Source organism: Eublepharis macularius, chromosome 3, assembly GCF_028583425.1.
Source record: "Eublepharis macularius isolate TG4126 chromosome 3, MPM_Emac_v1.0, whole genome shotgun sequence".
In the NCBI taxonomy this organism is placed as follows: domain Eukaryota; kingdom Metazoa; phylum Chordata; class Lepidosauria; order Squamata; family Eublepharidae; genus Eublepharis; species Eublepharis macularius.
In genome coordinates, this window is record NC_072792.1 from 83,329,857 (window position 1) to 83,390,804 (window position 60,948).

The window sequence follows — 60,948 nt, forward strand, 5'->3', positions numbered from 1 at the left end:
CATATTGTAATACCCCCCCACCCTTTCCCACCCTTTTCCGTTGACTTCCATTCCCTTTATTACCTCTTAAATAAAACCTTAACCAAGCTAAAATATATATAATATAATAATACCTATCTAATGACAAATACCATTATTTAACATTCCATATCCTTTAGTACTATCTATCCATAATATCCAATAACCTACAATATAATATGTCCCCTATATTAATAGCTATATACTACATTCTAAGAATGGGTCATAGTAATATATTTTATACCATTGCATATCTTTAGATAGCACTATTACATATATCTATCATATCTATAATGTTCAAAATTATTAATATCCTTTATATTTTTATCCAATTCATGACGTTATAACCTAGTAAATTATAATATATTGTACCTACATATATCAATAAAATGGTATATTATCACAAACTAGATTTTTTACCTCTAATATAATATAATGATTACTACCTCTATATTAATTCAAAGTAACAGAACACTATCCTCCCCTCAGAAAGTATCCAAAGACCACACCTCCCCTTTAATGTCCCACTTTTTTTCTATGTAATTCTTGAATTTCTCCCAACTTGTTACATACTCTTCCATATCTTCCTCTCGAAGTTTCCTCGTTAGTTTATCCATTTCAGCCAAGCTCAATGTTTTTAAAATCCAATCTTCCACCGATGGTATCTCTTTTGTCTTCCACAGCTATGCATCAATTATCCTAGCCGCCGTAGTCATATAAAATACCATTATTCTGTCCATTTTGTCAAAGTCTTCTAGGTTCATACATAACAATAACAATTCTGGGTTTCTAACAACTTTTTTCTTCAATATCTCTGACATAGCGTCTACTATTTCCCCCCAGAAATGCTTAGCTTTTTCACATGTCCACCACATATGATAAAAAGAACCCTCATGCTTTCCACATTTCCAACATTTATCTGACATCTGACTATTTCCATTGGCTAGCTTTTTTGGCGTGAGATACCATCTATAAATCATTTTATACACATTTTCTCTTATCGTGGTACATGTTGATATCTTTATAGTATTTTTCCACAATTTCTCCCAAGCTTCCATCAATATATCTTTATTACAATTTATTGCCTACTTTACCATTTGAATTTTAACTGTCTCATCTTCTGTAAACCATTTCAACAAAATCTTATACACTTTAGATATCAATTTCCCCCCCCTTGCAGTAGACATTGTTCCAATTCTGAATTTTCCACTCTAAACCCTACTTTCCTCCGATCAATGTCATACAAATCTTTTATCTGCATATATTGAAACCACCCATATCGAAATGGCAATTCATCATTATTTTTAGTATTGTATAAATTCTGATCCACTCTAAGAATGTTCTGATATGTCATCCACTCCGCTCCTTCATAGTCAGTTTTTGGATTCACAACCTCTGCAGGTACAATCCACATTGGTGTTCTTTCATTCAAATATCGCTTGTATTTAGTCCATACTGCAAATAGACTCCGCCTCACAAAGTGATGCAAAAACATCACATCAGCCTTATTCTTTCCATACCATAAATATGCATGCCATCCAAAGGTTTTATTGTGCCCTTCCAATATCAATAATTTATGATTTTCTAACAACATCCAATCCCTCACCCAAACTAAGCATATGGCTTCATGATATAGTTTCAAATTTGGTAATTGGAGTCCTCCTTTTTCCTTTGCATCATATAACACCTTCATCTTCACTCTAGGCTTTTTTCCTGCCCACACAAAGGTTAAAATTTTTCTTTGCCATTTTTCAAATTGCTTATTATCTATCACAATTGGAATTGTCTGCATTAAAAACATTATTCTTGGTAACACATTCATCTTAATTGCAGCAATACGACCCAACCACGATAGATTTAACTTATTCCACACCATCATGTCTCTGTCTGTTTGGTGCCAAAGCTTATCATAATTGTTTTTAAATAGATCAATATTTTTGCAGTCAACTCAATACCTAAATATCTTATTTTATGAACCACTTCACAATCCGTTGTGATCCGTTGTTGTTCTTGCTTAGACATATTCTTACAAAGCAGTTTAGATTTCTTCCTATTTATATAAAATCCTGCCAAATCTCCAAACTCTTTTATCTTCTCCATTAACCTTGGCATATTTTGTAGAGGGTCTTCCACTATCACCATCACATCGTCTGCAAAGGCCCTCACCTTGTATGTATATCCTTTAATCTTCAAACCTTTAATTTCATCGTCTTCTCGTATTTGTCTAAGTAAAATTTCCAACACCATCATGAATAACAGTGGAGACAGTGGACATCCTTGTCTTGTTCCCTTTCTTATGTCCAGCTTTTTTGTTATTTCTCGGTTAACAGCTATGGCTGCAGATTGATTCTTACATATCGCCTTAACTGCTTGAATAAACATCTTACCCATCTGTACTTTTTCCATCATTGCAAACATAAAATCCCAGTTCAAATTGTCAAACGCTTTTTCAGCATCCGCAAAGAAGAAACCAACTTGTTTTCCTGGATTTTTATCATAATATTCTATCGCATTCAATACCATCCTCAGGTTGTCTTTTATCTGCCTATCTGGTAGAAAGCCTGCCTGCTCCTCCCCTACAAACTCCACCAGCCAGGCCTTCATGGGCTGAGGCCAACATTCTTGAGGTCCACAGAAGGCAGGGAAGGCAGTGCCTGGCCCACACATGAGGCAAGGGTATGGCCACCTGATTTGGTCCGCATAAGGCAAAGCAAGCTGTGGTGACTGGCTCAGCTCACCCAAGCTCCTCTGCTCTAATCAAGCTGATTATATTTTACATTGTAACTTTATATCTTGACTCCCTTCTTTGCAACACCCTCCTACCTTCTGACTGGAATATAAGGGCTCAGGGCCAAGCTACAAGTGACGAATGACACTTGAATGGCAAGTGGATTGAGTGGAGCGCAAGTGAACAGGGAGAAATACACTTGCCATTCAAGTGTCATTCGTCACTTGTAGCTTCGCCCACAGAGATCTCTATTCTTATTACTATCCTGCAAAAGTTTCTTGACTCTTGAAGGCTTATACCCTGGAAAATCTCTTTGGTCTTTAAGGTGCTACTGAACATTAATCTTGAACAAAGACAGAAGGCAAAGTGCTTCAGATGAAATAAATTTCAAGTGCCAAAGACAGGAAGTCATTGTTTACAAGATTTGCAAAACAAAATGCATAGCTGCAAATTTTTCACAAACAGGAACTGTAGGCAACCCTGCTGCCTCCTTGAATGGGAAATATTTGGTTTCAGAAGGTTGGTTTTGTAAAGGAGGAAAGAGATTAGCCTTTGTCTTCAAAAGACATTTGCTATCATTTTTGCACAAATTTTTAAACAGAAAATCACAATTCCGGTTTTAATATTTCTTATATCTCACTCAGGGCTGTACTATTTTTCCTAATTATGCTGATTTTCATGTGGCCTGGAAAGTCCTGCTTTCCTACACCTCTCTTGTTTATGGCAGTTGAATTCCATTTTTAAATATTCCCCTCCATGAATCACTTTGGATTCTCATTTCTGTCAAGTTTACATCTTTTTCTCACTCTGTAGGTTGCTATTCCTTTTCCCTTGTCTTTTATACAGTTTTTCTCCCATCTGTTCATATGATTTACGTAGCTGACTCAGTTCTCTGTGTTTTTTTTAATCATTGGTCCTTGGCTGTCTTTACTTTTTGTTGGTTTACTGTTTGATTTACTGTTTCCTACCCTTTTAATCCTAGATCTTTTATATTGATTTATCTTCTATTTTGATTTTTGATCCACTCCCATGTATTTTTCAATGTATTTATGAACAATGATCTATATTTCTCTTTTTCAGTGGCAGGATAGTTTGAAAGGTACGCAAAAGTTCACATGGTTCCTTAAGGTCTCCCTCTAGAAAAACCTTACAATTTCTTCTAATCCCGTCTCAAATCCTTGCCTAATACAAAAGGCAGTTACCAGTCAGGTCTGATCAAAGCAAGTCCTGTGCTACAGCATGATGTTTTCAAATGTTGGCAGCAAAGTCAAGTAGGATACCTAGCAAAGCTGAGCTCCCTCACCTTGCCATTCTGACCATCTACATGGTTCCCCTCCTTCACACCACACAGGATACAATCTAGTCCATGCGTCAGAGCACAATAGGCCTTTAAGACAAATTAATGGCACCTGACTTTTGAATTCATATTACTTAGACTAGGTTAGAGGTACATGAAGCAATATACAGACATTTTTAATTGTATATACTTCTCTGATTTAATCTAAAACTATCGGCAAATATCATTTTATTTAGGTTTTATCATATCTAACTATTGTTGACTGGTTATGTAAAATTAATATTTGGTAACAACTTTTCAAACAAAAAAATAAAACCTAGCCATAATTAAAGTATCACATCTAGACATTTCAAATAGGATTCGTGAAATATAATACAAAGGAGAATTACTCATGGATCATCACTAACACAATTACTTGTTATTTACTGAGCAGAACAATACTTGGGACTAATCCATCTGTATATGCCAACAATGCATGCCAAGAGGCATATAATCCAGTTTGGTTAGATTTTTATTAGAAAAGTTCTCCATAACAAGATAGCCCCCTAAGTCCACCTGCACCTAGACTGAACCATAGGACATATGTAGATTTTCTAAAATGCTGCAATTTCTACCTTGGCTGCTGGTTAGAGATGGGAAATCAGTTCCTTACAATTCTTTTTTCTCCTGTGAGAAAATCATTTGGAAATATCCTGACTGGTTCCTGCTTTATCCTCCAGTTTCTGACAACCCTAGCCTCAGCCATCTTTCTTTACCCTTCTCCTCCTGCATCTTTTCTTCTGCATCCTTCTACTCCCCAGACCTGCCTCTTCCTCCTCCTCACCCCCAGGAAGGAAAGATTATGGCAATTGGAGGAGGTGGGCGCTGACCACCAATTGTGTTTGGACTTGGAGGGAGTCTTCAGCTGACCACAGGCTCCCTCCCAGCTCACTCCCAGTCAGCGCTCACCACCCTCCTCCTTTAGCTGCCACTTTCTCCCTGCCCAGTGGTGCCCATCGGAGGAGCTGCTTAGCATTAGAATGGCATCACGCTCTATGTCAGTTCAAGGACTGTCACTGCTGCTTCCCTCATTCACCCAGCCTTCTCCTTGCTTTTTGCAGGCTCAGTCAGCCCATACTGCCAGCAGCTCCTTCCTACCACAGTGTCTCTACAGCCATCTCTGCCTGCCTGCGCCTCCACCAGCTCCTCCTTCGCCTATTGACTGTCACCACCCAGCAGATTCAGATGAACTTGGAGTGAAAAGCAGGACAACTTTTCCTCTTTTTCTAGGCAGAGGTTATGGATGTTGCTAGGCAGCTCCCAAAATGGTTGTTATGAGCTTACCATGTTATGTGAGATTGGCTGTGTTTAGGGTGCATCCATACAAGCATGGACACCATTGCTTCAGTTTGTGGAGTTTTTTAAAAATCTTGATTTTTATTAATTCATTCTTCAGGGGATTCGCCTGGGTTTGTTGAAAAATCAGCGTTCTCTGTACATGGTCCTATTTTATGGATGTATCCATCTGTGTTTTAGGGCCATCTTGAGAACTGCTTATAGTGATGTAAAGCCTCTGTATAGACAGCTGAAAATGTAATTTCCCAGTCATTTGTTTGAATTTCATGGGAAGTCAAATTTTGTTGGCTGTATCAAAAGCCTGAAAAATTAGATTCTTAAAAGACAAAAATCAGTTGAAACAAAGCTGGCACATTCAAGTGGGACAAGCTGTTACTGATATGGCTGTTTCAACTCCACACTGAGTTTTTTCCTATGGCATTAAAATATTTCAAAAACATTCAACTAATGCTTTTTTTTTTACTTCAGTAACTATAATCGATAACTTGAATTGCTGCTATATGCCAATAAAGGCTAACTTGACTTGACTTGACTAACTATAATCACCTTGTGTCCTCAGCTATGTTTTAAAAGAAATACACTCTCACTTTATTATAGACTTTTCAAATTGTATCATGAACCAAATTTTGAAACTGTGGCATAGTCACTTGTTCTAACTTTTCTTCTGTATTGCAAAGCTCAGCATAGGCATAGTTACTATTAGGACATTTATACCTTGCTTTTCTCTTCAACAGGGACTTGAAGTGACTTGTGAGATAATTCTCTTCATCTCCATTTTGCCCTCCAACAACTACCCTTTGAAGCAGGTTAGGCTAAGAGAGAATTACTAGCTGAAAATCACCCAGCAGGCTTCCATGGCAGAGTGGGGATTTGAGCCTGCATCTCCAAGATCAAGTGTGACATGCTAACCATTAGACATGCTGGCTTACGCTATATAATGTTAGTTTTGCATGAGTCTGAGTAGAACTGTAGACATAATACAGTGTAGCATCTTTTAATTATGAAGGATGAGGTGATCATCCTTTCATTTCCATTTGAAATAATTGTGCATGTTTCTAAAGTGGTATATGAAAAGATAAAGATCACTTATTTGACAGCTGCAAGCCAGGCAGGCAATTGCCCCTGCAGCTTCTCTGTGGATGTAGTTTACTTTACCATCGATTAGCTACTGTGAGTTGAGGAGAACGTCAGATCCACACATAACTGGCCAGAAGCTCACAGGTTCTCTTTTTGGAGACAATAGAGATCCCAACATGATACACTTTAGAGCAGCAAGCTGCAGAAATAAACTATCTAAATAGTGAATGCTAGACTTGCCCCATGTTGTCAGAATTTTGTTAGTGGGTTAGAACCAGGCCTTTTTGGCCTATGTTAGGAATAGAAAACCAGTTATAGGTTGGGAAAAAGTAATCTTCCAAAAAACTCTCTCTGTCCCTGCAGAATAAAGTTGCATTCCCTGGGAAGATCTCACCAGGGAATAGGTAAGGCCATAAAAGTTAATTGTGTGAGACCTTTTTTTTAGTCCTTTGGTATAAATCACCAAAAGATCAGAGGTTATGAGGGCTAGGGTAAACAACAAACAGCTTATCTCTAGGAAGAACAGGATATCCTAACACCACTGGTGTGGTGTGTACATTCCCTTGCAAATTACAAATGCATATCAAGGATGCAGTCTATCACAGAGGTAAAGGACGTGTGGACTTGTGTTTACATGAAAGACCCTCAACGGAACTGTCCTTCAAGAACAAAGACAATGTAATTGATTAGGATGTTAACAAAGCAAGTCTTTGATATTTCCCTATAAAAGAGGGACGAACCACATACTCGGGACCCTTCTCTTGTTAGAGGATAGGGACCTCACTGGTCCCTGCTCTCTGCAATGGGGCGGGGGGGGGGAGTCTCAAGGATCCTTGATTGGGGGGGGAAGATATCTTAATTGTTTTGTATTATTGTTATGTCTAACTAATGATTTTGTACTCAGTATCTATCTCTGTAGTGTTCTAGTGTTCAGCAGAGGTGAGGCCTGGAACTGGTGCCTTGTTTCTCTGCTTGTATTCTCCTTTGCCTTTTTAGATAAAAACTTCCAGTCTTGCTTAAGACCCTTTTGCAGCTGACACATTATTCTTAGCAGAGACATCAGTTTAGTACTAGGGAAAGATCAATTGAGGTTGTACTCTTTACATGCCTACGGTAAGAGGCAAACCCAAGCAACTGGTGGACTAGTCCCCGGTTGCAGAGCAACAATTTCCACAACACCCCACTGTTCACTTTTCACCATTCTCAGTATTGCTTTATACAGGAGCAACTGTTGTTTACTTTTTTGCCTGTCAGTTAAAGGTAGTGGAGGGAAAACACATGCCTACAGAAGAACTATGAGACTGGAAAGCACAATTCCACAGACAGCCCATTCCTGATCCTTTAACAATGGTCAATACAAGGTATTTCTACACCAGCCCACAGTGTGACTTTCAAAACCATCGTTCAGAGCAACTTACATTGGCCAACTTAAGGTAGAGCAATTGCCTTTTGATGGTGTAGGTTTCCTCCTTTGTTAAATCAGACTATTAGATTCAAAGGAAATATTTATGAGAACACTTAAAGTAGACTATAAACACCCAATGCCTATATAACTAAAAACACAGACAGTTCCCTTGCTATCTACCATGAATTATAAACCATTTTTCTTATTCAAGTGCTGTATGGCTCTGGCTATGGCAAGGCTCAAATACCTGTAATAGAGACAGGAAAAGAAGCAAAGTCCAGGTCTAGTTCAGCAAGACTTCTCTCCTCCTGCTAGAAGAGCCTCTGGCCATACCTGTGTGGTAGAGTAGGAGTGGACCTTATATACACAATACTTGACACCTCCTATTCCACAATCCATTAGTGCCCAATTTCAGTTAGACTCCAAGTGTTCCTCATCTTTATTCAAGCTTTCTTATCTCAGGCTGCAACTCAGAGCAGTACTCTCTGAATACTAAACACATAGTTTTAGCTTCATCTTCTTTTATCAGTCTACAGCACCTGTGACCTATAAGTTATCTCCCTTACTGAATCACAACTCCCAAGTGAGAGAAATTACTTCTTGGGAGGCTGTAATAGAGCACTGTTATTTTTCTTGTGATAATGATTCGTGCAGAGGAAAAAGTGTTTCTGTACTAATTACATTGTGATTGGAAGGCGAGACAGCAACAGGGAGCACACTGGCAATACAACAGCAAAACCACAACACATTGCAGAAGGGTGTAAAATGAGCAGATGAGAACCTAATTACTGTTTGAAAAGATAAGAATGGGGTTTCAGTAATGAAGCAGGAAGGTGCCTTGTGATTATAGTAATGTTTATCAGCATAGTGGCCATTAATAATGGGATTTTATTGCATATAAACACATAATCAAAAATTACTTGGATCAATACACTCAAAGCAATATAACATGAATTCTCAGATTATCCTTGAGTGTGCATTTGAGTAACTGTACAAATACTTGTTTAAATGCTTGGGACTTGATGCTAGGACACATCTCATAGACAACATAAGCATTAGTAGTGTCCAGCGCTGCCAATCTTTGCACTGTTCACCACACCCTTGCGGCAGCAGACAGCCTTGCCAGGCCCTGCATCACTCAACCCTGTACCTGCAGCAGCCCTGTTACCCAAATGGGGGTCTCCTCATGAGCTGGGGGAGGAATCGGCATTCAAGGAGACACAGTGAGAGGGAGTAACTATCAGGATCTCCACCAATGTATACCAGGATTGTTTCCTTAGAGAACTCTCAAGTGAGCATGCAGGTGTTCAACAGGAAAGGTTTCTTTATTAACAGGGCAGTAAAAGAGAAATTGCACAGAATACGCACAGAGAGCTAACTGGAAAATAGGGAGAAATCCCAGGACACACACACTGAGCACATGGCAGGGCAGCCCAATTATACTGTGAAACATACCCTGAGGTAGGATTGCATCTTCTGCCCCAAGAACAATACCTTAATGGCTGTCTCGGGAGGTGAGACAATAAATTGAAAAAGGCTTGATTGAGCATATTTGGGAGGAACTATAGGTAAAGAAGTGATTGATGACCCACGATTACTGGAAGGAAAGAGTTATCAGGTCCCTGAATAAATCTGATTAGGAAGGGGGAAGATTGGAAGGGTGTGGATGAGCTTAACTCAGGAACTCCTGGAAGACCTCTTTTGTCTTAAGTCTTTGCACATCTTCAGGGTGTGGGGCAGCTAGCCAGTCTTGCCTCATGATTCACATTCCAGTAAATTTCCAATTCCAGCCAGGTTGGGAATTGTTCTACCTAGCCAGACAGCATGTCTTGTGCTCAGGGCACATGAGGAGAAGGGGTTTATGACATTGCCATATTCATTATTCAATTATCAACAAGATAACTGGACAGACTTTATCCATTTCGCTGAATACGCATACAACAATGTGATCCATAGCTCAACCGGAGCCTCACCCTTCAAAATAGTCCACAAATATGAAGGAACGGCCTTACCCTTTGCAACCAACCCCAAATCCCAGAAAGTCGGGGATCTGGGAGAATGGTGGTCTATGTTGACATCCCAGTGGGAGATGATACAGAAGACCCTAAAGAAAGCCAAGGAGGATTATAAGAGGTTTGCCGACCGGCACCGCACTGAACAATGGAAACTACTGCCCGAGGACCGGGTGTACTTCTCTACCAAGAACTTTAAAAGCGAACAACCATGCAAAAAACTGGGACTCAAATACGTTGGCCCCTTCCCGGTCAAAAGAGTAATCAACGATGTTACGGTGGAACTAGAACTCCCAAAGAATCTACGCCAAATCCACTCAACGTTCCACTTCAGCCTCCTAAAAAAGGCCCCCACCCCGGATGAGTGGCATCCGAAAGGGGGGTTCCACATCCTACCCTAGTAGATGGGCAAGTCCATTACAACGTAAAGGAAATTCTGGACTCCAAAATAAAAAACAGAAAACTTTATTATTTAATCAGGTGGCGAGACTTCGACGAGGCATTCCGGGAGTGGGTTGAACACTCCCACGTCAATGCCCCTCGACTCATAACCAACTTCCTCAAGCGATACCCAGCCAAGCCGGGGCCTGGGGGTTGAGGGGGGCCTTTGGGGGGGCAGAAATGTCAGGTCGGTTGCCCACTGTCTCTCCATACTGTTACCCAGCTTAAGATATGTCGCAATAGCCTCATGCACCTGTTCCCTTGTTGCTTTCCAGATTCTCGGACAGTCGAGCCCTTATCTCGGATGGCTCGCCACAGCAGCCTTGGGACAGCTCCTTCCATCCCGCTACTGATTATGTTCTGCTGGGAGAGCTGGAGGGGTGGGAGAACATGCGAACGGGTTGATATAATGTATCATGTACTCAATGCGTCATTCTTAACAAGAGACCTGTGTACAGCCAGACACCTTTAAATGCTTCTGTGTAACCTATGGACATATGTATGGCGAAGCCTATGATATCTCAATAAAGACCCATTTACTCAAGAGAGCTTGGATTTCTTGCTGCAAGGGTTGGGAGTCACCTTCAATGTATCCTGTCTTCCATAGACTGACATATGTCCAAACCAAAACATATTTTTAAATTACTACAGGTGTATCAGGCATCATTTTTTAATTATTCATTGTAAAGTGGGAGAAAAAGGTGGGGAAAGTAATATGAGGTGGGAATTTAATTTTACAATTTTAGTTTGGGGGGAGCCAGGTGGACTGGCCTTTGACCTGGATGCGCCATCACAGGATGTGCCATCACACCTCTGTTGAGTTCCCTCCCTAAATTCTAAATTTCCCATGCATTGCTCCCAAGTCTCCTGGAATTTTCCAGTCTAGAGTTTTCCAATTCTGTCCAAATTCAAACTAGACTAGGCTGACTGTAAGGAAAAAACTCTCCAGCTGCCTCTCACTCCTAGCTAAAGGAGTTGCTGGTTTAGGATTTATACCTGTCTTAAAAGAATGTATCAGATCTTTCAAACACTTGAGTGCTAGGATGACTAGATCTTTTGTACATCTTGTACTCTGGTTCATTGCTGAAAGTATCAGTTAGTGACTTGAGGGCTGGGTGCAGTTTGAGCCTCAGTGTCTCTCTGGGTCTACCATTTTCTAGTGAGCATGATGAAATCTGAGTGAGAACCCACTCCCTTATCCTGCCTTTGTCTTGGAGACAGCCCAAAACTAATTTCTGGGCTTCATGTGACTAGTAGATGAATCTTGGCACCAAAATGGAGGGGAGGGAGAAAGATGTACCAAAATGGAGATTAGATGGCAGAACATGAAGTGTGTCTCATGTGGTTTAAGGTTTGTGGGTCATATAATCAAACTTAATTTTTTAAAATATATTTTTAAAAATACCAAAAAGGCAAATAAGTGGGTACTAGATCAAACCAAGCCTGAATTCTCCTTAGAAGCTAAAATGACGACTAAGGCTATCGTACTTTGGTCACATCATGAGAAGACAAGAGTCTCTGGAAAACTCAATAATGCTAGGAAAAGTGGACAGAGCAGGAAAAGAGGAAGACCTAAAACGAGATGGCTTGACTCAATAAAAGAAGCCACATCCCCCAGTTTGCAGGATCTGAGCAAGTCTGTAAAGATAGAATGTTTGGAGGTCTTTCATTCATAGGGCTGCCATAGGTAGACTTGATGGCACACAACACACACACAATATATATATTTAAACCTTTTCAAATGCTTAGGAAGTTTATGACACAGAAAGAGAAAGCATAATACATTACAAACTAAATGAATATAATTTACAAATACATGTAAACATTTTAGTTCATACAGACTATGAAAGAATCACAAGAATATTGTATGTGTACATCCTATGTTTTAGAAGGACAAAATTTCTCACTTTGTCCATAGTTTTTCTAATTGTTTAAGTGTCAAGACTTTAGCCTGCTGCTGGATCTCTTAGGCTGGTGCTGACTGAAGAGAACCCAGTGACAACTGACTGCTAAAGGCATTTATTTCTCTGCTTTATTGATCTTGCAGCAACTTGAGATCTTATATCTGGAAGAAGGCCAGTTCAGAGGTGACCTCCTAGAGTAAATTTTACGTTTGGAGAGCAAAGAAAAACTCTGTGATAATCTTACACGCTATCACTGTACATCATTTGTCCTTAACAGAAATGAGCTCCTGTTTATAAAGAATTTGTGAACATTCTTGACGTAAGGCGCGTGTGTGCAGCATGCAAGTGTGTGTGTGTGCACACTTACACTCACAAAATAACTAACATATGCTCCTGTTTGTATGAATATAGTCCCAAACCTTTAACAAAACTCTGCCTCCAACAATTATCTTTTATTACATGAATTAAGTACTGGCTATTTTAATGGAACTTTCAAAGAACAAACTGCCAACAACTATAACTCCTCCCTTAGTTCTCTGACCTCGGACCAGAAGCTACATTTTTAGTTCCTTACTTTGAGTCTGTCTACATGAGATACCTCAGCACGTGTTTGTCAAGTGTAGGGAGACACAATGTTCACCTGGAAGCACAGTTTTAAAAGACAGAGCCGGTGGAGATCACTCTTTAGAAAGTTTGTTAATTTCATCTTCGCTTCTCCAAAGGCTCTGTCAATTTCACCACTCCAGTCTAAAACTGTATGGGATCGCAACCAGACGGCAGCGAGGAATGGAAATGGGCTGGAGCTGCCTTCCAGAGCTGGGCTCGGTCCTGGAGAGGTTATAATGGGCTGAAGTTTCACTTCTGGCATTTCACAGCCCCTTCACACAGCTCCACTGTATGGCAAAGCCTTTGCCCTTCCACCAGCTCTGTTTTTTTAAACTATCCTTACCAGCTAACATTGCATCTCCTAAGACGTTTTTCATGTGTCAGATGTCTCGTGTAGAGATACATGTGCAATCTTTGTTGCCGCTCCCTCGGTTGGTTAGCATAACTATCTCTTCTAATGCTATGTTTACTTGTTTTTATGGAAGTTTATTTTAGCACTTCTGGGTCTGATGGTATTAATTTGACATGATTTTGCAAAAAAGAATGCAAACTAGAATTTTTCTTATTGGATGTTTTTGCCCATTATTTGCATGCTGCTTCGTGACTTTATCTGTTTATCCTCTGCTTGATAAAGGATAGGTAGTTGTTTTGAAGATAGATTCTCATTGCCTTTACATTTTTGTTGGTATAATTTGCCATTTTTTTAAAGTTCCTGGAATGCAGCACTCTATTTACTATTGCGTGCACTTTGGAAAGGATGTTAATTTCATTTATTTTATTTTTAACCACAAGATTTTTAACCACAGGATTATTGTGGTTCATAATAAAAGTAGTACATCCTGGAGAATAGTACTTTAAAGAATGTTCTTAAACAGGTAGGCATTTAATAGAGAAAATAGATAGTCTCTAGTAAAGAACTGCATTTATAATTTGTTCTCTACTGGCATAATTCAACAGGATTTGAATAATGCTTTCTGTATTAGAGAGAGCTAGAAGACATCTAGAAAGATGCTGGCAGAGAACTCACACTGAATCAGATACAGCATGCTACAGAGCCCATTGGAAGACCTATGAAGCAGAAGTGATAGCAGCAAAGAAACATTATTTTTCTGCAACCATTGCATCAGCTGGTTCATGACCATCCCAATTGTTTAAGGTATCTCAACACCTTCTGACTCCTAAATCTGAATCTTTACTGACTCAAGAACAGACAATTAGCTGAAACACCTTTGCAAAGTTCTTTGCTGACAAAATAACATGAATATGCACTGATCTGGATGGTGGCTGTAATTTAGGTGAAGCAGAAGAAATGCTTAACACACTGTCTTGTCCACTTATGGACCATTTTTATCCAGTTACAGTGATGGGTATGGACAGGATCCTGGCATCTATGAAGGCTGCTACTTGTGATGCCAGGGGGTGTGGCATATGCAAATCAAGTATGCTAATGACACTTCCGGTGATGACAAGGGGTGTGGCATATGCTAATGAGTTATGCCAATGAGTTCCTCCAGCTCTTTTTCTACGAAATGACCCCTGGGTGTTGATGACAACTCCGGCTCAAGTGTCAAGGGAATGGCAATGCCACTGTGGGGTCAGAAAGGAGACAGGATATAGGGAAGCTTCTGTAGGATACTTAAATTCTCATAACCTCAGGCCAAGCGGTTATCCCTAGCCAGTTCCTTGGGCACAGAGAGAAGGAGTAATCAGCAGCAGGAGAACTACCTCCCAACCTGAGCTAATGCTTTCAGAAGCTACCCTGCTGGCCCACCACAGGCAGAATAACTAAGTTATTAGATTTCAGGTCTCATCCTTTTTGTCATCATCTGAAGGGAGCCATGTTTCTTTCTTAGCTAGGCATATATGTAGCCTCTGCCAGAGAAGAGAGAGCTCCTCCCCCAACCTATTTGAAGATGCTATTCTGGAATGTGTGGCATTCCAAGCTAAATCTCAAAAAAAAAAAAGGCGGAGTTCCCTCTCAAAGCACTACCAGACCCCTCTTCTTCTAGGGCTCTTGGTTCTCAAAATTTTCACTGATGTCACTGTCCTGATGCTACAGGGGAAAAATATTTTGTTCTCTTGGCCACTCACCATCAATGTATGATCCGTTATCCTCCTCAGTGAGGCAGATTGAAAGCTAGCTGGAAAAAATTGATCTACAACCATTAGGCTACATGGGGAGGTAGCTTTTAGGTTTACCTCTGTATGTTAGCAGAGTACAAATTAAAATCTTTTACACAAGTTACCTCTAGAGTGAGGTAATATTTAGCTACACATGCCAGTTAACATTGAGATAACTACCTCAGCTTTTGACAGCATGGCTGATCATTACCATAGGCTGACTCAAAATGTGGCTACCCTAGTAGTCACAAACTAGAATCCTTGTAAAAGAAAATTGTGCTTTACATAGTTTCAAAAGACATAGAAAGCCTTTGAAGCTAGATAGAGGCAGAGTGCCACTTTGGATCAAGCAGAGAAAAAGATGTTCAAGAGGACAAATGAACTGCAAGTATGGCTGGCAGTGAAACAAAAGATACAGGGCAGTGAAAAACACTAGCTAACCTCTTTCTCCCCTTCAGTAGCTCTATGTACACTGAGGGAATTGTAGTATACGAGTCCATGCTTCTTACCAGGAGGAACGGGCTAACAGATCAGATATCAGAAATATGAAACTAACTTAAATTTAAGAAATCCAGTTCATCTGTTTTGCAAATCAGGTTAAGTGGCATACATTTTGACAGATGAAATTATTAAACTTAATAGAATTAATTCCAAGGCCAACATAACATATACAAAATTGCTAATTATTTATTTACAACCTGATCCAATCTATGCTTACTTGAAAGTTATTTCCACCACATTCATGAGCCATACTTCTTCATAGTATTTCATTTTGAGAATACGTGAGAATAAGTTACATTGAATTAAATGGGATATTTAACAGACATGCACGTGCATGTTTTTCTTTCTCTGTGAAAAACAACAGTGGATGACTAGCCATATCAGATTGATAGATAACTAATCCTGTAAGCAGTCTACTAAAAGATGAAAACTGTTATTCAGGCAGTAACAGTATAACATTCTAAATACTGCACCAAGGCAATGTTACTGAACCTTATATAAGAGGGATTATTCTTAGGCAAGATAAATTAGCCCATATCATTCAGTTTTCATTTTGTCTTGATTGTTTGCTCCAACAGGACAAATAAAGGATCCTGGAAGGGGAGGGGGGGTCAGATCTGGAAAATGTGGAGAAGAAAAGGCTTAAACCCCTCCTCCCTTCACCCGGGGGTTGTCAATCGCATAACTAAAACATTTTGAGTCTGATTTCAGGCCAGGCTATGGGACAGAGAGGGCTCTGGTGACTTTAGTTGATGACCTCCATCTGAATGTAGATAAGGTCCATGCTTTTTTGTTACTCCTTCTGGATCTGTCTTCAGCCTTTGATACAATAGATCATGCCATCCTGTTGAGGTGTTAGAAGGCAGAAGTGGGTATCAAAGGTTGTGCCTTGAATTGGTTTAAATCATTCCTCATAGAATGGACTCAAAGGCTTACTGCTAGAGACCAGCTATCTTCAGTGTGAAAACTATCTTGTGGGTTTCCACAGGGCACAGTCTTATCCCCCATGTTATTCAGTCTCTGAATAAAGCCATTAGGAGAAATCAGTTGTAGCTTTGGAAGTGGACGCCATGTCATCAATATGTGGATGACACCAAACTCTATATCCTGCTATCCAAATCCCCTGTGATGCAGTAGAGACCTGAAGCTGCTGCCTTACAGCTGTAATAAAGTTGCTGATAGCAAACAAATTGAAACTGAACCCAGACAAGATGCTGGTTGAAAAGGTGGAGATCTTGCAGGATGCTGCACTCCCCAGTGAGGTTCAGTTGACCCTTGCAGACTCATGAGTCATGGGGTTATACTGGATCCAGCACTGCTGCTAGAGAAACAAAATGCAGCTGCAAAAAACACCTTCTCCAAACTCACTTTATCTTGGATGATGGACCCCTAACCTTGACACGGCCAATCTGGCCACCTGGATCCACACCACATTAACATTCAGACTGGACTACTGTAATGCAATCTGCATAAATAGTCCCTCAAAGTCAACTCAAAGACTCCAGCTAGTGCAGAATGCCACAGTTCAATTATTGTCAGGAGCTAGATAAAGTATGCATATTACTCCCTTTCTGTAGTCACTCAATTGGCCACCCATCAGTTACCGGGCTCAGTTCAAGGTTTTGGCTATCACTTGGGAAGCCCTTTATGGCCTTGGTCCCATATATCTACAGGTCCATCTCTCTCCCTATGCTCCTCCATGCCAGCTTTGCTCACCTGAACAGAGCCTTCTGCAGATACCACACTGCAAATAGGCAAAATCAACAGATGCCCATACATGCACATTCTCTGTCATGGTCCCTGCCTTATGGAATGTCCTGGCTGAAGAGGTCAGGAAAACTTCCAGGCTTCTTGTGTCTGAGGAAGAGAACTCTGGTTCTCAAAGGCTTACACTCTGAAAATCTTGTTGGTATCTAAAATGCCACTGGACTCAAATCCTGCTGATCATACTGGGTAGTTTCTATATTAATATGTCAGTTTTAAAATTGCTTAAGCTCTTTTTCAGCATTTCTTCAACTCTGTATGGGATTTCTTCTGGTTTTAAATCTCTGCAAATTTGCATTGATATACCCTATTACATTGTTAGTGAAGACTGTTATAGGAAGGAAGGGTAGTCTAAAGGTTCTTAGGTGGGCCTGTTAGTGAATTTGGTGGATGAATTCCTGCTACGGGCTTTTGGATACCCTTGCACTGGTGAAAGTTGGGATCCAAGTTCAAGATTTGTAAAATGGCAGTTAATCCTAACATGTCCATGTTTCTCCTGTACTGTGTTCAGTCTCTAACAACTTAGGCTCTGCCAGTTTGGTGTAGTGGCTAAGAGTGCAGGACTCTAGTCTGGAGAGCTGGGTTTGATTCCCTACTCCTCCACTTGAAGCCAGCTGGGTGAACTTGGGTCAGTCACTCCGGAGCTCTCTCAGCCCCACCCAACTCACAGTTTTGTTGTGGGGATAATAGTAGCATACTTTGTAAACCGCTCTGAGTGGGTATTAAGTCATCCTGAAGGGTGGTATATAAATCAAATATTATTATTATCACACAAGTGTTGCTAAGCTGTTTTACTGTACCATCCTAAGCATATTTATTCATGAGCCCCATTGAATTCAATGAAGTTTACTTCCATGGAAGTGTTGCATAAATTTGTTGCCAACATTTCTTGCACAACTGGCAGGACTTCTGGCTGCACCAGTGCAAGGTGGAGACTAGAACATTTGCTCCAGTTGACAGCCATATCCAGCCTGTTTTATCTATTTATCTGCTGAGTTCAATGACTTACTCCCAAGCAAGTGTGCTCAGGGTTACAGCCTTTATTAGGATCCTATCCAATTCCTTGACATTAGATAGGATTTGAGTTCCATTGGTATGTGCGTAATGTTGCATCTGAAGTCTCAACCTCAGTTCCCACAACAAATGGAATTAAAACAACTAATCTGATAACACAACCCTAAGCACATTTTTAAAGAAGTACCACTGAAATGAGTTTGGAATGTGCTACAGCAGTTAATAAGCAGGGTTGTCAACTTTCAGGTGGGGGCATGGAGATCTCCCAGAATTACAGCTGATCTCCAGACTACAGAGATGAGCTCCCCTGGAGAAAACGGCTGCTTTGGAGGACGGACTCTATGGTATTATGCCCTGCTGAAGTTCATCCACTCCTCAAATCCTGCCCTTCCCAGGATCCACTCACAAATCTTCAGGAATTTCCCAGCCCAGAGCTGGCAACCCTATTAATTAAAGTGTATGTGATTTCTGGATTTTAGGAATATTTTGAATTATTGTTTAAAAGGCACATTGTTTCTACATACGGTTGTCAACCCCCTGATGGAAGGAGGAGGATCCCTCAGCCCACACCCTCCACTGCCACAAAGGGAAATGAGCACATACCAGGTTGCGGTGAGCCTTTCTGGGTGACATTGAGTCATCACCAATGACACAATGGTGTCAATTCTTGTATGCCAGAAAGTGACACCATCACATCACCGGGTAAAGCTCTGGTATTTGGTTAAGACCCATAAAGTTTTTGCCCAAATATCAACTAATTTCTGATGGACTGGCAACAAGATAACTTCACTTTCACATATGATGTTAGCATGTCACCAGCAATGTCACATTCTCAGCAAGGACCTACTGCAAGCTTAGTCCCCCTCAACCACCACCACAGAATAAAAAGCTCAGAGAAAATATTGTAAATTTTCCCCCCATATAGAATGCTCTCTCAGGCTAGATATTCAAGAAAAAAATGTCCCTCTATGTTTAGCTAGCTATACTGTATATGCAAACCTTTCACAACCAAGATCAGAGGAAGTAAGTAAAAGATGGTATTTCATTCATTTATTTTTATTTCAATCCCTTCAACCATTAGTTGGTGAGATTATACAGAGCAAACTGGTAAAACAATAATACTAAAATAATTTTAAAACGTAAGCAAGGAATCTAGCAACGGTTTCCAGGCAAGCCACATCATTTGAAAACAGCAGTTTTAGAATAATAGAATTACTAGAACCCTAAACATCAGGGTTAATGAGATATCCCAATACATCATGCTTACCTGCAATAAACAACCTTCTTTCAAGTCCAAGGAATACATTTAAGCCTTTCTGTGTATTCATCTGTAGCGAGTGAATTACATCTTGCCAAAAGAATTAAATGTCTGTGTTTGGGATTGTTTATAGTAAACAAATAATTAGCAACTGTAAAGGAAGTTGTAGGGATATAGCCATAATATAAAGGAGAGCACATCCTGTTTGAATCAGTAAGTAACCCAGATCAGACTCGTAACAAAATTGCTTCTGTTATAGTTTTCAATAAGTGATCTGAATAGTAATTAAATAGGTTATCATCTAATGAAAATTCCAGTTCACACAATTTATCAAATAAGGCAAATAAGGCACTTGATGATAAAAGTGAGTCTTGCCTCATTAGAAGTATTAATTGACTCTGGTGTTCTAATAGGAATATTTTTAACCACATCTTAATGGCATATTTCCATGTGATTGATTGTAAGGAGCCCAGTCCAATTACTAATCTAATTACTGAGTTGAAGACACAATTTGGAATTCCCAAGGTGGTTTGGAAGAAGCTAACTTGCAGCCTTTCAAGGTCTTGCCAAGTTTTAGGTGATGAGTCAGCCAAAGAACCTTCTCAGGCTCAACTCCTCCCCCATATTTCTGTAACTGAGGCTATGTTCAACTCATAGATCTTTTCACTAAGCTAGCATTTCAAGCCTGTTAAAATGTAACTATTTGACACGATCAATAATAGTATGTTCTTTCCTTCAACCAGTTTTGGAGGATGTGATTAATGTAAACAGAGTAGTTAACAAAAAGCCCCAAGTATTCGCGCCATCGTATCCCTGTTCCCATATGGATTTGAAATCCAAAACCATTACTTCGTGGGCGAACGAAAATCAACGCAGGATTAGAAAGAAACCAACAGTAGCGGTAGGTAGGCGGGGCTGAGCGCAGCGCTCTCCAGGAGCAGTCCCGCCGTCCATGCTCGTTTCCCGTGGGGGGTGGGGTGGAGACTGCGCAGAAGCAGTACTGATTTCCAAGCGCTCCAGTCTCCGGGAGGGATTGCTGGGAAGTCGCTGGGGCTGCGAGAATTTGGAAGGAATCTGGAGGACGCTGCGGGGAACGAGGAGCCGGGCGGGCGCCCCCCGCATTTGGTGAGTTTGGTGTGGCCTTGGCCGCCCGGGGCTGGGCTGGCGTGGGATCGGAGGGCGGGATGGAGGAGAGTTACTTTCTCCGACTGGTGTAAAGTGGCCTTGTTACGAAGTTGCCCGTCTTTCCTAGAGTGAGTTTGTGAAGTTGCATAGAGGGCTCGGAATGCAGACGCAGGAAGGGGCGGGAGGTGAACTGGGCTGCGAAATGATCCTGGGTGGGGCGGTATCACGCTTTCGGATGACTCTTGTTTGCCTTGTGGGCCCTGGAGCTGCGAGTGGATAACAAAGCGGGAGTCTGTTTTGCGAGCTCTCTGCCGTATGTGTCTCCCGGCAAGAAAGCTCGTTTTGTGAAGAAGTGCCCGGTGGTGGAAGAAAGGGTACGTTCCTGCCTTTGCAGTTGTCTGATACTGAAACTTTGTGCGGCGTTGAACCTCGAATGCAAATACTTCTTGATGTTGGTGTTCCTTTGACAGCGGTAGATCACCGTGTTGGGAGGGAGCGGAGGCTTCGTGTTGAATTAAGTTTAGGGAGGCTGGGATCTTAAATTAGCAAGGCAAGTTGGAATCTTGAACCTGGGTTAGTAGATCTAGTACATAAGGAGATCCATATCTTCTGATACAATGATATAGTATTTTTTCGTTGAACTTCTCTATTAAATATATATATATATATATATATATATATAGAAAACTATGAACAATCAAAATTACGACCTTTTTGTAATTAACAAACTGTCTAGGAAGTAAAAACAATACCTGCGTTTACTTAACAGCTTTATCCTAGTTTATCCTAGTTTCCAGGAAGGAGTTGGGGAGAACTCCAAAGGGATGTGAATGCTGTTTTAATGAGTCAAACGGGGAAGCGGATTAAGGAAGGCGAATGCCTCAATTCTAATGGCAGACGACCAGTTCATTCCAGCGAAATGGCTTCTGTAAAATAAATGACCTTAAGCAATCTCCTCTCTTGTCTTCTCATCTCCCTGCTCTTCGGGACATGTTAATCGCTTTTCCTTTGCAATCCAATCTATGCTTAGTTTATTAGAAAACTGACCTCCCTTAAGTCTTGTCACCTCTGCAGTGTCTGAGCCTTGACCTCCTACAGCTCTTTTTGTGTTTTCTTCTTCACGTTCATGGGAGGGGGCTTTGTACTCTAAAGTCTGCTGCATACCAAAAAAAAAAATCATTGCCAAGTTGCTGCATGAAATGTATTGTCTAACTTTGCCCTCCATGCATCTGACGAAGAGAACTGTGATTCTTGAAAGCTTATGCTACAATAAAGTTGGTTAGTCTTAAAGGTGCTACTGGACTCTTTGATTTTGCTACTACAGACTAACACGGCTAACTCCTCTGGATCTATTGTCTAACTGATGGACTGTACTCTCTATACTATTGCAAAGTCAAATGTGATCTTTAAATAATAATAATAATTGTGCTTATATACTGCTCTTTTAGTCAGATTAGTGCCTCACCCAGAACAGTTAACAAGTTGGTGTTATTATTATCCCCACGATACAGCTGGGGAGCTGGGGCTGAGAGGAGTGGCTTACCCAAGGCCATCTACTGAACTCATGGCAGCAGTGGCGTTTGAACCAGTACAGTGCTGATTTGCAGCCAAACCGCTTAACCACGGTTCTACAGCAGCTCTTTCAAGATTTGTTAGCTAAAATATTTGCAATGTGTCTTTGGATTTGTGCACTGACTGCTGCAAATCATAAAAAAGAATTTGGCTTATAAGCATGAATGGTTTACATTAAATACAAAAGGTGTATTTATCTGTTTAGCTTCATTCCTCTTTTAAATGCACTTGAGCAAGCATAATGTGTATTAACATGAAATAGGGTTAAGGTGCATTCTTGCCATGCATTATTGATATGTAGTTAGCTGTTCATATATGGTTACTATACATATGCCTGCTCAGGTTGGACCTGCTCTGTGCATCTGTTGAAGTAGGCTGCAGGCCACAAAAGCCTGTGATAGAATAAAAACTTGTTAGTCTGTTAAAGTGCTACAAGACTCCTGTTAGTAATTGTCTGCAACAGACTAACAGCTATTTCCCTGGAACAACAAAAAACAACTTGTAAGCACAATTCCTCATCTGGCACAACTGAAAAAAATGTGCTTTCATGAATATGTAGAATAGTATATTTCATGATGAAGCATGGTAGTATTGTATTATAAAAACAAAGCCTGTATTGTAATTGATGTTGGCCACTGTTGCTGGTGTAACTCTTGATGTTCTTAAACTTTGTCTTCGGCTCAGAGATCCCATAAGCCAGTGATATCTAAGAATTTTTTTGATAAGAAACGTAGTCTGTTCCTTAGATAAAATGTACATGGATTAAATGGAAAACTGCCTAAAACCATGTTGTTGGACTACCATAAACATTGTTGCTAGTTGCCAGAAAACACCCTGTAGGTTAAATTGGTACATAGAGTCCCAGGTGAGAATCTCAATTTGTGTAATCTAGCAGCTATGGAATATGTTCTTGTGGGGTTGTTCTTTGACCCCTTAGATAGAGAAAGCTTCAGTTTTTCTATCAACCATTTGTAATAACTTCTTTTTATACAATGTTTTACAAGCAACGAGTCTTCTGCACTGCTTCTCCCTCAGTTCTTCTTGACAGGGTCTGGGTCTTCCATAAGCCTTTCCCAACCTCTTTGTCATCTTTTAAAAAATAAATATTATGTAAGTGGATTTCCTAAAAAATTGATTAAAAGGTCATATGGGATTTCATTTTGATTTCATTGCCAACAAACCAGACTAGAAGTTTGTTTTAATGTAATATTTGAGATTGAGATTAATTGGTATTAGTTATCATAGCCTGTCTTATCTCAAAGGCTCAGCAGAGGTAAAGTTAAAATAATAAAACAGCCTTGTAAATTAAATCTAGAAGAGTTAGTTCAGTGATTCCCAAGCTTTGAGTATAAGAACTCTATTTTCATGTGGAAAAATGTCCATCAACGCCCACATGATAGTATCCATTCGCTGAGAAAATGCATAACAAAAAACTGCTATGAATTCAGTGACACTTTTAAATGAATTTGTATTTTATTAATCACAACAACATCTACATACATTTAGAAAATAATGTGTTGCATGTATTACTATTTGGTCAACAGAAGGCATGTTTGCTTATTTTTCACAGTCATTTTTACAGCATCATTTAAACAGCTGGCACTGTTTTACAGCTTTGAGTTTAAACATCTGGTTGAAGGGTAGATAGTAAAGACCCGTGATTTGACATTGTATAGGAAGGCATCATATGTTTGTACAGTTTGGAGTATAACTGCCTAGAATGCCCCACACATGAAGCTGCCTTATGAATCAGCCCATTGTTCTATCAAGGTTGACTGACAGCAGCTCTCCAGGGGCTCAGGCAGGGTTTTTTCACATCTACAGCCTCATCCTTTTAACTGGAGATACTAGGGATTGAACCAGAGGTCTTTTGCATGCAAAGCAGAAACTCTTTCGTTGAGCCACAGCCCCTTCCCTGATAGTTTGATAAGACAGATTTCTGCAACCCTGAGCCTATTGCATTGCTTATTGAGTGTCCCATCCTCTTGATTGTGTTGATTTACACTATGTAATCTGCCTTAAGTCTCCGTGAGAAAAGCAGACTATAAATAACATATATAAAACAGCAGTTAATCTGTACTCATGGGAATTTGCTTGCAGTCCTTGACAGAACAATTGGCGGATGCTTGTTTATTTTGATTTTAACTCTGCTTTTCAGTGTTAAGTTGGCTGCCAAAGGAGCCCACAGGTATCAGAATCTAACTCAAATCAAATCAAAGTGCAATACAAACTGTCTCTAGTGGAGAGAATTCTCAGTTGTGCTGGATCCTGGCATGATCAAGGATCATCTCCGCTAATCCTGTGGGCAGGTGCCAATACTTAAAGTTTCAAAACTTGGACTCTGTGAATGCCCTCTCCCAATGCTCTACCTTGTGCCAGACCTATTAACTTTCCAGTGCCAGACCTATTAACTTTCCAGTGCCAAGCCAAAACTTTGCTATTTTGCCAGGAATTTGTAAATACGGTACTGTAGCTGGTGGGATGAGGTTTTTTTAAAGCCTTCTACCACTTGGATTACAACTGCTATTGTTGTTCTATCATGCTGATTTTTACACTACTTATTGCCGATCCATGCTTTTGATACAGTTTCTGTGTGACTATTGTCCTTTGCCTAGTCTGCTTTTATAGTTTTGTATTTATTGTTTGTAATTGGTTTTATCATATATTGTATTTCTGGAAAACACCTTTTTTGTGAAGTGTGGTATGTATGTATGTATGTATAGTAAAACAAAATAAAAAAAATAACAGAAAAGGCTTTTTTTCAAAAGGATGCCTAGTTTGCTCCCCACCCCACCCTGTGGCCTTACCAGTGGCAGTTGGGTTGGAGGAAGGGGACTTTTTCTAGATAATACACTGTCAGATCTCTGGGCACGTGTATTGAGCGGCAGGTCTCTTCCACACCTGATAATGTGGCAATTATTTATCTAGGGGGCAAAATAAAGGAGAAGCCCAATGACACCTTAACAAGCAACAAAACATTATTCTGGCCTAAGCAGTCTTGAGTTAGAGCTCACTTCAGATGCATAAACTGTCTGGGAGGAATAGCCTTCCCTGCTCTGGACTGGTGCATACGTGGTGGCTGAGGATGGCCCCAGTGTCACCCATCTGGATGTGGGCTTGGAGCAGGCGGACCTAGTTTGGGAGGCATGGCTGCACTCTGACAAACCGGCTTGCTGATGAATCCCAGTCACCAGCTGGCCTGACACAGAATTGGGGGAGCATGGCCTCCAGGAAGGTGAGCCCAGCGGGGAGGCAGAAACCTGCCCAGGCTGGATGGATTTGCAGATCCCTCGAAATAATTCCACCCCACTCCCCTCCAGAGATTCTTGGCCTGCAGATTGGGGACCACTGATTTTTCCCCCCTAGCCTACATACCCAACATGTACTTATGAGTCTCTTATTGTGCCTCGTAGTTGATAATTATTGTATTTGGCTAATGGCTAACTTTCATACTGCTGACTTAATTTTTTGGTTTTGTTGTTTTGGTTGTAACCTTGTGATAAACTCACTGGAGATTTCAATAGGACAGAAATATTTTATTATTATTATTTTAAATTACAGCATCTTCAACCAAATGAGTGGAATTAACTATTCTGACAGTTTATCTTTCAACTCCAAATTTTCATAAAAGATTAAGAAGGTACATAGTCAGAGATGAAGGTACAACGCTAGCCTTAGGCTGTGTGTTCTTGCATCCATAATTACGCTGTGATTAACACCACCAGCATGGCTGCTGCAAACCTCCTGTTCCCTCCCAGTTTGCAGTGAGTATAGGCAGGGGATACTTACTCCTTGCTCCCTGTGTTGTCTATGTCTAGGCATGCTTTTCAGCTATTGGGAACTTGAGCAGGCCATGCAATATTGTAGCTAGGTTTCTGTAGAACTCCAGAAATAAGAGTATTTTGTGTGTGATGGTGATTTTTTAAAATTATTATGTAAACCTGGAGATAGGAGAACATCTGGGAAAATGAAAAAGCAGTATTGTGCCCCACCTATGAAAATGAATGAAATGTGCAAGATTATTCCTATCATGTACCTCATGTCCTGTTGTGTTATTTGATCTTCTGTTCAGCAGTTGATTGGTAGACTTACTACCAATCAATACACTGGGGTTTGTCAGATTGTATTTGTTGAACACAGAGTCCCTGTGAATAACGTAGAGCAGGAAATTTCTGCTTCCTGGCTGCTTTTTTTTTAAAAAAAAAAATCTTGGTTATTTTGCAGTTTGCATTGTTCACCTAAATGAATCCTGTTTCCTGATGTGTGTTAGAGTTTTACTGCTTTTTCTTGGTAAGTATAGGGAAGAAGCTGAACTCTCCGAGAAATATTTTAGAAAATCTTTTTTTAGTTATCTTCCCTTAGCTGAATAAGATCCAACATGGAATTACATGTTGAATAAAGAGAAGGTAGCATGGCTTGTAGAAAACATTTATTAAACTAAGTTCTTGGCAGGGTCATTCTTTTGTTAAAAAGTTATGTTATGATGTGGAAAGTATCTCTCTGTACTGTTTTTTTAAAAAAACATTTAAATGTTTAAATCTCTTTTCTCAAAGGATTAGTGTGTTGAATTAAGATTTTCAGGTATGCATGGACAAGCTCACCAATTCAAGGGAAAATGCTAGCAGACAACTAAAACCTGGGATAATAACTATCTTGAGTTCAGGAGTTGCAGAGTTTAGTAAGGTCAAATTTGTTTCACATTTTAGTTGCCTCTGGTATGACTACAAAGGTTACAGCAGCAAATACTACATTGGTGTTGAAAGAAAAATAAAGCTTAACAGTGAAACAAAAGGACCTCAAAACAGGAACAAGAAAAACTATAAACAAGTATTTAAGCTGTGTTGCATTGCAAGTGGACTTGATAAGGATGATAAGAGTTTTCAGTAAGAAAAACTTCTCCATGTGGTAGGTAAAAAGCAAGATAAATATTTAATACTTTTTAACTTGATGACAAGTTAGGCAGTTAAGGGCAGGGGGAACAAACCACAATTGTGGCTGTGTACCCAGAATAAATTTTGTCTGTCTGTCATTTATATTCCACCTTTCTCACTGAGACTGAAGGCGGATTACATAGAGTGAGATTAGTACAACCAGTGGCGAGGACAAGGGCAGGCATTTCCATAGTGTCAAGAACATTTCCATAAACAATGTCATAGGGTAAATGAATACAAGTTTACAAAGACATACTATTAGCAAGGATCCAATATGGGGTTGAAGAATTGCTGAAACAGAACATAGTCAATTCTAGGACTTATTAAACAACATGAAGCACAGGTAGTATATAAGAGTACATATTTAAAGCAACAGATAATATGTAAGGCAACATAATGATGGAAACTATGGTTCCTAACTCATTAGCGAAACATCTGGGACCCCTTTCCTACAATACCACCCTCTTAGCTGAGAAAAAGGCCTTTTTGAATAATTCAGTTTTGCATTGTTTGCGGAAAGCCAGGAGTGGGAGCTCTCCTGACCTCCTCAGGCAGGCCTATTCCACAGGGTAGGGGCCACCACAGAGAAATCCCATGTATGGGCTGCTGTTGATTTCGCCCATGCACAGGCCAACATCTACAAGAGACCCTGTTCAGAGGACCAAAGCTGCTATAGAGGGACATAAGGAGTAGGTATGCTGGACCAAGGCCATGAAGAGCTTTGTACGTAATAACCTTGAACTCTGAGTACGGTAACTGATAGGTAGCCAGTGGAGTGACTGTAGGATGGGAGTGATGTTCAAGGTCTTGCTCGCTCTCAGGGTGAATTTGATTTAAATCACTAGTCAGTAAGGCTTGATTTAAATCATAGTTTTCTACATAAAGACTAATTCTTGCTGGTATAACTTTAATATGCAAGTAGATGAAGATTTTTAGAATAACAACTTTTCATATTAGTTTTACAGTTGTATAAAATATTGATTTTAATACTATTAGAAACACATTATAGTTAATTTATTGTGAGATGAATTATCCCCAGTTTAGGTTAATCATTCATATTTGGACAACTTTTCTGTTGTACTTTATTGGAAGGAGAAAAATAATCATTACCTTAATAATAACAATTTAAATAGTTTTATTTATTCAACTGAAACAATAACATTACAGCATATGTTATTTGCTTAAACAAACATCCATGTTTGTTAACTAATTTGGCTAAACAATATATATATATATATATTTTTATATATATATTTTTATATATATATATATATATATATATAAAGAAACTTAGACTGTCAGCCCAGCCTACACATGAAAAATTTAAATACTGTCCTCAGTAGCTCACTCGTCATCTTCTTCTTTGTTCATAATCTGGAAAAGAAAAACAAGCTTTCCTGCTTTATCGGGTCCCAAACAATTTCTCAATTTAGAATGATTGAGTCCAAAGGAAGAGAATATTCTTTCAACGCCTGCAGAAGAAGCTACTGCTGTTAAAAGTGAAATCATTACTTGAATAGTCTCTAAATCCAAGTGCTTAAGTGACTTCCACCAGTTCACTGGTGTGACTTTCTTTAAAATATCTTCAGCAAACATATATTTCTTGAATGGTTCCCCCTTAGCTCTGAAGTTTATTATAGTTGGCATTACAGATGGATGATTGCTGGATACCCATGTCATAGCTAACTCCTCTTCCTCAGCACTTAAGTTTTGACCCTGGTACTGGATATTGACAATATTTGCCAAAAAATGAGCTGGAGACAGTGCTTGTCCCATTCGTTTTTTTAGTGCTTGTAATTTAATTCTGTCCATGTGTAGTTCTGTTTTTAAGTGTTCACTCAGTTCCTTCCAAATTTCAACAGCATCAGCAATAAAACAGCTATTTTTCTGTATTTTGTTTAAAGCTTCAGAGATGGGTTTCAGGATGCTCAGCATATGTTCAACATTTCTCTTAAGCCCAATGTTGAGGATTTTGGCCGTGACAGTGCCATCTATTTTATCTCGATTTTGTTCACAAACTGTCATCAGAATAGGCCAGTTCTTGATATACTGCTCAAAACAGTCCACCACAGAGTTCCATCTAACATCTTGTGGGAGCGTTAGCTTGGTTCCACCCATCCTTTTCAGAGCTTCTGCAGCAAAATGATTGTTACAGAAGTATTTAGCAATTTCAACAACATTAGTCTTTATTTCTGGAACACTTAAGTCTTTGGCTAAGAGGTGCAGCAAATGAGCACTGCAACCATATGTTATTAGCTTTGTATTCCCTTCCTGCTCTTCTAAATTTCTTCTCATCTTGGATACATTTGCAGCATTGTCTGTGACCAAACTGCGTACTAGACATTTGAATTTTTGTTCACGTGTTATTATAGCTTTTACTGCCACTTCTTGTAAGTATTCTGCTGTGTGTGCATTTCCTGACGTATCAATTGTTTGTGCAAGGAAGACTTTCCCTTCTTCTGTTGTTATACAAGCACATACAACAGGATCATTGTGGACATTACTCCACCCATCAATACTTAGGTTAACAATTCTACCCTCCAGAGCTGTTGCACATTGCTCCATTTCTCTGTCATACACTTTATCCAGAGGTTTCCCTGCAACATCTGCTCTGCAGGGTGGACTGTATCCTGGTCTCAGTGACTGAACCATATTAATGAAATGTGGGTTCTCAGTCAGACAGAAAGAAGAGTTCGTTGCATAAACAAACTGGGCAATTTTTTCATCAATTAACTCTTTTTCTAATCTGCTAGTTTTTATCACAAACTTATCTATGGTGGTTCCAGGAGGGAAGGGTTTTTTCTTTCTTTTTGGTGATATACTGTGGGTGTCTGATGATGATGCAAATGAAGCACTATCCGGGATGGATAACTCTGAAACTGTAGAACAGGAGGATGGTGATCTTGAAGGTGGATAGTTTCCAGAATCCTTAATGTTGACGATGAATTCCCCTAAACAAAAAAGTCAATGCTGTTATTTTATTGTTTATACAATTTCTGCTTATTGTACAGCACTGCCCCGAAAGGAATATTTGCTTTTCTTCATAACTGTACCAAATGACAGTAACATGCAGTAATAATAAGAAATATAATTTTGCTCAAACATGACAGTTCAAGGCAGTCTTTAGAAATATGATTCAATAAAAATGTTTACCAACCTGAAGATCCTGCCTGTTCAAATGTGTTTCTTTGGTCATCTTCATCACAGCACTTCTCATGATGTTGCCTCATTTGGGCCACCAGGCCTTGCATTTCTTTGTTGCAGTGTTTCCATTTTGCACGCATGCCTGCCTTACCGATAGGTAAAGGAACTTCATTAAAGTATTCTCAAACTGGGTATCTTTTACGGCCTGCTGACATTATAGGTTTTTTCCTCCAAGGAAAGAATGTGATAAACCTCAGGTCATACACACAAAAGATCCAAAGACTTGTGCAGTATTGTGCTCAAAAAGTTTCACTTTCATTTTGTACTGCTTGCCCCTCCCTCCTCACACTTAGTTTCTTCTTGCGCAGATCTATTCCACTCCAAACAATCAGAAAAATATTGTTTCTATTCACTGAACTTCTTGAAACTTAGCACTGAAGAGGTTGATTCTGTCTTCATAGGTTTGTAGAACAATAGGATTAAGGTCTTTTTCTCAACTCTGTTCATGTTATAACATTTTTGCTGTGAAGAAGAGGCATGTGATCTCTGCTGAGCTGATACAAATTCAGTTTTGAGAACTGCAAAACCAAGCATCTGTGATAATATCTTGTAGGCAGAGAAACTGCCCAATAATCTTACAAAAACCTCTGGAAGAGCATGACATTGTGAATGGATTAATGGAATTTATTTACCAAAAAAATTAAACATATACAGCCTTATTCTACATAATTAAAAACTAATCTTTATTTCATTACCATACCTTTGGATGGTAATATATTTTCCTCAAAAAGCATTTTATTAAAAAAATCCAATTTAAATTTTAAAAATCCGATTTTTAAATTTTTTTTTTAAAAAATCATTGATTTTTATCCACCCTGCTCACTCTTGATAATCATCGAGCCACAGCATTTTGCACCAATTGGAGCCTCCTAGTTAACTTAGATGGGAGACCAATGTATAACGCATTACAATTGTCAAGTTTTGATGTTACCATAGCATGGATCCAGGTGGCCAGGTCGGCTGTGTCGAGATAAGAAGCCATATTCCAGAGTAGAGTGAGATTGTAGTAAGCATTTTTTGCAGCTGCCTTAACTTGTTTTTCTAGAGATGGTTTTTTAATTAGCGGATGGATAACTGCCTGTTTGAGTGGCCGGGGGAAGGTGCTCTGAGTTAGCGATTGATTTACAATAGATCTCAGTGGTTCACTTATGTGATCTTTACTTGATTTGAACAGCCAAGATGGGCAAGGATCAAGCGCACAAGGAGTGGGTTTCATAGATGCCAGGATCCTGTTAAGGTCTGTCATTGTAATTGGTTCAAAGCAGAACAAATATAGACCAGACGGTGTATTAAGCATTTCTTCTATCTCATTTATATTGCAGCTAGCATCTATATCAGAGCGTATTCATGCTATTTTATCAGCAAAAAACTTAACAAAGGCCTCGCAGCTAATTGTCTGTTCTTGGGTCTGAAAAGGTTCATATTTAGGGGTTAGAAGGTGTCTGGATTCCTTGAACAATTGGGACAGTCATGAACTAGCCGATGCAATGGTTGCCAAGAAGTAACATTTCTTTGCCGCTTTCATTTCCGCTTCATAGATCCTACAGTGTGTTCTGTAGCAAGTTCTATCAGTTTCTTCGCAAGTTTTATGCCAGCGTCTTTCTAGACATCTTCCAGCCCTCTTCAGGTCAGCCAGCTCCCTGGTAAACCATGGTGCCGGCTTCCGTCCCAAGGGCTGGAGGAGTTGACAAGAAGCAATGGTGTCGATAGCTTCAAGGAGCTTTGCGTTTCACACTTCTACAGCAGCTTCTGCGGAGCACGTGTCTGAAATTCTAAAATCCCCCAAGGCATTTTGGAATCTGGAAGGGTCTATGAGCCTTTGTGGGCAAATCATTTTAACTGGACCCCCTATTTTGTGGGGTGTTGGGGCCATATTCACTTTTGTCTTCAGCAGATGATGATCTGACCATGGTTCAGGCCGAACCTCCAATGTTGAAACAAGGTTTTCTCTTAAAGGCTCAGTGCAAAATATTAAGTCTAGTATGTGGCCTCTTTCATGTGTAGGGCCTGACACTATTTGAGAGAAGCCCATGGTTGCCAGGGAAGCTATAAATTCCTGAGCTGGGCCTGTCTTTGAACACTCAGCATGGATGTTGAAGTCCCCCAGAACAATAAATCTAGGTGTCTCCAACACCATGTCTGCTAGCAGCTCTGCCAACACAGAAAGGGTGCTTATTGGGGAGCTGGATGGTCTGTAAACAAGCAGGATACCCAGTCTGTCTTTAATTCCCAGAGACAGGAACATGCAGCCAATACCAGCCATAGCTTGTACTGGAGATCTGTTAAAGTTGAAGGACTCACAAAGAATAATAGCAACTCCTCTGCCCCGGCTGCCATAGCGAGGTTGATGTAGGACTGCATAGCCAGGGGGAGTTAGTTGGGAAAGACACACCTTGTCATTTTCCTGCAGCCAAGTCTCTGTTAGGCAAGCCACATCAATTTTCTCATCCTGAAACATCCCAGCAATGCATGCAACCTTGTTCCTAACAGATCAGGTATTGCATAGTATTAGTGTAGCGGGGATGGTGGTAGAAGTGGCCCCATTATCACTAGAGAGGTTGGATACCCAGCGAGCATTACTGCTTGATGCTGGGTGCCTTTGGTAAGTCCTACTCCCATATTTTATCAGCTCCCAACTGCACTTGAATAGTAAATGTGCCAGACATTTTCACCGAGCAAGTATGTAGTACTTGCACGGAGCCCCAGTTAAATGGCCAGCGGTGCCTGTGAGAGAGAAGGCGGGGTGGACAACAAAGCCTACATCACCAAATAGCCCCCAGCTGCAGATCAAAGGGAAGCACCTCGAGCTCCTCGTGAGCAAGCATTCATCTAGCCCTCAGAAACAGACTCCTTGTAAGTAGGCACGCCTCCCTCCTGCATGGAGCCCCAGTTAAATAGCCAGCGGTACCTTTTCCCTATTAAAAGGAACAGAAACTGACCCTTATCAGAATAGCATCGATTGCAGAGAAAATGTGATGGGTGATTGTAATGTGCTGGCTGGTATGTATGAGAGGCAAAATAACAAACTTACGCTTGCCTTCGGTTTAGAAAAGAAGTATGAATTCTTGTAGGAACTCCATACTTTGATAGGAAAAACTAAAGATGGATATGGATGGCAGGACAAGTCCTGCATCCATGCCACAAGAAGGAGAGAAAATGTTTCATGTGAGAGAGCATAGGCTCACATAAGTGTATGACTAATTTAAATTTGGTACAAAAAATTGCAACAGGCCCAGAAGATTGAAGAGAGATGTATTATTGCAAACTGCAGTGATGTCATGACTGAGGATGCTTTCCAGAGCAATCTGTAAATCCGCAGTACCATCTATATTTCATGCACTTCTATGGGTTCCATTGATACTGAGGGATATAATTCAAAAGAACTTGTGTGTGGAAAAGGAGAAGATTGTGCCAGTCTCTGGAAGCATCTGACAGAAACTTAATCAGAAAGGTTGGTCTAAGTATTATGGGCAGTGCTCTCCTAAGAGAACACTTAACCAGTCAGTATTGTTCTGTTCCTGTTAATAGTTGATTGAGAGTTCAAGGTAAATTGAGCAGGAAGATCCTTAGTTTGTATTTTCAATACACTTTTTGCCCAAGTATAGACTTATTTGGTATCTCTTCATCTTGTAATAAAAGACACTTGTTGTTACATGTTATATAAATATCATATGGGAAAAGTTAAGACAGCTTGGATCCGGCAATGTACTAGTGGAAACCTAAAAGGACTTAATTCCACTTGCACACCTAATGTTTTTCTCCCTATATATTCTAGTGCCCAGAAATTTGTTGCGTTAGATGTTGTACAAGCAAAAACACAAGGGGGATATAATAAGTTTGACAGTGAAAGTGGCTATTATGGTTTGTGTGTGTGTGAATTTCCGCTTGTGCAAGAACTCTAGCATTGGTAGAAATTTTTTTGTTGGATCCAACCCCAAATCCTAATGTAGTGATTCTCCACCTTTTAGTATGATGATCCATAAGTTCAATTTTAATTGGTATGGTGACCTATTCAAAGGCCAACCCAACATTTTGGCATCCTAGATGAACTAGAACAGTCTTCCATTTTCTACAGTGTCCAACCAGATGTTTGAGAAACCAACGAATACTGCAGAGGGCACAGCTGCTCCCAAGCAAGTGGCATTCCAAAATAAACAGCTTTTGCATATGGAGGTTTCATTGAACCCTTTTATAACCCTCTCTGAATATATGATTCCCTCTAATCCCCTCTAACATTCTGAGAAACTTGCTCTAACAACTCTTAGGGCACATTTTAGTTTTCTTTATCGATCAGCATGGATCTGCAGTGAAGAAAAAAATAATAAAATTTGATTTATATACCGCCCTTTAGGACAACTTAATACCCACTTAGAGCAGTTTACAAAGTATGTCATTATTATCCCCACAGCAAAACACCCTGTGAGGTGGATGAGGCTGAGCGAGCTCCTAGAAGCTGTGACTTACCCAAGTTCACCCAGCTGGCTTCAAGTGGAGGAGTGGGGAATCAAACCCAGCTCTCCAGATTAGAGTCCCGCGCTCTTAACCACTACACCAAACTGGCTTTCTACCAACTAATGTATAACATGGGAGATACTGTTTCCAGTGTCAAGTCTTGGTTTCAGAAGTACAGGTTAAAGCCTTGTCTCAAATTAAACACTGAAGTTGATTCCTCTAAGAGCCTCTTCATACATGATGACTTTCTCTCAGAGATATTAGTCTGTAGTCTGTATAGGAATATGTGCATACCTGTCATTTGTAGTTAAATGTCATATTTTGCTTTCCAAGATAGTACATTTGGTTGCATTCATCATATATGATAGCCTGTGTTCTTTTCTATACAAAGCTGAAATACCAGTGCAGGAAAACCAAAGAAAACTGCCCTAGTTTTCAACCTCAAAAGAGTGCAAGGGGTTTAGTATGATACAAGCTGAGAAAGTTCCCCTAGTTTTCATTTAAACTTAAAAAACAGACATGGTTATTTTACAGCTGGGTAAAACCCACCATTCATGGCAGGGTATATATACTACTCAACAGCTTTTTGCCCAGAACTGCTTAACAATGGCCATTATACCCCATTTGACCACCTTCCACTTGTCCTCCATTTGTTATATCTAATTCTGAATTGAGACATAGATTATGGAATGACCAATCTACACAATGGGACCAGGGATAGTTGGGGGGGAGGGGGGAGGTTTTGCAAACCTAGCTTAAGTTCCAGGTTGGCAGAAAAATTCAAAATGTTAAACTAGGCATTAGAAAAACCTGAAAAACATGGAAGCAATATGTGCTTCTTTAAGAAAAGAAGATCTTAGTGGACGTTTTGAGGGTTACTAAGCAAACCTACAACTAACTTTGCTGAGGAATGTCAGTGTCACACAGGGTGGGGAAGAGATGAAAAAAGGTTAAATGTAGAAGGTAGAGGAAGTAAAAATGGAGGGGAGAAGAGAGGAAAATGGAAAGCTGAGCTGAGAGAGGGAAGTAGAAAAAGACTTTAGGGAGGAATGCAAAGGGGAGATACAGAAAAAGTTAAGTATAGGTACATGGAAGAGAAGGAAAGAGGAGAAGCTGCAAGCACCACCAGGGGGAGAAAAGCAAGAGGGATGGAGAGATTGGGGAGATGAGATTTCCTCCTCCTTGCAGCTCTTCCACTTGTGTCCATATAGCTGTTTTGTTGAGATCTCCCAGCATTACCCCTTTCCTCATCACTTTCCGCTTCCTCCTTAACAATGTAGTACTTTCATACCTTTTAGTGTCAGCCCTAGAGTAATCTAGTGTATGTTTGTACTGTTCCAGCAGAAAGCTGAATATATTACTCAGTTAATCAATATATACTAGACTAGAATGCATGCTTATAGTTTTAAGAGAAGTGCATCCTGGGAGTTGTAGTGCCTTACCCTGCAGGTTCAGTTTGTGGGGCATTCAGAGCTTGCCAAAACTTGTTTGGGCCATTTCCTCCTTTGTTCATTCACACCTCAGCAGGGAGAGGAGCAAGTCATTTCTTTTTTTTCGCCACATACACTGGGTCTACAAAGCTCCACCAAGCACCTTTATGCATGAAAGATGCACTCTCTCCTTTTGCTATTTAGAAGAACTGTGAGTAGAGATTCCTTACATGTATGAAGAAGTTGAATTAAAACCATTTAATTTGTAACCTATGGGTGTGCGTTGACACTTGACAACAAAGGGTTGGGATTCCCTCCTCATGTCGGAACAATGTTTATCTTTTCTCTGAGTATATCAGGACAGAATTTTACACTTTTACACTTACAAGCACCTTATGAGGTAGTTGGGAGAGACACCTTGACTGGCCAAGGGTAACCCAGTTTGCTGCATGGCCGAACAGGGATTTGAATCCAGACAGGGCATTGGGGGCTTTAACATCTTCTAGCACCTTTTCCCACCAAGTACAAGCTACAACTCCTGAAAAGCTGTGTGCATGGGCAGTGGCAGAACACAGTTGTCTGTGGGAGAGGAATCTTCAAAAGACCCTGTTCAAATGAATGGAGCTGATGCAGGGAATGGGACAAACCATATGCATGTGAGGCTATCCAAATCAGATGAAAATTATAGAAAATTTTGGTTCTTCCACTTATATGGTCCAGACAAGTTTTTCTATTTCATGGTTTCCTGGCTGTTATGCACTAGTTCATGAGTGAGGTGGGATATCTCACCTATTTCATGCTGCTCTGGAGAGAGACTTAGAAAACAGATTTGTCTGTTCAAAGGAGATGACTCTCCACTTGCCCTGTAGTCACATGGGCCCTCAGATTCTTGGAGCTCTCAAAATACGGACTCCTCTACTTTGGTCTTTGTTCTGATAAGAGTATGAGAACAAGAATTTCAGCCAAGTAAAAATCAAAGGGCATTTTATGTGAAAAGTTGTCTGACTGGGAGAAGCCTCCCTAAATTAGTGATGGACTGCTTTATGTCCTAGGGCAGCTTTCCAAAGACATTAGTGTAGGTGTCCATTATGTTCCTAGTGAAGTAAGCAGAAGATTTCTTTGAGCTCTTTGAGGATATCTGATTGGAGTAAACATCACAATGAGTATATCAGATTATTTTTATGTGCCAGGAACACTTTCCCACATAATGGCTGTAAGGCTCTGCCAGATAACTCTCAAAAAGACTTCACTGCATGAGTTAAAGAATTTTATTGATAAGCTGCCAGTTTCAGCTCTTACTCCATCTTTGACAGGAATGGCGTTTCTCTACAGGCATAAAGGATATATAGGATTCTAAGTGCGGGTGTATTCCCAAATTCTCACCCCCTTGAGGTAACAGTCAGCTAAGTTCATGAGGAAGCATCTAGGTGGGAAAAGCAGAGCTGATTTAGGAAAAGTCTCAGGCTCAGGCGAGAGGAGTAGAGGACAGTGATGGCGAACCCATGGCACGCATGCCACAGCTGGCACGCAGAGCCCTCTCTGTGAGCACGTGAGCCAAGTTGCCGGATCACTACGTCCAGGGCTCATTTGGAGGGGGAACGTGCTGCAACGGCGTTCTCGTAGCTCTGAAAAGCGATCATGTGGGTTTTGGCCCTGCCCACGTGATTCCTTTTCCTCAACGCTGCCTCCCTGCTGCCAGTCTCTTTAGCAGCAGGAAGCGGAGGCAGCAGCCGGGCTGCTGGGCCTGGCTTTCTAAAGGAGGGCAAGCTGCTTTGATTTAACTTGCTTTACTTCCATCGTGACTCCTAAGTGAGAGAGAGAGTGCTTGCAAGATGCTGCTAGCGTAAAGAAAGGCAAGCTGTTTTGATTTAACTTGCTTTACTTCCATTCGTGACTCCTGAGTGAGAGAGAGAGAGAGAGTGCTTGCAAGACACTGCTGGTGTAAAGAAAGACAAGCTGCTTTGATTTCACTTGCTTTATTTTCGTTCATGGCTCATGAGTAAGAGAGAAAGAGAGAGATGTTAATTAGTTTGGACAACTATGAGTTGTTTTTTCTAAACTAAAACCTCAGTATTCAGGTTTAATTGCAGTGTTGGCACTTTGAAATAAATAAGTTGGTTTTGTATTGCAGTTTGGGCACTCGGGCTCAAAAAGGTTCGCCATCAGTGGTATAGGAGAACATACAGATAACAGTAGAGACAGCCCCTCCCTTGCATACTTTCACATCACAGTCAAGAAATAGCTTCAGCCTTTAGTTATACCCATAGCATCAGAGCACAAACAAACATTACACAGGGTCTTGTTGGGTATGACAGGTGATGGCACAGGTTTCAACCATGTACATCTTGGTGTAAAACTGAAGGTATCTTTGGGGTTCTTTGGTTTGCCCATAGCCTAAATGGCCAAACATTGCTTCAAGGTTTGTTTTTTGGGGTGTTTAGCTTCATTTATATCCAACCTCTCTCCCCAGTGGGGAACCAAAGCAGCTTACACCATTCTCCTCTTCATCTTTTCCTCACAACAACTGTGTGAGGTATATCAGGCTGAGAGTATGTGACTAGCCCAAGGTCACCCAGCAAGCTTCCATGACACAGTGGGGAATTGAATCTGGGTCTCCCAAATCCTAGTCTGTCACTCTAGCCACCACACCATACTGGCAGTTATGGAGCTTGTGTTTCTGTTAGGGATGCCATTCCCCTGCCTGGGAAGGGGGATCCCCTGCTCCCACCCTTCCCTCCCCCACGCCCACTTACTTGGCTGGTGGGGGGGGCGTGCTTCTGTGGCCACAGTGACCTGAATTGTGCCGTGCACCACTGCCACAGCGAGCCCATTTCGGGCTGAATCGGTGCTGCGCGGGAAGCGGGGAGTGCCCTCACTCCCAGAAGTGACCTCATCACACACACCGGGAGAGCGAGTGCACGCATGAACATAAACAAAGCCTCCAAGCCTCCACAGTGTAAGTGCCAGGCTCCCAATCTCCCGCTGGGGGAGTTAAGGGACCTGGCAACCCTAGTTTCTGTGTGTGTGTGTGTGTGTGTGTTCAAACTGTTGGAATAATTGGAAGTTACGTAATTTAACTGGGAGACAAAATCATCATTGGTTCTTGTTTCACAGTATTAAAAATGCCTGGGTTTGATCTCTAACCATCCTCTCTTATAAAGCCACCTATAATGTTAGGCCTTTGATCCATCTAGTTCAGAGTTTATTCCAACTGACAGTGACTCTCTGGGAATTCAGACAGACAAGAGTCTTTCCTAATATCCCAGATCCTTTAATTGGAGAGGCTAGACATTGAACCTTGGACTTAATATATGCAAAGCATATGATCTGTCACTGAGCTATGATGCCTTGTGTGTAAGTGCTGCTTAGGTTTGTGGATGAGCAAGCAGCTCCCTGCTTACCTATCTGTCAGCACTACAGCGCAAATGTGCCACACCATTAGATGGATGAAATTCAGGGCTAGGTGACCATAAAGCTTTCTAGTCCCTGAATTCTAAAGTTTTTACATAATTGTGCTTTTGATGGATCCTTATTTTTAAATTCATACTGGCAACACTTTGTGGACCCCTAACTTGCTTTTAGTAGTAGTTAACCAGGTAATGTCATGGTGATCACTACAGCAACAAGACCAAGCTTCTACATGCAAAACTAAGGAGGAAAGAAATGCTCATGCGTGCTTCTGTTGTTCCTGGGGAACTGAGTGGGCTCAGGTTCTTCTTCTTTTGTTTCAGGTAACATTTGTTTTGCTGCTCCCATGTTTGAGTGGGACAGTTTCCATTCATCATGTTTTTATACATTATAGTAAATGTGGGTGTTCTCTTCATATAGGAAAGAAATATCATGAGAAACAGTCACTCTAAAACATGCAGAAGGACCTAATTAGTTATGAAATGAGCAAATCAGTTCATATGAAATGAACTGATCTTTGGAACATCATGCCACCTTACTGCTAAATCAATCAATGGACCGCTTCCCCCCTCCTATACTTCATGCCAAATACAAAAAAAAAACAACTAAAGAAGATTAAATCATTAAAAGAGACACATTTTGCATTTTTAGATTAATGTTGTTTCTTCTTTATGTGTAGTGGTACTAAATGAATCACTGCAGCTAAGTTACATATCTCTTCAAAGCAAGTTATGCTGTAGCTTGATAACTAGAATTCCCAGGTCCCTATACCCTTCCAATGGAGGGTGGGGGGATGAGGACCTAATAATTATCGGGAATCTTTTCCTCACACGAACACACTTCCATTACCAACGTGATGATACCACTTCCAGATGTGATGTCATCACACCAGCCGTGGGAGGACTCAGCCCCAAACGAAACGCAGGAGCACTCCTGTCACTTCTGGAAGTGAGGTTGTCATGTCCGCTATGACATGATGAATGGAAACTGTCCCGCCCAAACATGGGAGCAGCAAAACAAACGTTACCTGAAACAAAAAAAGAAGGACCTGAGCCCGCTCAGTTCCCCAGGAATAACAGAAGCACGCATGAGCATTTCTTTCCTCCTTAGTTTTGTATGTAGAAGCTTGGTCTTGTTGCTGTAGTGATCATGTTGCGCACACCTTGCCTGTTCCCAGGATGCCTGCCAGTGGGCAAACAGATAAACTGTTAGAAGATTGCCCACCACTGCCGGGCACCTGGGATTCCTATTGATAACTTTAATCAAGAAGTATATGCAAGTGATTGAGGGCTTTCTGGTTTCATAATAATGACATTGAACTGCTTTCTCTGTTATAGGACCCTTCAGTGGACAATACTAAACATGGATAGAGGTAAGTCTTTGTATTTGTTTTCTAGGTTATCATTCACTTTGAGGGATATGTAATGCCATACGGTACATCTGGTACAATTTGTTTTGTGCATTTTTTTCTCCTATGCCAGTTTGATGTAGTGGTTAAGAGCAGTGGAACTCTAATCTGGAGAATCAGGTTTGATTCTCCACTCCTCTGCTTGAAGCGAGCTGGGTGACCTTGGTTCAGTCACAGCTTCTAGGACCTCTCGCAGCCCCACCCACCTCACAAGGTGATTGTTGTGGGGATAATAATAACATTCTTTGTAAACCGCTCTGAGTGGGTGTTAAGTTGTCCTGAAGGGCAGTATATAAATCAAATGTTACTGTTTTTATTATGTTTCCCAGAGATAACATTATCAGTTAGATTTCTCAATTCCACATGATATTTTCATTGCTATGCTTTACTAGACATATGTATGTTCATGTAAAGTATTTATGGGAGACAGAATCAAATGTACTTCTGGATCGAACTGAGGATGTATATACATTAGTGACACTGTAGCTTATATACCTACAATGTGGTGGAAAGAGGCTATCTTCACAGAGCAAGGTCAGTTTTTGTGAACTGCTGGATACTGATGAATGGGTAATACATATTTTGCATATACAAATTGTTTTGTGTTGTAGTACCATATTAGTAAAGGCGGATTTTAATTGATCTGATGAAGCACCGAGAAGTCCTTAACCAGATTGTACCGACCACCTAAGTAGACATAGGCTTTTACTCTTTTTTAAAAGTTCTGATTTTCTTAATTTTTAGAATGCCTGGTGCTGAAAGAGGTGTTCTTAGAATTAAAATTACAAACAATTTTAAAAACACCATTTACTGGTACCTGTATTTTGTGTACAAGTTAACCCATTGAATATTTATTTGAAAAAGTTTGCTCTTGATCTGCCCATGAGTGCCATAAATAATCTCATCCCCTTTTCTGCCATAAATAATCTCATCCCTTTTTGGAAACGAACATAAGTTTTTATACATATAATTCAACAGATTCAAAATTAGGTTGATGGTAGAATTGGTATCTAAAATATTTTTGAATGTTCTTCTTAATACTATTCAGGTGCTGTCATTACCTACCCTTGTGATGGAGACTACTTAGAAATTATAGCTTTCAAAAACTTAATTATAAATATTAAGTTACAAACTTGCATGGCCACAAACGTTTTTAATACAGTATGTTCTTGCCCCAGAAACCTATTTGTTTTGACCTGAATCTTTAGAAATATAAAAAGCACTTTAAAGCATTTCTCAGTTTTTTTTCTTTTTTGCAGTCTTCATCACAGATGCTAAAGCAAATTCTGTCCTAAAAAGATATCCACGAGCAAATGTACTTTTGGAAGAACTTAAACAAGGAAACATTGAACGTGAATGCATAGAAGAACGCTGTGACTATGAAGAGGCAAGAGAAGCTTTTGAAAATGATGAGAAAACTGTAAGTTAATATTTATCTGAATTGGTTCAGAAGCAAATATTTTACTTCAAATTGTAATCAAGTATTAGAATTAAGTATTCACAGATGGTGTTATCTTTCAAAAGAAAAGATTCAGTGGAAGCAAAAAAAGAATTGTCGAAGGCTTTCACGGCCGGAGAACGATGGTTGTTGTGGATTTTCCAGGCTGTATAGCCGTGGTCTTGGCATTGTAGTTCCTGACGTTTCGCCAGCAGCTGTGGCTGGCATCTTCAGAGGTATAGCACCAAAAGACAGAGATCTCCACTGTGACACTGAGAGATCTCTGTCTTTTGGTGCTACACCTCTGAAGATGCCAGCCACAGCTGCTGGCGAAACGTCAGGAACTACAATGCCAAGACCACGGCTATGCAGCCTGGAAAATCCACAACAACCATCAAAAAAAGAATTGTTTAAAAAACGAGAGAAATGTAGTAGCTTACAGAGTCTTGGATCTTGACAGGCTTTGCCATGAGCCAACTCCTGTATGAAAAATACTTTCTTCTGAGTCAGTCCAGAACTATCAAATTTACAGGGAGTCATTCGGTCTAGCTAACCTCGTGGGGTTCTTGCACACAAATAGATCTGATTACCGGATAATTGGGAAGCCTTGTTTCATGCCCATTCTTTTTCATCTTAGGTGGTTTTGCATATAGCGAAATCATTCTTGCAGCCTGACATTCTCTATGGATACTTGACTTTAGGTCATATTAACACTTAAGACTGACTTTCAAGTTTAAAAAATTTCTTTTTGTTTTTTCTTGCATAGTTCCATTACTTTTAAGTGCTATTTGCTAAATGTATTGTATTGTAAATGTATTGTAAATTGTATTCCATAGCTAGCCACAGAAAATATAGCCAGTTGTCCATATTGTTATTGGAAAACACATGTACTAGATAGGTGTCTGTGTGAATAAGCCTTGTTGCTTAGTTGAGTTTAAATTCACTTTCAAGAAGCCAAGCATAAGAAAGGAGCCCCCTTTTTGTCTGCCTCACAGACCTGTTCTGAAGGAGCTGCAGGTTTAGATTTTAACATCTGCTGTAAGGAAAGGGGGAAAGGAGAGGGCCACGCACATGCTCCCTTCTATGGAGTTCTTGATAATGACAAATGAATATGATTGCTCCTAGAAAAAGCCTCTGATGGTAGCCCAAACCAAAATACATTGCCAAAGCCTTTCCTAAAATTTCTTGCTCACTCCTATAGCAAGTTAATTTTTGGTGCTATTTGAGTAAAATCCACTTTCGTTCATTTAACTCGAGGGAAAATACTCTCAATCATTTTTGTTTTACTCTGGCTTGTTTTTAGAGGGAGTTCTGGAAAAGTTACACAACAGGAATGCATGGAGAAATTAACACTGGATATAACAGGTATCCATTTTACCTTGTTTTCCCATTAATCATTGGCCTTCTCATTATTCTCATCATCATCTTTGTCACATGGAGATGTCTCCTCAAAAAGAAAATGCGTAGACGATCCATGTATGCACACAGCAGAACCAGGGAAGCCACAGGTGACAGAGGTGTTACTGATGGGAGAAGTCCTCTTCCTTTGCCACTCAGCATTCTTCATTCCCCTCAGGAAGAAACATTTGAAGGCAATGGACATTCTCCAGGATATCTGAGCTACACAGATGGACATTCAGACTCTGTTTCAACAAGGCTGTCAAATTGTGACCCACCTCCGTCATATGAAGAAGTTGCTGGTGAAAATGGCATGAGGAGAAATGAAACCACAAATCCCTTGGATCCACCTCCACAATATGAAGACATAGTGAATGCTAGTTTGGTTAATGACATTTCAGTACCTTTTGTTGCCACAGGTATCAAGTGAAGTAGGAACAGCACTAGTAGCTCCTTTATTAAGAGCAAAAATCTTTTTTTTCCTCTAAGCACTTTATTGCAGCTTAATGTTTGAAAGTTTATTAATTTGTTACTACTCCCTTCTCTGCTCTCCAAATTGGGTTTGTTCTGTGGCACTTCCAGCCCAGTAGGGATTTGTAGGTAGGGAGACAAAAATAATTGGCATACTTCTTGAGATGCCACTTCCATTGGCTGCTGTTTCTTAACATTATTGCTGAAAGTGCTTTTGTTGCAGGCCTAAAGGATTTCTAATGGCAAACTTGAAATTTTGGGTCAGTAAATATTATTCTTGGTTTCAGGGCAGTTAAAATTCTACTCATCTACCCGAATGAAAACTATAACAAACCTCTTTCAAGAGAGGGAGAGGGCAGGGGGAGAGAACCATATGTGATGAGATCCACCTTGTGCAATGGCTTTTCTGTGTTATTTTTGTTAAAAATTACAACAGTCAGGTGGTTTGCAGCATGACTCTCCCCACCCCCCTCTTGCCCACAACTCAGTCACCACCTTTCCTACTTGGTGCCTGTCTGTACCACCTAATTGATGATATATAGAAATATACCTTAACAGCATTTGATTGCTTTTTCAGTCACCAGCACTTGTTTTGTATTGATTCCATGCTTTACAGTTTAAGAAATGGCCTACAGTAGCAGGGTATGACATTCAGTTCTATGGAGTGTGCATATTTCTTCAACAAAAAAAGTGTTTGATAAAGCTATTACTTGTGTTTATGCATGCCAGGTTTTAAAAGCAGATAAGAGACCTCCACCTGTGAAAGAAAATCTAGAAACAAATTTATTTCTAATGATTTTTGATTGATACTAAAGCATAGATAGTTTGCAAGGCAGGTTTGCTTCTAAGGTTGGCTCTAATGATGCCAGAACATTGTAACGTGCTGCCTGACCCTTTCTTTTTAGGCTTGATTAAATGTGGCATTGGGAGGCAAGAAGAACTTGTTTGATGTTGCATGTGCCCAGCATCTTGCTGCTGGAATTGCAGTGGCATGCTGTTAATGAACACATGGAACAGCCCAGTTTAGATGAGGTGTTGAATATGTGCTGCACTGCATGATTCTTCTTACCTGCTGGCATCATGATTAAATTTGGCTTTTCAGCAGCTTTTAGCCCTTATTTTGGAAGAAATAATGTAGTAAAAGAGAGTTGTGGAAGGCTATTTTTGTCTGTGCAAGTTTCTTTTTCATGCCTCTAGAGCTCTGAGCCTTGATCTTTGGGAGACTGGAGAACATGAGATGCTGGAACAGTGTATGAAGTGGCAAAGAGGTAGATATCTCCTGTGTTCTTAACAGTACTTACTCCTTCCCTGAGCTGTTTGCCTTCCAGATGAGATAATTCTCTAAGAGGAGTTTGCTAGTGTTTTCCAGACTCCTGATAGCTAAGACATAGAGTTCCCCCTTTGAACATTAGAGACACTGATCACATAGAGACACAGCTGGTAATTATCATGCATTTCTGCACATGGTGTGGGTTGGGTTATTTATTTACTCTGATGCAGAGGCAATTCTTTGAGAATTACCTGCCCTCAAAGAAAGCTAACTGGAAAGCGGCATGTTCAGAATCACATCCTGTTTCTCATTGCCTGTTAATGGTTTTTCAAGTTGCTTTAGTTTGCCCTGGCAGACATTTGTTGGAGGGGGGGATGATTCATCTGTATTCACCTATGTAGATATACTTAATTTTGATTTCATGGGTGTAATATGAATGAGGAATGTCAGGGGATATGCTCAAATTAGAGTGTAAACCTTTTATAAAATGTTCACTTTCTAAATCTAAAACCATTTAAGTACCAGTTTGAGTATCTCAAATGCTGCTGCACTATAACAGTGTGGAAGGTGTAGGATATTTCAAGATACATCCCTTTTTTTGGAATGGCTTTATCATGAGGCTGTATAAGTGTTGGAGGAAGGTAGTAGCAAGGGGATAGGTGCCTGTTCTGTGGAGGTTGACTTTAAATTTCAAATAAAGAGTAGGCACATTAGCTGTGTATGTTCAGGTGGAAATCATTCTGTGAGGTTCAGTGAAGCTGCAAAAATATTTTGGTTTATACGAAATGATGGTCTGTTCTGCATGCTTCTATTGAGTTGTCATGGTGTCTTGTAGACCAGTAGTATCTGCCACAGAGGATGCTGACAATGAGTGTAGAATCAAGTGATAATTATTCCAAATGTTCGGTTAATCTGGACATGCTAGGCTTGTGGATCTTCCCTGCTTTCTTCTGCTCCCAGCAGCTATGGGAAAGTTGATTCCTGAGTCAGGGTCAATGGGCTGCAGTAAGAAGGGGGATGGGAGCAAAATCACCCCCCCCCCCCGCTGCCTCTTCTTACAACAGAATCAACTTGACAAAGGGAAGCCTAGAAGATTTGTGACAATCAGTCACTTCTGCTGATGGATCACCCCCACCCCTTTCTTTTCTGGGGATTTTAATCTGTTTGTGTAGTAGAACTAACAGCCAGCCATGTGAATTGGTTCCTTTTTATGCAGTGCCCCCTCCCCCTTTACCATGGAGTGGCCTGTGAATTTTGCTTCTTTTCAAAACCTTGCCAGCTTTTTCTTTTTCTTTTTTTGGCAGTTACGCTAAGGTAGTTTCTGCTATAATTTACTTTTCTGCTTCAGTGGCGAAAGCTTAAGGCCAGTGCTACTGCCTGTTTTAGTAAGTCTACATATCTCTGTCACGGAAGCATTTATTAATTTAATGTACCATCACCACTCCCAAATGATTTGCAAGCTGCTGACAAACAGGGAGTGAGATTGGTGGAAATGTGTATACAATTACATTTATCATCCATTTTGGCAAAGAGTGCCAAAATGGTTCTCCATTTTGCTTGAGTTCTCCAGTAAGGCAATCAAGCAAAGGTAAGCTGAATTTGACTTTATTATGCTCAGATGGAATCATGGAACTTGATGGAATATTTCTTCTAGTGCCAAAGGGCTAATTTAATATCTCATCTGTTAAAGATAAATGCAACAAAAGGGTGTAATCTGATATCTTTCAGGCCACTTTATTTTTTTAAGCAACTTTGCACATGAGCAATGTGACTTCTCTGTATGTTAATGTTCTTAATGGAGGACCAGAATCCATCACTCCTCTGCCAAAGTGCCTTCTATATATAAACCACTTTGGATGAGACAGAGAGAAATCCAGTATTCAGTTGTCCCAGAAAACTCCCTTGTTTTTTGAATAATATGTAGATGCAACTTGTTGGCTTCCCTGAAACAAAATCAGGCATTGCAGTTGGCCTACTGTTTGACCACATTGGTCTGAAGCAGTGACTGAAATCAGTACCGTTAATATCCCGTCACTACATGCATCACCTGTTCTGGGCTGTGGTTAATTAACTGGCATTTCTATGCTAAAAATTTTACGTTGCAGATGAGAAGGTCATAACTTACTTTTTTTGAAGAGATTACTGTATTTTTGCAGAGATCATTCGTTGCACCTTCTGTAGGCCATACTTACCATCACAATACATACCAACATGACTCTGTAAATGAGGCTAGCTATAATCCTCATTTTTATGGAACACATTACGCTTTTTTCCTATCCCTTAAGTAGGTTCCCCCCCCCCCAGTTCCAATTGTTCCAACGTTACAAGCTATTAAAGTGAGGTTTCTTATTTCTGTCCTTTGCTGTTCTGGTTTGACTGAATACTAACCCAACCCACAGTGACTGATTTTATAATATATTCAAAACGTGCTTAACTATTTTGACTGGAATTGTTTTTCTGCAGCAGGTAATATAATAAAATACACAGCCTTATCTCTTTATTCTAAAAGCCTAAACATATTGTTGCATTTGGCTGATGTTAAAAACTGGTAAGGTAAAAGATTCTCTGCACAGAATATCACAATGCCTTGAGCTTGTGAAGTTCTAAATGCTTGTCAATGCAATCCTAAACAGAGTTACTCCATTCTAATCCCATTTAAATTAATAGGCTTATACTGGAGTAGCTCTGCTTAGAATTACTCTGTATTTTACTCAATTTAAGATATGGTTCTTATTAATTACTTTGTGTTAACAATTGCCACAGGAGTTGCAGTCTTTGGTGCATGTACATAACCTCAATTTTATTGCAGTATTAAATATTTTTAACATATGGTTTACATTTAGATTATGGATTTTTAACATGCTTACATTATTGAAAGTTTGTGGAATTTTGATATGCTAAATAAATCTATTTTTTAAATATTTGGTGTCTCATAATATTTAGCTTTAGGCTAGAGTGGAGGGGTTCTGTTGCACAGCCTTGATTTACAGTATTGTTCACAACCAGGGGTTATGATGAGTTTGACTTATCAACGTTATACAATTAATAAAAATGCAAAACTTTGTCAAACTTTTGAGTCTGTGTTATGTTGTTTAAACAGCTTTTAAATGAAATGATTTTGTATACTATACAGTAATCCTTATCTAACTTGATAATGCTGAAATCTTATTCCTTAATATAGTGCTTCCAATCAGAGTATTTTTTAAAAAATTGCAAATTTAATTTGCAAAAGACTACAATTTTGATTTCCCTTTTCTTTGTGTTCAGTGTATGAACTGTTTTCAGTATCTGCAGAGTTTTCTAAAGCAATCATTTTCAGCTTTTAAAGTATTCACATACTTTGGTAGACAGTGAAATACTTTCATGCAGTATGTCTGGTTCCACAGCTGCTGCCTCATTCTGGCAATATATATGAGCGAGAACATCTGAAATTAGATCTAATCTTTACAAAAACAAAACGAAAACTTCCCATTAAAAACTGTTCACGCTGCAATCCTGTACACATTTACTTATGTGTAAGTTCCACAGAACTGTATTGGGTTTACTTCTGAATACCAGCTCCCTACCCAAAGGCTTTTCTTGTGTCAAAAATTGCCGTTTCCAACACAGGAGATCATTCCGTGTTGGAACATGATCCTGTGTGCCCTAGGCCTAGATAGAAGTGCTAATGATAGCTTATGGTGCAGCCTACAAAGAGTAATCTGACAAGATGTGTTCTGCCTCCCAAAAGCTTACACTACAATATGTTCGTTGGTCTTTAATGTGCCACAAGACTTTTTGTTGTTTTGGCTGTAGCAGATTAACATGGTTTCTCTTCGAGAACTCTGTTATTTTAAACATAATCTTTGTTTTAAGTTCCAAGTTGTTTTAAATTTATGTACAACTGCAATGCATAGTCTCTGGAATTCTGGTCTGTGGATTGCAATTTAAGGAAATTAAAAACAAAAATGAAAAGGGTGTTAATGAGTTCAAAGTATAGCCACCGTCTCTCCAGTATTGCATTGCTTCCCTCAAACAGTAGTTCTTAGGGTTGGTTGTGCGGTTTTTCATAGCAGTAACCTTACTTAGTCAGGCATATGAATCCACTGAACTGGTTAGTTTGTAAGGATTCACAGCACTCTAAACTGTAGGAAGCATCTCTGGAGAAAGGTTACAAATTACAATAATATCCAGGTTATTCCCCCAATCTAACTGTCGAATTGGCAATTAACATGCTGTAGCCTCACTCGAAGTGGTGAACAAAGTCAGTGTTGTTGTTATCCCCACAATACGACTGGGGAGCTGGGGCTGAGAGGAGTGGCTTACCCAAGGCCACCGATTGAGCTCATGGCAGTAGTGGGATTCTAACGTGATCACATCAGAGTGCTCTCTCCTCTCCTGCAGAGCCTGGAAAGCTGGATTCACTCATAGCTTGAAGCAATGAAACAGTTGTGTTGATGGCTGGGAACACAAGTGGAGGAAAACCTAAAGTGAATGTGACCAAGCACAGGTCAAAGTGGTATTTGTGGCAGTGACGGTGGCAAAGCAAGTTCACTTTTCTGCTACCATTGTGTCTGTACAATACTGTCCAGCAGAGCTTTTCCAAATCATGAAGGGGCTGTTAACCCAGGGTCCTGAAAATGTAGACCTGGAAAACACACAGGCCCGTTGTTGCTTTTACAATACACTTTGTGGATAAAATCGCTCACATCTGATGTGACTTAAATTCCACATTTGGTGTAGTTCAGCCTTGGTGTGCTATTGGATGCAGTCTGACCCAAGTTGTAGAGAGGACTTTCAGGTGGTGAGGCCTGATGAAATGGCAAAGCTGCTCAGAAGTGCTTAGCCCACCACGGCAGTAGACTAAATACTTGTTCATGGCTGTTGGTATCGCTCAAGGCTTGGTTGGTTGAATGGGTTCAGGAGGTAATAAATTCCTCTTTGGAAGGTTGTAGTTCCAACCACTTTGAAAGTGGAGACCCCTCCTGAAAAAGGCATCCCAGAACCTCATTTAACCTAAACAACTGCCTGGTGGGGTGGCCAGTGTTCCAGTTTTGGGCAGGGTGCTTGAGCAGGTGGTGGCCAAGCAGCTTCAAGCAATCTTGGAGGAGATGGATTATCTAGACCCATTTCAATCTGGATTCAAGCTGGGGTTTGGGATGGAAATGGCCTTGGTTGCCTTGATGGATGACCTTCACAGGGAGAGTGATGGGATGAGTTAATATCTGTTGATTCTCCTGGACCTCTTGAAGGCCACCAGGTTGGCTGGTCATTGGGATTCCTCTTTCCGCACCCCCAAGCTAGTTGCATGCTTCCTGTCACTGAGAGCTCCTGAGGCCTGGAATTCTAGTACTTTTTAGGCTTGTAGAAAGATCTGTCTTGTCCATTCATAGCTCCAGTTTCCAGATTTCAATATCCTCTGATTTGGCAGATTGAGAATTAGATACGTTGGATATATTTTATTGGTGTCCTCAGTATAATGTAATATATGATTACATATATTAACTCAGTGTTCCCCAACATGGTCCCCATGGGCACAATGGCACCTGCCGATACCTTTCCTGGTGGGGCTTTTGCCCAGCAGGGCTTCTGATTGGCCATTGGAGTTCTAACTGGCTAGGCAGATTTTTTAAAAGTTCCTTCAGCAACAGCTGCCACTGCAGCAAAAATATCTTCATTGTTTTATTGTGTGTGTGTATGCAAGAAAATATTTTTAAACAATATGTCCAGTTTAAAAGGCACCTATTAATCAGTGCTTCTGCCTGAAATGCTGAGGAGTTACTATTAGTGTTAGGCATAATCTCGCTCCCTGACATTTTGTGGTCGGCTATTTAGTGGTTATGCCCACCACACACTGTCAGAATTCCAAAGGCGTCTGCAGGCTAGAAAAGGTTGGGGACCCCTGTTTTTAAGTAAGAGTCATATTTATTTTCAATAAAATATAGTTTGCATTTCATAGCAGATTCTTATATAGCCCCTCAGTTTTGAATAAGCAGCCAGCTATGAAAAGTCACCCTATGAAAATGAGTTGCTTTGTCAGAACTATTTAAAACTAGTATTTGTCCCCTGTGGTAGATTGAAAGGGGGGGGGGGTTACAGTTTAATGCAAACGGCTGCTGCACCAGCACAATATATCGGTGTACAGGGTGCTATGTTTGAATTGTAAGGCATATTCTGGCATGGAAATCAATGTGCCAGCTCGATTCACCTGCATCAATGCACTCCAGACATGTGACACCTGTGTTAAATAACAATTATGTGCAACCGTTGTCAGAATAGCTAACAAAGTAGTTGTGAACAGGATTCCTCTTGCATGCAAATGAACTCACTGCTAAAAATAGATGACTTTGAATGAGAGAAGCTCATGAGATTTGAGTCATCTATTTTATTTCATCAGGACTGCTGCATCAGAGCATCAGATATGTGATATCCTTCATTCTAGAAGTGAATGTGGTGACTGCTATTGTCATTTTACATACAAAATCCTGTGGATCACTTCCCACATTGCAATTCTCATTCATGGATTTATTTGTGCAGTATTAATGATGTGTTCACAGACAAATACAGTATGATTCTGGGGAATAAAGTAAAAGCTTGAGTGGAGTTTGGTTTTAGCTTGAAACATCTGACATGCCTGGTAAGGGCAACTTTTAAAAAAAATATTCATATGGTTTTATTGGTTTTAAAGCTATTTGTATTTTAAATTATTACACCGGTTGTAATCTGCCCTGAGCCTGCTGATGTGAGGAGGGCGGAATATAAATCGAATTAAATACATAAATAACTGGGAACTCCCTCTTGTTAGTTTAAAAGCTTTTGAAGAACCTTTTGTTATCTTGACATCACTAAATTATTAAGCTTTTTCATATTTTAGATAGGTTTTTCTTTTGTGCATCAAAATAATACACATTCTCCTGTATAAGAAAGATGAACTTTCTCACTGTAATTGGATATGGCATTGTATTCAATCAAATGACATGTCAAAAATATTGACTACTTCTGAATTGTACTAAGCTGTTCTCAATGGCTTATAAGAATTATGATCTTCTACAGTGAATACTTTTCCTGCTTTACCTGTTTGGTGATACTATAAAGATTAATTTGACAGCAATATATATTTTTTAGAGCTGCAGTGCTAGTTGCTGGGTGTGTGAGTAAAACCAAGGAGTCCATAAATGTATCATTAACAGCTGTTATTAAATTTATATGCTAGATCACAACTCCAGTGTGCCTCCAAAGAGACCTTGGGATGCCCAACTTCCTACAAAAGCAGCAACTTTTTACATGCATATGCTGTAGCCTGTTCTGCATTTGATTCTCTTCAAGTGTAGCAAAAGAGGAGCAATTTAGATAAATTAGGCTCATAAATACGAAGGTGTTCCTTACAGTTAAAGAAGCAACCCAAGTATGTGTGTGAGAAGACTCGCACACCTGAGTTGCAGTTTTAATTATAACAAATTTAGATTTGCTATTTATTGAAAAGAGAGAACCAAGAGCAGGTTTAAATTGTTATAGGAAGTGAAAAGCAGGTGTAGCAGAATCTGTGTTCTCTGGCACATAAATGGGAAGCTTACACATCTCCCTTGTGGTAAAATGTGCCACGTCTACACACAAGGATGGATCACACCCTTTCCTGTGGGAGAGGGGCACACATTTTTCCTTTGCATGTTATATCAGAACCTTCTTTATACTATGCAAAACCAGCCACAGAATGGCTATTGAGGACAAATTCTGCTGTCATGGAAACAAGCTGCTGTGAAGCAAAAAAAAACCGACACACCAGTGGGCAGAAATAGAAACAATCCGTATCCCTATACCACCACCATCACCCATGCATCATTTTCTTAGAAAAGGAACTTTGGGGGGTAGGAATTATCATACTAACTGCAACAATCACCCTCAAATTTCTTCATTATTGGAGTGCAACATTTTTTGTGTGTCTGGTAGCATTCAGTTTTCCCTCCATTGATTTAATGTTTAGACTTTGAATACACAGACTAGAGGAAGTTGATTGACATGTTTTCAAATGTGTTATGTGTTCTTTAAATAGTCAATGAAACCATTTTTGTTGTCACCATCATTGTTGAGAGTTTGGAAAGTAATAAAGTTTTATTCTAAAGAAACATTTCATTTTTCAGGGAAGAAAGTCCTACACTCAAGTGCTGGCTTTTCTATCTTTTACCTTCTCCCATCACCTTATGTTCAGATAGACAGAAAGTTAGAACACTGTATATTTGAAGGCATACATCTGGCATGAAGTTATTTCTGGAAAGCTGGTTAGCTACATAAGTGGGGTAAAAACAAGGAAAAAATTCTTAAGGCAGAGCCAATAAAGTGCAATAGTATTTTTAAGCCTCATGCATTGAACAGATCTTTAGTGGAATCAACACATGCAATGAACTGTAACACAAAAATAATAAACATTATAGCATGAATCACATCAGTTCACATATTACTCATATGTTACCCTTAAAAACCCCTCTTTTAAGGGCCACAAAAGCTCATATTCCATGGATGGAGAGTAAAATAATATATAGATGTATTGGATGGAGAGTAAAGTAATATATAGATGTATGTGTCTTAAAAATCTGGCTGACCGGGGGTATCCACTCTGAATTGTGTTGAGGTAATACCCCAGTTTGTGGAAAAGTCCTTCGTCACCTGGCGTCAAATGGCACACAGTCACAGATGAATTCTTTTCGGTATGCCATGGCATGCAGTTGTTGCCTTCAGCTTTGCTGTCTTGGCTGTCTTATCAGCCAGGTGAAGAACTTCTGAAAACTTGGAGAAGTACTCTACAACTACCAGGTACGTGGTAGTTGTAGCTCAAATATATCAACAGCTACTTCCAGCCATGGCAGGTTCAAAATCTCATGTGGAATCATTGGTTCTCTGTGATTGGCTGGCTGGAGTTCTTGGCATGGCTGGCAGTTGCCAACCCAATACTCTTATTTGTGCATTCATGTTAGGCAATACATACATTCTCTCGCATGTGCGTTGGACCTGTTAAGTCCTTTGCAGCAGTTTTAACATACTTTCTCTAGCACCCTGTGGAATGATGATTTGGAGCCTATTGACAACAGGTCATTTTCAGGTCTGATGTTGTCTCAGAGCGGCCAGTAGAAATGGAGCTCTGGCCTGACTTGTTTATGCCTGCAGGGCCAGCCATTGATGTGTAAGGACTTCAGGGCTAGTAGGTCTGCGTCAGCCTAAGTACAGTCCTGTAGCTTCTTAAGCATGTGGTCACTGAGTAGAGTTGTTCTGCACAGGCCATAAATTACCCATTCGTCCAACAAGGGTTACTCTCCAATAGGAAAGTCATCTGTTAGGGCTTCCAGCTCTGGGTTGGAAAATTCCTGGAGATTTGGGGGGGGGGTGAAACCTGGGGAGGTAAAGGTAGTCCCCTGTGCAAGCACCAAGTCATTACTGACCCATGAGGGGACGTCGCATCACAACGTTTTCTTGGCAGACTTTTTTTTTACAGGGTGGTTTGCCATTGCCTTCCCCAGTCATCTACACTTTGCCCCCAGGAAACTGGGGTACTCATTTTACCAACCTTAGAAGGATGGAAGGCTGAGTCAACCTTGAGCTGGCTACCTGAACCTGGCTTCTGCCAGGATCGAACTCAGGTTGCGAGCAGAGCTTGGGCTGCAGTACTGCAGTTTACCACTCTGTGCCACGGGGCTCCTCCCAAGGTCAGTAAAATGAGTACCCAGTTTCCTGGGGGTAAAGTGTAGATGACTGGGGAAGGCAATCAGTGCCATACGTTGTGATGCAACATCCCCCCATAGGTCAGCAATGACTCAGTGCTTGCACAGGGGACTACCTTTACCTAATCTGGGGAGGGCAGAGTTTGGGGAGGCAAGGGACCTGACTAGGGTATAATGTCAGAGTTTACCTCCAAAACAGTCATTTTCCCTAGGGGAACTGATCTCTGTAGCCAGGACATTAGTTGTAACAAGTGGGGCCCACCAGAAATGTTGCAGAATGTGTTGGAGTGACATTGTGAGGCGAGAGAGCTACACTGGGTCTGGCAAAGGTCTGGGGTGGGTAGACAGGAAGTGATGGTGACACTGGGGTGAGGCAAGACAATTGCAAGGAGGGAGAATCCCTTTCCCTGCTTCTGCTTTTTCTCTCCAAGGATCCCTTCCCCCCCCCCACCCTTTCCTAAAGATCCTTCTGTATTCTCCCACTTGCAAAATATCCTTTCCTGTTCCTTCTCCTCCATCTAAAGGTCCTCAGCTTTTGCCCCCTTTCCCAACAACCCTTGCCAACAACACTTTCTCCCCCACACTTTCCAAAGATTCTCCCTCCCTCCCAAAGACCCTTCCCCTTTGCTCTTCCTTTCAAATATCTTTCCCTGTATACTCCCCCAAACATCCTTTCCCTTTGCCTCAAAGTCCCTTCCTCCTTTCCTTCCCCTCCATAGACAATTCCTTGTCCCCACGCCCTTCCAAAGATCTTCCCAATTCTCTATACACAACTTGTTGCTCCTTTCTCAGGCCTGGGATGCACTCAACCTCAGAGAGGCTCACTGCCATCTCACCTGGGCCTCTGGCAGCTCATTGCCTTGTTGGCTGAGCCTCAAGCTGCTTGCTACCCCTACAAGCAAGCTTGGCAGCTTGCCACCTCCTTGCCCAGGTGTCAGGTGGCTTTTTGTCACTTCCACACCAGGCCTTGGACTGTTTCACCACTGCCATGCCTGGCCTCGGAGCAGCTTGTTGCTTCCTTGCCCAGACCTCTGCCAGCTCGCTGTCTTCATGCCCAGACTTGGGTCAGCTCGCTGCCACCTTGCCTGGGTGTCAGGTGGCTTGCTGCTGCCACCACAGTTAGACTTGGGGATAGCTTACTGGCACCACATCTGACCTTGGAGCAGGTTGATAAAACATCTGTTTTGTTCCCAAGTGGTCCTGATCTGCAGGTTTAAGTATTAGTATATAAGATTCTGGAAGATGTACAGCCACCACCTGAAAAATGGCAGCCTTAATGTCTATGGCATCCTTTGAGAGTGTATCAGCTATAATGTCTTTGCCCTTTGTATATTGGAACTGAATGTGATACTTCTGCAACTGTAATAACATTCCCCGCAATCTGGATGGGGCTGCCTCAAGTGGCCAAGGAAAAACAGCTTTTGGTGGCTTGTGGTCAGATTGAACTGTCACTTGGGCACTGAATACATCCTGGCGGAACTTGGACATCACAAAGACAATTGCCAGAAGCTCCTTTTCTATTTGTGCATAGTTTTGTTTCTCTTTGACAGGGACTGAGACATCTATGCTATTGGCCTCCCTTTCTGCAATAAACGTGCCCCCAGAACAGCCTTGATTGCATCAGCCTGGACCTCTAGTCATGCTGTAGGATCAAAATATTTTAAGACACGGGCTGTTGTGATGCCTCAGTTTATCAAGACTTGATAGTATTGAGCAGAAAAGTCCTTAGTAGACATGGGCACAAACAGCATTACGAACCGAAAAAAACCATGAACAGCCTAATCTGCTGTTCTTGAACAAGCAGTTTGTGAGGCCCCATCCTAAACGAACAAGTGGTCGTTGCAAGCCTCATTTGTTGCCTTTAGCAGCCCTACCGTCAAGCCAAACAGTCTAGCACCTGCAATCAATCCCCTTGGCAACCAGAGGCAGGGAGGGACTGAACTCTGTCTGAACTCCTCCTGGCTTTCCTTCTGGCTTTAACCCTTCAAAGTACTTCCAGCAGAGAGTCCCATTTTTGCCACTGTGAAGAGAAAATGACAGCCAACAGGGAGACCCGTGGATCATGCCTTTCCCGGGTGCAATCTTTCTGAAACTTGGGGGGTCTTCAGAGAACAGTGAGGACTATGTCCCCTGCAAATTTGGTGGGTATTGGACATTGGGAAGGTCACTTTTGTAACCCCTCAAACTAGCTGCCAGCAGACACTGCTGTTTTTGCCAGGACAGGGCCCTTTAAACTATCAGCTGGCAGGCAGCAGGGGGGAATCCCCCCACCGTGGCCTGCAGTCAGCTGGCAGGCAGTGGGGGGGATTCCCCCCTGCTGCCTGCCAGCTGATAGTTTAAAAGGATCTTTAAAGGGCCAGGTAAGTGGGTTTGAGGGGGGGCTAAGTGAGGGGGTTGGGATTGGGGGTGGTTCTGGCCCCTATGAACAACGAACTTTAAAGGGCCAGGGATCTTTAAAGGGCCAGGTAAGTGGGTTTAAATGGAGGGGGGGCTAAGGGGGGGGTTGGTGGGGGGTGGTTCTGGCCCCCATGAACAATGAACAACGTACATGTCCAGGAACAGTTCATGTTCATTGTTCATGGATGGCAACGAACGACGAACAGGGTGTTTGGGTTTTTTTTCTGTTTGTGCCCATGTCTAGTCCTTAGAGGTGCCGTCAGACTGGATTAATTGGGTATATACGGGTATATACCGGGCTAGGTGCTGAATGGTGCCAAGAATCCTTTGGAGACCCTTTTTGACTTGAGGGGGAGGTAGCTTGTCAATTGCTTCCACTCTGCTGTTACATGCCATCTTTTGAGAAGGTATGATCCATATACTTAACAGTGTCCACATAGAACCGAATTTTGGTTTTGTTGAACTTGATACCCCTTCGATGTGCTCTCAAGAACCTGCCGGAGCACCTCCTCATGTTCTTCTTTGGTGAAATGTTCCTCTTTTCATAAGGTGATAGAAACTGCTGGGGGAAAGGGAGAGAAATCTGTCCTAAGCTTATTCCCTTCAAGATTCATGGGTTCCAATCCAACAAGAAAAAAAGGCTGTGTCTAGAGCCTTTGATTTCCCTTTTTCTATAGCAGCTCCTGTTGGTGGATTATTTTGCCTGGTTTTCTTTTCCACTGCAGCTCTCCATCCCATGTGGTTCCATGTCAAAGAGTCTCTTGGTGGTAGTGGAGACTGCTGTCAAGTCATAGCTGGCTTATGGCAATCTTTGCAGGGGTTTTCAAGGCAAGAGACGAACAGGGATGGTTTGCCATTCCCTGCCTCTACACAACAACCCCAGTTTGCTTTGGAGGTTTCCCATCCAATTACTAACCAAGGCAGGCCAACCTACATAGCTTCTGAGATCAGGCTTGCCTGGGCTATCCAGGTCAGGGCCTCCTACTAAACTGTTTTATGAATTTTGTTGTATGCAGGAGAAGGTGGGTGTCAGCTCACTTAACCCCTAGCATTCTGGCAACTTGCCAGCTGAAAGAACTGCCAGTTTGAACTCCACAGCGCTACTGAATGGCTACAGCAGCTGGCCAGAGGGTGCATTGCAGCAGTGATCAAGTGACAAGAGGAATCAATAGGATCAGATCTGGCCTTATATAACTATTGTCTGTGAACAGGGCCAATCAGAGGGGAGGGGAGATGGCCGTTTGGCCTGGGACTCAGGCTCAAAAGGGGCCTCAATATTTAGACATATTAAGATGTGCATCATGAGTAGTCATTTTTTAAAAAAAATATGGCTAAGAGCCTCAAAAGCTGGAAGTGGCCCAGGCTTCTCTGGATCTCTGAGAAGGCTGGGGCCTGTCTCCACATTCTTGTGCCTGCCTGCTAGCCCTGACAGGAGGTGTTATTGCAGACAAATATGTGCAGCAAGTGGAAGAGAAGAGGCTTCAGCAATGTGTAAAATGGGGCCAAGGCACAGCTGAGGGAGTGATTCTTGAGTGAGAAGTTGAGAACAGGGAAACGACATGTACAAAATGTCTTAATCTATGAAATGTTTGTAAGGTATGTACACTTTTAGTGGCATCTTTAAGATTAGCAAATACATTGAAAGATACGCTTTTGAAACTATATACTACTAAGTCAATGGTTGCAAATACAGTTAACAATACATTTACCTTAGGTGGGTAACTGTGTTAATGTGTAATTGAAGAGCAGGATCCAGATCTGATAGCAAAGACCAACTAGATTTCCAAGGTAAGGGAGCTTTGACTCTCAAAAGCTCATAGCTTGGAAATCTAATTGGTCTTTAAAGTGCCATTGAATAAATTTGCTTGACTTTCTAGGTAGCATTACTGTACCTTGTCACCAGAGGTCTCCCTTGTATTTCTCAGGAAAGTATTGATGCTTTATTCACTAATTAAGACATCACTGAATCACTCCTTTTCCTGACTCGGTGAAAATATTTACACATGATTCTTTAAATGCTACTACAGGTCATTCTTTGATAGCAGGTGCTGGTTTTAAAGCAGATCTTAAATTCTAATGTAATAATGAAATATAAGTTGGGGTGTTGTTATGAAGCATATCACTCTGTTTAATTTCAGGGGCACATCTTTAAGATGTGATTGCATTCATTCTGCTTATATTTTTTATATTTCCAACAGCAGAGATCTCTTTACTCAGAGGACATCTATGAAGTTTTAACTAAGTATAATTATAACAAACTAGAAAAAAATTATTTCCAGTTCCAGTTACTTTTGATTTTTGAAGCATAGTCAAAAAGGGATATTTACAGTTTCTTTATATCCCCCCAAATTTAAAATCTTTCCATTTCTAAAATGCGTATATTTAAAAAAGCCACATGTTCTATTTAGGGAAACAAGTATTTCTACTTGGTAGAGAAATAGGAACTGCATTCTCATTCCAGAGCTGATGTGCATGAATTCCAGAGGGTTCCTATTACTTGATGCTTTTAGGGGTCCCTGTCTAAACTGAAATTCTTTTAACTAGAACTTTTATTATAGCCAAAAGTGTCACCTGCAGGCAGATAAATAATTGCACATTGCACTGCAATAAAATACATTACAATACAGTTATCTCTGGTGCCATTTAAGCTTATGGTTCCTCTTGCATATAATAAAATGAAGAAACAATGCCCCTTATATATACCAACAATCTGTGTTTTTAAGATATTAACTAACAATAAGATATTAACTAACCATTTCCAAAATAGTACAGGTTCTATTTTGCAGACATCAGCAAGCTAAAATTCTAGTAAATGGCTCTTTAATTGAAAAAATTGAAATAGCAAAAGGAACTTGGCAGGGATGTCTGATATCACCACTATTATTTATTATTGCATTGGAAATAACTGGCTGTGAAAATTAGGCAGGGCACCAGAATTGTTGGAAGAAGGCAAAGAAGAATATAAAATGAAAAGTTATGCTGATGATGTTATATCAGTGACAAAACCAAATGTCTCCTTGAAATATATAATGGAACAAATATTAAGGTTTGGACTATACTCTAGATACAAAGTGAACAAAAAGAACACTAAGATAATGTTACTATCAACAACCAGAGAGGATCCTGTTTGGGATCCATGGAGGTCTAACACAGCTCTGGGAGCAGAGCTGACCGGGCTGCCGTTTTTAGTGACCGGCGGGGGCAAACAAGCCCGCGGTCCCCTGTTCTCAGGCGGAGAACAGGCTTTGAACACTCAAGTACCTCAGGGCACGTT

At 40.6% G+C, this 60,948-nt stretch overlaps 1 protein-coding gene across 3 annotated transcripts; it reads left to right on the top strand.

Annotated features, from left to right (window-relative positions):
* Nucleotides 1–20,501: 20,501 nt before the first annotated feature.
* On the top strand, nt 20,502–48,657 carry PRRG1 (proline rich and Gla domain 1). 3 transcript variants are annotated; one of them, XM_054974720.1, is made up of 5 exons: nt 20,502–20,606; nt 40,941–40,975; nt 42,271–42,431; nt 43,753–43,814; nt 44,026–44,210. In XM_054974720.1, exons 2-5 carry the CDS (start codon nt 40,966–40,968, stop codon nt 44,066–44,068), a joined length of 276 nt encoding a protein of 91 aa, XP_054830695.1. In that variant the 5' UTR covers nt 20,502–20,606; nt 40,941–40,965; the 3' UTR covers nt 44,069–44,210. The 3 variants fall into 3 exon arrangements, with proteins under 3 accessions (XP_054830695.1, XP_054830693.1, XP_054830694.1); XM_054974718.1 differs by having other exon boundaries at nt 43,753–48,657; XM_054974719.1 differs by lacking the exon at nt 20,502–20,606 and adding an exon at nt 20,883–20,980 and having other exon boundaries at nt 43,753–48,657.
* The last annotated feature ends 12,291 nt before the right edge of the window (nt 48,658–60,948 follow it).

Bases quoted from the DNA above. Each gene is read 5' to 3' on its own strand.
- PRRG1 (XM_054974718.1), top strand. The intron at 42,432-43,752 runs GTAAGTTAATAT...GCTTGTTTTTAG, and splicing joins TTGAAAATGATGAGAAAACT to AGGGAGTTCTGGAAAAGTTA.